The sequence below is a fragment of the Vanellus vanellus genome (genome assembly GCF_965231255.1).
Source record: "Vanellus vanellus genome assembly, chromosome: 3".
Taxonomy (NCBI): domain Eukaryota; kingdom Metazoa; phylum Chordata; class Aves; order Charadriiformes; family Charadriidae; genus Vanellus; species Vanellus vanellus.
The window spans coordinates 6,017,079-6,089,167 of record NC_138907.1 but is presented as its reverse complement, the minus strand read 5'-3'; positions in this window follow the sequence as shown (position 1 = coordinate 6,089,167).

The window sequence follows — 72,089 nt, the reverse complement described above, 5'->3', positions numbered from 1 at the left end:
TGGACTGTTATAAAACTCCTTTAAATAGTCCTACCCAACCATTTGTTCATTAGGTAATGACTAGCTAGAATGTTCCTGCCTTCATTGTCAGACCTCATTGTTAATGACCTCAAAACAGGTGAGACTGCAGCTTCGTGAGATACGGGGTTTTAAGGTAATCGCTTTGCACTCAGCAGCCATTAGGTCAACAGAGCTTTACTAACAGGCTGTGTGTTTACACAGCTTCCAACAGTTCAAAAAGCCAAAGGAGGATCACAGGTCTATCTTCAAGCCAAAGGGGAAAAAGATTGACACAGGGTTGTAATCATCAGTGTCTGAAAAAAGCCTTCTCATCTGTTTTTAAGCGTGTTCAAACAAGACGCCACTCTTTGTACAACAGGGGCGCAGGGAAGGTGGGCAAATGCCATTCTTGTGGTTTAATTAAGGACCTCAATGAGGATCTAACAAATGCAATGCAAGTTGTGCCTAGTGGGTCTCATCTGTGTCAGGAGGGAGGGAGGGAAGGAGGGGGGGTGCCGGGGAGGGTGGAAAGGGTGTGGGATGTGAAGGACGGTGTGTGGCAGCTGTTCACAGCAAATACTATTCTAGCTCATGGCTATGTGTTCCAGCCCTGTTGGAAAATTACATCTAAATAACAGATCACGAAAGAGCAACCCTGAAAAGGCCTGTAATTTAGTCCCAAGAGGAAATTCTTCATTCATCAACTGTACGAGAGACTAAATTAGTTCTCTGCTGGACGAGGCTTTGCTGGGACTTTGCTCCGCGGGTCAGCCCTACCTTCAGAGCAGGTTCCACTGGGAAGTCACTTCTGCCAGGGAGAAACCCGCTCCCGGCCCATTGCACTGAGAGGGATGCCACTCTCCAAGCCCAGGGCAAGGACTTCGCTCTCACGTATGTTTTGGGCATTGTGGGGAGTGACTGGCACTGTCTGAACTTGTTGGACAAGAGGGTTGCAGTGAGGGTGACAGCGTTTTGTCCCAAGGTGGAGCATCACCCAAAGACAGCACTCCCTTCCCATCAGAGCTCCGTGCAGTGGGCTCTGTTGCTTGGTTTAAAAGGACAGGGAAGGATGCTCTCCTGCTGTAGCAGGTCTGCCGCTGCTCACTGCATGAGCTCGTGTCAAGACTTCTCTGCTGTCTTGTGCTGTCTGGACAGGGAGAGGGCTCCCACAGGGCTTCCTGGCTGGAAGAGCTGTTGCAACACAGACCTCCATAATCTGTGGGGCTCCATTCTGATACGTATGGATATGCATACAGATGTGGCTGTGTTTCTTTTTATCTTGCAATAGAACGTTTTTTTAAAATGTTGACTCTGTAGATTTCCTGTTAATGCTTCCCTTGCACACAAAAGCAAGGTTTGTTTAGTTTCTTCCTTTACAGCAATTGCTATTTTTCAGGTGCAGTTAGCAACTCTCCCGTTTCCAGAGGCCTGGTGTGTGGGTGTGGGAGAATAAATCAAAGACATCCAGATCTGCAAGAGGTGTACTGGCCAGTCAAAAGCACATCAAGTGTTTTTTTTTTTTTCTCTCTTTGTGCTTTGAATCTGGTTCTGCCACTTTCACTCATGCTAAGAAGTATCATTCTCGAAGAGACATCCTATTTGTATTGGGAACTCATGAAAGCATCATGGAAAGTCAGGAAGTCTTCAGGATCGGTCCAGAATTGTGACCATATTACAAAAGGACAGAGTACATAAGTGCACGAGGACTAGCTGTATCTGCTCAGATACCTTTGAAATGCTGTCCCTGTACCTTTAGTTCCCTGTGTTTTGAGACACTCTGCTATTCTAATGCAAGTCACGGGCTAGTTTGCATGTTTGAAAGTTTATTCTTGATAATACTTTCTTCGCCGTCATCTATAATGTCCAGTACTTCCGCCCGGTATCTTCTTTAACCTATTGATCAGTTCTAGGTGTTTTCAGGATAGTACAAAAAAAGCCTTATAGATAATTATGGATGATTTCTGCCAGCCTATGTTTTGTTTATTTCTGGAAGTATGGGGATTTTTATCTGCTGAGAAACAAGTTGGTCATCTGCATGCTCTTACTCTTATAGCTCTTGAATCCTGTTTTGATGTTTTTTCAGTATTTGTTGGCAGTGATTTTCTGTAGCAATGCATCTTCCAGGGTAGTTGTATATGAAGGCATTGCCTTTTTTTTCAGTTTTCTTTTTTTCTTTCTTTTTACTTCAACTGTTTTTTTTTTTTGCCCTTGTGTTAAGGGATGGAAAATGCATATAAGGTGCTCCCCACCCCCTTCCACTCTTTAGAGGAATGCTCCTGTCGCATCCCCACTTATTCACCATACTTACAAATGAAACACCCCTACACTTTTCAGGCTCTCTACAGAAACTTCTCTTGTCATTTCATTTCTCCTTCCTGAACCCCACACCCTCTTCTGAATCTAGTACTTGCTGTTCTTCAGAGATAAGGTTATGTTAGCAAATACAGTGAACAATTTCTCCTTTGGTCTGAGAGGTAAATCAATATTTAAGGCCTTGTAGGATTTTTTTCCTTTAGGAGGAGAAATGGATGACACAAGCCAGGTACACACCTTGATGCAACCTGTTTATTTGCAAAGAATACTCATGACTGCCTGAGCCCCAAACACAACAGGAGCAAACAGTGGAAAGTCCTGTTGCTGGCAACATTCGAGTCTGTTCTGCCAATCATTTCTGAGCCGCAGGGAGCTCTGCTGCTCTGCAGCCCATCATCTGTTGGGTTTGCTCCTTTCTCTACCACACGCCCCCTCCTAGATTTTGCCAAGCAGTGCTCGCACCTATTCAGTAGCAATTGGGGTAACCACCTCTGCCCAAAGATTTGTCTCCAGATCAAATCTTGGCAAAGACGGTGGCTTCTACTGTTTCCAGCTACCTCCCTACATAAATGACTTTCTCCTTTTACACACAAAAAAAAGAGACATCTGACACCCGCTGGCTTTGTGCAAAGCTGTTATTTGCTATAGACCAATGACCCAGTTGAAGGCAGCCATTAACTCCTTTCACATTAAAGAAACCCCATTATTAGAATATGTTCAGTCTGGTTTTATGTCACATCCTTCCACTTTTTAATACTTTATTTGCTTATTTGACTGGCTGTACCAGGTATGGAGATTTTTCTTTCAGGTGTTTGAGCTTAGTTCTCCCTGGCCACAGGCAATGACAGATAATGTATACGCCAAATGCAAGTATGAGTAATTTTCCATTGTACTTTGTAGCAGGCATTACCTACACTTGTCATCGGTTAATTTTGTCTTCCCGTTCACCTGCTTGTCCCAGGCTGTTTCCCTGTAGTCTTCACTGGTGTTAATGGTACTAAAGCACTGGTTCCCATCGGCAAATTGTGCTATTCCAACATTGACCCATTTTCTGGAGAAGGTATGTCTGTATGAAAATACACTAGCTTTGCCTGGAAGGCCCCTTCTCAGCAGAAGTCATTTATAGGACTGTCCTCTCTAGGGCTGAGGCTAAGCCCAGGGCTCTTCTGATGTGTAATGAGCTGCATAATGGGACCTTTTCTCTGCTCGGATAGCAGATGAAAGCTGTTTTGTTAGTGTGGTCTGAGGGAACAGAAGTGAAGTCTCGGGAGGCAGGAGTTGTCCAGCTCAACTCTGCAGCCCAGTCACTCTGCAGGACTTTGCAAAGCCCTGCCAGTTTCTCAGCCTGTTCCCACTTCTCCCCCGTCTCGTGGGGTTGTCCTGAGGGTTAACCATCAGAGACGCATCGTCTTTCTTTTGTGCTAGAAGAAAGACTCTTCATTATGTCTACATGAAAGAGCCCCAAATGGAACAAAAGTGACCTATGTGGAGCCGTATGGTAGCGTTGCAGCACTGAGGATAAGTTACAGTGTCTGCTTAATGCTTGACAGATATTATAATGCTTGCTAAATGCAAGGCATTATTATTATTATTACCAATGGAGATGGCAACAAACCCTCCTGTGTCCTCAAAGTTACATTGTTTTCATATTGTCTCATACCTGGCAAATCTAACTGTGGTACCTTATGTTGCTTTCTTTTTTTCCGAAAGTATTGGTTGGACTATGAAAAATGCAGTGGTTTCGGCTGAAGGTCAGGCAGCCCACAAAGCACTGAGAGAGTGCTTCTCAGATTCAGTTCTTCACCACATTTATTGCACAGAGCTCACTTTCACTTTTGCATTGGCCATTCAGGAGAAAATTAATGTCCCGTTTCATAAAACAGCGATCAAGAGCACAATTTTCACCTCCCTCTTAGAGTTACTCGATAGAGTAATAAGGTGCAACCGCACTTTCACGGGGTATTAAAGTGAAATGGTAAAGGCACGTTTTCCTTTTCAATGGAGTGGGAGGAACTGAGTCCCAGGATGCTGAGACTCATGCTGAAGGTCACATACCTTCTTGTCATGGGGCTGAGACCAGATCTCCGAAGTATTGACCTCTGCTCTCACCGTAAGAGCACTCTTCTTTTCAAGACAGGAGCTGGTGAAAGCTGATCTCGCACATCCAGGTGAAATTGTTACCTAGCAGCTCCTTGGAAATATGAGTTATTCCTCTTGCTGGGAACAACTGAGGGTAAGACCTGGATTACATGCTGTTCTTTTGGTATTAAAGTAAAAAAAAAAAAAAACCCTGGGAAACTGTTTAAGCTGCTGACTCATAAACATACCCGTTACATGGCTAGCAGCTTTCATCTCAAATTACTTTACGGTGTGGACCAGAGGCTGTCCTCAAACTTATGCCTGAAAAGTAAGCACTGCTTCCTAATAGATAGAGAAACGCCAATAACACCAGCAACCCCAGCATTTTCAGAGCGTGTCTCATCACTGTGTTCGAGGCCAGTGGCCGTAGGAGCAGCAGCCGGGTGTCTGCCATCCAAAGCCAGGAGTTGAACTCTGCAGGGTTGCCTCAGTGACTATCTCGGCACTGGCACGTTATTTTGTGGTATGGCTTCATCTCAGGTTTTCCTCATTTGTGTGAAGAGTGAGAGCCTCCTGGAGTGTAATTTACTTTATAAAGGCTGAAAAGTGCCCAGCTGGTGTCAGCTCTGGGCCCTGGCCAAGAGGGAGTTCGTGAACTGGTGAACTCGTAACTGGCCCCAAAGCCTGTAAAAATGCTGTGCAACCACATTTCACCATTAGGCAACTAAAATGTCTTTTCCCTTCTCCCTCTTCTTTTCATCCCAGGACACTGCTGTACTTTTAATTGATTGCTTAAAAAAGGTGGCAAGTCACATCCCTGAGGTGACATTTCTGTCTCCAAGCCAAAAGGCCGTCAGCTGGGACACGTGCACACCACTTTAGGGACTCGCATAGATCTATTCATATTTGGTTATTTATGTCTGGAGGACTAGACTGTCTCATAAGGAGTCCTCCAAAGGGATGCAGAAAAAAGGATGTTCCTGAGGAGCCTATAGTCCGTGCACACCAGGTGGACCGCAGCACAGTCATGTCGCTTAAAATGTAGTGGAATAGGCAGTAGTGAATATCTGTGACAGCGGGAACTTGGAGAAAGATTTCCTGTCCTTGCATCTGATGATGTGACCACAGCCTTTTCTTTTAAAAATTTCAACGCATGCAGTAGTTGCAAAGGATAAAAGGGTATCTGTTGCCTTCCAGCTCAGACTGCGTTTCTCTGGGCAGCATCTAAGTCTGTGAGAGCTCACTTCAGCTTCTGGGTGGTAAAACAGCACATACATGATTTCCTGAAGGGGATCTGAATGGCTTGTGGGGAATCGCGTGGGGAGGGACTTGAGGAACTCCGGTGTTTTGCTCAATTGGGATTCCCATACTCTTCTCCCTCCCGCTTTTGCCACATCACTGCAAATGTATGTAGTAAAATAATAGTGATGACCGAGGTCACGTCTAGAATAGAAACGCTTTACAACGTGTGCTATAACGGTAAAACGTTCCTTGCCTGAACACAGCTATACAAGGAAAGCTGTACTTTGCAGCTGCACGTGGCGAAACCACCCTGCCACCCACCCTCAAGCACAAGAGGCTGCAGACCAGCTAACGTGCCGCAGCCATAGCTGTCCTCTGCTTAGGGGATGGGGCAGCACAGCCCCGTCTGGGCACTGCCCTCCCTGCCCAGAGCAGGGTGCTGCTGGGATTCGGGAGTACAGCTGTGCTACAGACAGCCAAGCCAGGTTGCTCATGTCCTGGTCGATTGAATGATCACTGTGGCAAACAAATCCCCTGAGCAGCTTGAAAAAAATCTCAAGTAACATTCATTTTTTCAAGAGTTGCTATGACACAAATGCTGCCTTTAACTGTGGGGAATAAAGGAGGTAACCATATCTGCTTGCATATGAGAGACATAGACACTGTGGACTTATAATTGCATGCGCTCATGTTTAGTATCATTATCTTCCCTCATTTTATCTTTTTTTCTCGGAGAGCTTGCCTCATGGAGCCTTTCCACTGCCAAATCCATAGCATTCGCGTTAGAGCACTCTAACAAGACAGAAGTATGTGTCAGTATCTGCAGTCCGGATTGCGGTGACAGCTCTGGATGTATCGTGCTCTCCTATCTCCTTTTGTCATGCCATATGGAAAATGGTTATATATATATAATGCATGGCATGAATCAGCCAGGTCTCTCTTTCCTTTGCACCTAAGGACTAGATACCTGGGCCAGGGTGTTTGTCTCTGCAGTGACCCAGTGACGTAGAGCATCCCAGGGTATTTAGACACCTATCTCACTTTGATTTCAGGGAAGGAGGAGCCTCGTTGTTTTGGAAGGACTTGCACCAGGTCTCTCTTGTGAGCACGCTTCAGAAAGTTTATGTTCCACGTGAGCATGTGGAGAAGCTGATATTTGTCAGAGTCCAGAGATAAGTCAGCTTCATTGCTGATTATCTCAGATTCACTTTTTAGAGGATAGATTACAACCGTAAGATGGGGCAATATTACTGCTGGTTGTTAAAACAAGAAGGGAGGGGAGAGGGCTGTTGCTCTTTTGGAGAACAAGATAAGTTTCTTCTAGTGATGGCAATGATTCAAGCAGACTTCCCTATGTGCACTCTACTCATACGCATTTCCATGACCGTAAAGCAAAAAAGCTTTTTACATATAAAGAGGCAAAGGGCAGAGTAAAAGTTTTGCCAGCTGTCATTTTTCACTTGATTCCCCTATTTCCAACATCATCGTGTAAAGCCTGGCTAGATAAGCCTATAATAAACGTGCCCGTGTTTGCATATATGTACGCGGATATGTACAATTCATATATTGATCCCCAGAGGCTTTGCTAAAATATTGAAGGTTTACCACCAGACTGCTTGCTTTTGAAGGAATTAACTGGTACACAAACCGGAATCTGCTATCCATCCCAAAGACATCACTCGTTGTGTAAATGGTTAAACGGATAAGAGGAGATGGTGCTTGGATGCCACTGGTGTATGGCCTCATAGTTTGGGAATCAGGAAGGCCACCAAACGTAACTTTTCTCCCTAACGAGGCTAAAAATCAATGTTGAGATAACAGAAATTTCCAGTGTCTGGCTAATACTTTAAGCATCTCATAGAAAACAAATTCTGTTCTCAAGTCTGTCCTTGCAACCCACTACCTCTAGCAGGGAAAATGAAATGAATTCGAGAACAAAATTTGGTCTCACTTCAAATGAGTCCTTTAACCTACCTTAGTGGCAAAGCCTATGACAATAAAGGTGAAAATTTGGGTATTTTTCAAATTTGGGTACCTTTCAATTATTATTCTTTTCCTTATTATCATTAATGAGCCTATTAGTGCACCATGGGGGAGGAAACCTGTTTGAGATCTCATTCATTTCTTTGCAGTGCCTGCAGAGAATCGGGTCGTGTGGCTCAGCCAGGGATGCAGCTGGCCAGGAGTCACCCCTAACAGCAGCCAAGAGAATCATTTTTGCGGAGGAAAGCGTACAGTAGGCACATAAAAGTTAACCCATCCCCAAAGCAGTAAAACGTAGATTTTATGCCCAGGAGATTCAAAGGTTTTATGCATTCAGAAGCTTTTGTTTACTTTTTAAGTACTTACCATTTGTAGATACTATATTTCTATAATATTACCTTTTGTATCTGTTGTGTTTCCTATAGACAGAGGTTTGGGGTTTTTTTTTTTTTGTTTTCACTGCGTTTATGATGGCCATGTAATGTTGTGGTGAAGAGTGGCACTCTTTAGATTTGTGTTCTGTAGAAAAGTATTCCTTTCATGTTGAAAGCTCATTGTTCATGCTATACAAAAAAGGACAAATAGTTGTTCCAGCCTACTTTCGCTGTTCTGCTCCTTATTTTATGAGCTTACATTATCTCCTCTTATTCATCTTGTCATTCATACTGGCTCTACCTAGGAAGTTACAGGCATTTGACATTGCTGGTATATGAAAAGCTACTATGCAGCCCTCTTAGAGTAGATGCAGGATGCATTCCAGGATCTCTTTTTTCCTCTGTCTTGAACAAGTTATGCCAATTAAATATTTTCAGGAGTTAAGCTTTAAAGTGTGAATTGGTTTTAAGAAAAATGGTAGCAAATCTCTGTAGGTTTTCTTGATGTTTTCTTCAAAAGCTATAGAATTAGGAAGCCTCCTTTGAACCAACAGAAATAGGAATATCTATTGCTGCTACCAGAACTGCAGGACAATGCTATGGTTTAGGCTGCAAATGAGAGATATACATGAATCTCAGATCAATCTTGTGAAAATATAAATGGTATAAATGAAATTGAGTTAATTTTAGGTTTTAGAAAGTCAAGTTTTTTAGTAAAACTTTGGTTTGCGCTTGGACTCACCGGTAGGGCTTCATTAGTTTTAATTGTAATAATAAACAACATATGTACTCTTATGTGTATACATAGGTTGCACGCATACACGTGCCTCCAAAGCGTGCCTGGTTTTGAAAGCTTTTTAAAGACTGTCTGTATAGAGAAAGCGGCAGAATAAATCTAAAAGATGCACAAAAGCAGCAATCATTAATAAGCACTGTCGCCAATGAACGTGCTTCTTCATGAGCTCTGCAGTGTCCACAGCTTAGAGGAGCTACTAATGAACCTTATCTTTGCGTGAGATAATGGTTAGGACCAAACAGGGGAGGTGGAAGGGAATTTGACCACCCACAGAACAAATACCATTATCAAAGTGCAACTTATGCCCCAAAGCAAACTTACTTGCTGGAGTGACATTTCTTCTTGGCATTTCATCTGCTTTGCTAGGTGAGGATCGGGGAGGAGGAGGGGAGGGAGAAAGGGAAGCAGGGGGAGAAAAATAGCCCAGCTGACATTTCAAGAGAGTAAATAACCTCTGCGGGAAACCAGCTTGCATGGTGTTTCCACTTGTAACGTGTAATTCACATGCCACTTAACACAGGTTGCACGGAGCCGGGTGGGGAGGAAGGGGAGCCGGGCACCATCCCCGTCCCCGGGGTGGGCTGGGGAGGCTTTCGGCAGAGCCGGAAATTGGGGATCAGCCTTGTCAGGTCATATCTCATCAACAGCAGGGAATGGTAAATCCAGGGATTTCGTTCCCACTCAAAGTGCCGTTGGTTCCTGTGCCCCTTGGAACACGAAATCAGCTCAATTGAGTGAAAATGGCAACACGTTCTCGCGCTGCAGAAGGCCAGGATTCAATCACCCATGACTACTTCTTGCATAGCCAGAGAAGTCAGCGTTGAGAAGTGCTAGCTGCTTCGGCGGGGTAAATATGAGCACTTCAGTCTCTCTTGGAGGTCCTGTAGGATTATGAGAGCATTTGGTTTCCCTGTGCACGCTCAAAAGGAACGTCTGCTTGTTTGTACCAGCCTAGGAATCCACCTCTATCTTACAGTATCTCTTGAGAGGATATGTGCCCTTACGAAGCAAAATATTTAAGTTGCGATCAGTTACCCATAACAGTGCAAAAGGCGGAGATAAAACAATGTATGGTTCCTCAAGGCACTGAATAGAGCATCTCGCTTCTGTCTCAGAAATGGATATCTGTACGTAGCACTGTCATCTTGAGATGACATCATGAGACCCAGTCAGCTCCCAGGTCTATTTGGCATGGGTTTTTCCTGCCTTGACTCCCATGAAACTGCAAAAAAATGATAGCAAACATATGCCAGTAGAAAACACGGTATCACTTTTCTGTGCTAACAGATAAGAAGGAAAATGAGGCTTACGGTCTCAAAACACCATCAAAACAAATGTGAAATTAGGGTTATGCACAAGATTACTTAAAGGTATGTTTTGTCTTAAACGTATGAGTATTAATTGCTGTATGAGCAGCAATTAGGCTCAGCACAGGTGAACCTGAGGATATTCTGCAGGAAAAGTGCCCAGTGGCAGTACAGTACTGTTGCTGCTCACGTTCCTTCTGCTAAAATAGCGCCCTGTCAATTGCAGCTTCACGGGAAGAGTGGTAGTGATGCAGCACTGAAGAAAGGAAAACAATAATGTATTGGTCCGAAAAAGAAAGTGGATGGGGAATAGCCAGTTTCTGTACTTGGTACCACATCTGGCTTCTGCCTCCGGTTCCTCCATGCCGCTTGTAGACACGTAGGGGTTTGCCCACTCCCTTATTACAGATTTCATTAACATATGCATATCAAATCAAACTGAAATTTCTAGTGCATCTCATTGCCTTTGGACTCTGCCATCATTCAGTTACTTATAATGTTATGTTTATGTTAATGTTAAAGTGAAGGGCTGCAGCAGTATTTTACTGGGATGTAATTCTAATTCTTTATCTTTGTGGTTTTATCTGGACCACAGCAATGTGCTGCCGTGGCAGTCACCTCATGGATTTGGACCCCAGTGATTAATATTACTTCAAAACAAAACGTAGTTCATATCCCAGAGGTCTTCCACTGGGCCATGCCATGCCCAGTGCTCTGTGAAATGTCGTGACATGCGGTACGGTGTCCTAGGAAGTTGCTCACCAGTGCGGCTTGCTGAAGTACTCGTCGTGGAAGTTACTGCAAACTGAATCCTCTTCATGGATTCATGCAGTCGTTGTGAATCATTCTTTACTTGAGTAAATGTTCGTGATATTCAAAGGTCAGGAATTATCTTCGCAATCTTGTTTAAAGTCCTATTCTGTGACAGTTTTAGAGGAGCTCAAAATAACCTTTAATAGAAAATAGTTTTAAAAACTGGTAGCTTTCAATGTTTATTTTCTCTTTCTAAGAAGCAAAAATGTGCTTATAAAATACTTGCAAGCTTTGCAAAGCATTCCGGTACAATTCTAGTTGTTTTTCATTCATTCTTTCACAAATTATGTTTCTTGTCCATAGTAATGGTCAAATTGGTTCCCACTGGGAATACACTGACCCACGCGGCTTTGAGAGAACTAAAGATTACTCGTCATCTCAGTGCAGGAATCTTACTTTTCTCAAATAAAACAGCAAACTGCTAGTGTTTTATCACAGCTATTACTCAGAAATACCTAGTAAATGAGCATACCAATTAATACATAAAACTTTTTTGACAAGCAAATAAGAATAATCATCAAGGAATCTGCTGAAGCAGGCAGTACCAACAAAGACTCTATCCTGCTGCTAATTTTTTTGAAAATGTTATTGAACGAGTTCTCACTTGGGAGAAATAAACTTCATTTGTTACGTCTGTCAGCCTCCACCATCCTAGTAGCTGCAAGTATGTTATAGTTTACAAAAAATACATACTTTCAGCGGACAGCTTTCAAATTAATCTTGACTGCAAGGAAATTGGGCTTGTTGTATTTGTGCAATTCTTCGCCCTGGAAAGGCAGCAACGAGAATATAATGAAATTCTCTTCATCTCTCTAATTAAACATCTTGTGACCAAACAAGAGAGGGGTAGGAGTGGAAATACCCAACCCAGTTAGGTAATTGCTGATAATCACAAACCTGCTCTCAGTGCTTGAAAAACTGCAGGCTGAGGGCTTAATACCTGCGTGGCTGCCTGGGGCTGTGCGGGACCAGTTATCTCATCCGCATTCTGCAGCCTTGCGCGAGGGTGAAGGGGAACCACCACCCTGCGTGCAGAAACACGGCCCTGCAGGGAGATAATGAGGTATCCGCCAGACGAAGAAAAGCCTTTGTACAAGAGCTGTGGGAGCGCAGGAAGGCTGGGACGTGCTTGTGTTGCCCACTCTGTTGTTGATCACCCATGGGGCTGCTGAGAGGCTCCGAGGGCTGCACTGCCTGTCAGGGGCAGGGGGCTCAGCTGCAGCAGTCGCTACTTTTTAGGTCCAGAGGTATGTTTTGCAGACAGGCTGAAAAGTTATGGTTACAAATGATCACGTCTGTTGGAATTCGAATGGCTGGGTGCCTCTGACACACCGTAGCGGTTTCCCAAGAAAGGTGAATGTGTTTGGGTATGTGTTTGTAGCCTGTGATGTTGCAACGGGCCACCTGGCTCTCCAGAATGGCCAGAGAACGTAGAGGATTGTAGACCTGTTTGTGCCTTCCGGCCAGCAGTGCTGCTGTACCACATACCAGATAAAGAGCAAAACAGTATCGTCCACTATATATCATTAGAATGAAGAAGCAAATAAGTGAGAACGTCTTCAGGAACTCATTAGGAGAGCGCCTCACTGAAGAAATGACTGAGGACATTTGACTGGTCAAAGTAATTTGTAGTTTTGCCCAAACTCTTTAGATCTTCAGGCTGGGGACGGTATGGTCACCTAAGGTGGGAGTAATTCAGTAAGAGTTATTTACAGACATTCTGTAAATAAACACAGAAAATTACTCTAGATTTATGTCTTCCTTTTCATCGGGATCTTCCCATTTTCCTTAATTTTGTCGCACTCACATTAAGAGGAGAGCCGGCTGTCCAAGACACTTCTGCAGTGCCCTTAAATTTTTGTGAATCCTGAAGCAAAGCTACTGAACTGCACAGAGCTTAATGCCACAATCATTCTAGTATTGCACATCTAAATAAGAAACTGGGAGAAGATGCTGTTGGCGAGTCCTTCAGGCCCTACCAATGCCATTCCCTGCACGGGAGGGACACAGATGTCCTGGCACTGCCGTTTTCACCAGCCAGTTGACCTGAGCAAGACAGATGTGACCGTTTGGGGCAGCAGCTTTCTGCGGGGACTTTTTTCCCCAGCAGTTTTGCTCAGTCACCAGAGGGCAGACATCTATAGTTCCCCTTTATTCTTCATCCTTCTCATCCTTGTGGGGATTGTAGGCTCACCGGGGCAGGTTGGTGATTTGTCAGACATTATTATTTGAAATGAGAAGGTGAATCTTAATGAAGCCAGCGATAACCCCCCCGCCATCGTTTCTGACCATTTCTGGCGAGCCTGTGGCATGGAATGAGGTGCCATTGATCCTAATGAGGGAAGGAAAATCATTGTCTTCTCCGGAGCATTATTGTAGCAGTGATAGGGAGGCAGGTCTAATGTTCTGTGTGAATCAGTGTGGTTGTTAAGTAGATCCCTCTTACTATCTTAGTCCTTTAGTTGAGCACAGAAACAATAGTGTTAGAGAAGATGAGAAAGTACCCAAAGTAATAGGAAGAGCGGTTTTTGTTTTTCAGCATAAATCGTTTTTATCGCACAATTGGCGCTGAATCTTCTGTACGTCTCGGAGACATTTCATTGACTCCTTTATCCGCACAATTCGTTTAAAGTTTAACAATGCAGAACTAATTTTGATGACTCAGTAGCACGAAAATTGTTATTTTAAGTGCCGAAAAGGTATTTTCCCTGTGGATTTTCTAGCACTGAGGCAACATTCTCAATGTTTTGACTGCTACTTTGTCTGACAATATAAACAGACAGGAATAATTTAATGATTAACTCGTTATCCTTGATGCATGCCTTGATGTCTCATCTTGTTATTAACAGTTTACCCATGTTTTGAAATATATATAATATGAAGCAGAGCTAATTTTGCTCTGGAATGCTCTTTACGCCATTCCACAGCTTTTTCCACCCACCGGCTGAGCTTGGTCAGTGAAGACGCTCTCTATTAACAGCCCAGCAACTCGCTCTGGCACTTTCAGCTGTATAAAATTAAACCCACTAATAAGAAATTGTTCATCAAAGAACTTGAATATGTGCATAAGTCCATCCTTATTCAGCCTACCATTTAAGCATATACTTAACTTTAGTACGCACTTGCAAATTTTGCTTGAAGCAGCCAGACTCTATTTTGCTGGTTGGGGCTTTGAAATACTTCCTGGCACTGTATCCTGCTTCTGTCATCTTTAATAGTTACCTGTCTGTCATTGCCGTTTCCGCACGCATTCCTCTCCCAAAAAGCCTTTTGCAGAAGACTGCAGCATGATATAAGATCTTGGAAAAATCACGTTTGTCTTTGAGCACGAGTGCCTTCTTGTTTTCCATACAAACTGGAATGTCAAAAAATAACAGAACACTTTTGCCATCAGGGAGAATTTTTAATGCATTTTTACCCAAACTTTGAGTGTGATACTATCACTATGTGTTGGGGTCTTTTTTCACATTTTTCGCATTATGATGTGTGCGCTGCCTGTGAAGCACTGAGCACATTTTAAATAACATTAATTCATCGCATTAGCATCCAAACAGCTAACTGGATAGGCAGCGTTAACAGAGCTGCACTGTGGGTGACCCCAAAGAGCAGGAAAATCCTAAGAATCTCTTTCCCTGGCCCTTGGAAAAACATTTAAAAAGTACGTCCTCTGCTAGTATTGTATGAATTGATACACCTGAAAGCAATCAGTACGTGAAAAATGGAAACTCTGGCATTAAAACAAGCAGTAAAATAATCATAAAAGCCATAATAGGCAAAGCCCGAGCATACATATCCATTTCCAGCAGATGGTGGCGTTAACAATTTCTGCGTGCGCTGCGTTATCCTCCAGCGCAGAACTGCCCTGGTCCTGACGTCACCTCTCTCACTTTACGTGAGTTCAAACTGGTGAAACAAATAATAGTATGGTTATTAGCACATTTCCTCCAGAAGCCACTAATAAAAAAATGCTTCCCCTGACATTTCCATTCTGCACCAACCAACTTCACAACTGTTACCGTTTGTCAGAAAAGTAGAATGAAAAAGAAATGACCCGGCTTGAACTAAAAAAAAATTTCACAAGGTAGAAAGATAAACACCGCTGAATAGTTGAGAACTTGCAGCATCTTCTCTCCGAACACATTGTAATATCAGTAGCAATTGTCAAAGCAGCGCCTGCTCTTATTTTGTGATGTTTCAGCTAAGTCCTTCTCTTCTACTCTTAGGATTTCCCCTTTACTGTGGACTCCTAGTAACTCAGGTTGATAAAAACGTGTCTTTGTGCATCTGCCAAATACCTTGATAGAGAAGATGAGACACTGTAGTTCCTTCCTGTGGGCAGACGGTAGCACTGCCCCTTGGAGATGGGATGCGGATCTGACAGAGGGAAACCAGTCTGCCTAGGGAGGATGCAGAATTCATCATTTTTACTTTCTCTTGTCTACATTACGGAAAACTCGAAGTAAAAGAGAAAATGACACAGGCGGTAAGCACCAGCCCCTCCGTCCACAGGTATCGTTATCTGTAATTGAAATAAATGCATGAATATGAATATGCATATATTTATGTTTGCAACGTTTGCCTATACAGCCTTGTTTGGGAAGTAGGAGTCTCATATTCCAAAAGCACTTTTCTGTGGCGGATATTGACATCTGCTGCAGAAACATGAAATCACTAAAACTATCTCAATTTAAGGTGAAACATGAAGTCTCGACTACCTTTTAGCAAGAAACCATTGGAGACCTGGTATATTTTAAAGGACTTTAAAGGCACTTCGGCTTTGTGGGAGCTCTAATGGAATGTAAACTGTGCAGGAACTGTGGAAAACCGCATTCGGTGCATCTTCTTCACACACGCACTGTCTTCTCCAGCATCTGGCTTGCACCTATTGGTACACGTGGCGTCGCTGATGTCTCTCCTCATCCTTCTTGCCTGGCTCCACCAAGTCCTCTGCTCTGCCTGGGAGAGGGAGCTGGGGCAACAGCTGCGTGCAAAGCCCCTCTCCGGGCCCGAAGGCTGGGCAGAGAAGCAGAGGTGCTAAATGTGACCCGGCGTCAGATTAGCTCCGACTGAACCGCTCCTCTCCGCAGGTGGGAAGATGGTCTGTCACAGACAAAGCCTGATGAAAATGCATCTGGGGTAGCTGAGTGTTTGTATTGCGTTAGCTTCTGGCACGGCCTCTGCTGTATTTATTCTTCCGCCCACCTACCTTCCACAGAATAGGGATGTATGCAGTCACCGATCTTATCACCGCCACGCTTTGATCCAGCTGGGATGTTAGGGCCTTTGGGAATTCCCCACGTTTGATAATTCCTGATAGTTACTTTTAAGAAAATACCAGCTGAAGGATGGGGAGGGATTCTTTAAATTCCAGAAGCTGAGTGAATGGTGGAATTTATCAGGCGGCCAAGCCAGATTTCCTTGGAAAGAACATATTTATTTTGAAGTGTCACTTTTTTCATTGTATTCAGCAAGCAATATCACTTAAGGCCAAAGAAACCGAGTCAAACAGGACATTACTAGCATTTTTAATAAGCACAGGAGCCGGCCCTGATAAAAGCGTTATGAGACATATCTAAACTATGAATAGCTAAGGACCCGGTTTATCCCGAGCGGTAATTCATTACCCCTTTATGTTTAGCTTTCGAAATACCACCTCGAGAGAAACTTGACCCTAAGGAAATCTATTTCAGGAATGTGTGCGGCCCCCATCCCAGCAGGCTGTGACTGTCTTACCACCTTTACTGTATTTTTCTCACAACCTCCCTGCGAGGTAGTGCCCAGCCGTCGCCCCTGCGTTACAAAGAGCAAATCGAAAAATGCTTATGCGTCTTGCTCCCATTAATACCTAAATTGTGGCGGTAGAGTGACTTTCCCAAGGTCAAGGAGGAAGTTTGTGGCAGCGCGGCTCATGGGACCGGCTACCCGGTGCCCTCTGCGCCTGCCCGAAGCCAGGGGTTATTTTCTCCTCTCAGGGTGCGGCTTCCCACCGCCGGGTAGTAGCCAGGTTACGGGGCTGTCAGAAGGGGTGGGTGTGCTTGTTTGTTTTTCCATGGGTAGCATCAGGAGAAAATATCCATCATCTCCTGAGACCAGAGGCATTCCTGAGTGAAAGTGTGGGCGGCTGCAATGTCACGCCGCGGCTCTGGGGAGGTGTTTGCTGTGGGTTGCGCCCAGGCTGTGTCCAGCTGGGCCCACGGCAGGTTTGGGCTTGCAGATGTGAAGTATCTTGCTGTGGCTTTGTCTGGCTCTTTGGGGAAAGGGGGAAGGAAAAAAAACATATCAGGTCTAGAGATGCTTGTAGCTGGTGTGTGGATTTTGTTGGATAGACACTTAAGCCCCAGATGAACCAATTCAGAAGATTTAAGACCAAGAGGATCGTTAAGAAATCTATTCTGACCTTCCAAGAAACACGGGGCGCTCTGCCCTGTAATTCCTGGGTGAAGTCTGGTGGCAGGGGCGGCTTTGGGTTTGTGTCCCTCTACCTGCCTTTGTGCTCCTGGCTGCACTGTGAACTTTCCTATATCCCGGAATGTGGGAATTGGGCATGAGGGTTGTAAAACTTGATTTATTCTGATAAAGGCAACGTGCTAGTGGGAAATAAGATAATTGGAGGATTTGACAAAATACCACACACAAGAAAAAAAAAGAAAACCACACTGTGAATTTTAAAGGGCTCTTTCTCATGTCTTTCTTACCTTCGTTACCATAGGGCAACGTGTTCAGGAGCATTTAGTGCTGGTCTAAAGGATTCCCTGGGAGTCGGTGCTTTGTTCAGGAGAGAACTACCTTCAAGCTATTGAAAATGTTTATTCCTTCACACACAGCAAACCAAATAGGGGTTAGAGACCCACCAGAGGGAAAGGAGAGCAAGTGCTGGCAAAGGTGGCAGGAAGGATAGGTTTGCACACGTCGTTCGGTGGTCACAGCCATACCAGATGGCAATAACTGGAATATTTGCTTTTGGTACTTTGGTTATATTCACCAACAGCTCCTGCCTCACCTAGGAAATATGTCTGAGAAACTCCTTCTTCCCACCGGGGAGCAAACACCCATGGTCCTGTTCATTAGCGAAAACAAAACAGAACCGTTTCACTTTGTGTACATATATTCCCACGCAATTTAAGCATTACCTGTTTATAATTGCTTGAGAAATGTTTTACAAGCATCTGCATCAGGTGAAACATCTTTATTGTGGGAGGCTTTTGTGAGGAGACTTCATACGCTGCTGATCACAGGCCCTGCTTTAAAGCCCACTGGAGTCCATGGGAGGGATGCACCTTTCCCGTGACTCCAACAGCCTTTTGATCATGGCCGCTATGTGAAAATGTTGTATGACACCCTGAAGTTTGCTCCTCCGAGGGGTGTTTTCTGCGTATGGCGGGCCAGACACTCCCAGCCCTCCGTCACGTGTGGTGAATGCTCTGTGGGACACCCAAGAGCAGCCACCTCCAGTGAGCAATGTGAGAGGTGGGCACAAGAGGTTGAACCTACGTACTCTACAAACGCTGCAGTCATGGAGTAGCCCCTTCCAAATCTGAAAGTCTCAGAATCACAGAATGGTCAGGGTTGAAAGGGACCTCTGGAGATCATCTAGTCCAACCTCCCCGCCAGAGCAGGGTCACCTACAGCAAGTTGCACAGGACAGCGTCCAGGCGGGTTTTGAATGTCTCCAGAGTCCTGCAGCTCTTCGGCTGGGCCACAAGGTGTGGGGCACATTGGATTTCACCTCTGCCCTTCCACGTAGGGGGCTGCAGTGGTGCTGTGGGTGGGTTATCTTCTCTCCCTTTCTCCTCGGAGATGCTGCATCCAACGCAGGGTAGCCCAGGACCCCGCGGGCCTATGCCTGTGTGAGCAAATTGGCAGTACCAGCTGCTCTGCCAGGAGCTGGTGGCTCAGGTGCCCACGTTTTCAGGGCTTCGTGTCCTTGCCGAAGCCTCTCGCCTGCTTCCAGCCACCAGCGGATACCAGATCAACCTCTGGTGTAGCAGGCAGGGCATTTTTTCGCTGACATATTTTGCTGCAGCGCCTTGGTCCTGCTGCAGCTGGAATCAAGGTGGGATGGAGGAGTATCTCATCTCCAGGATCAAGGCCTGGGTGCAGGAGAGTGCATGAGCCGTTGCATGATTTTCCATTGGCTTGGAGACAGGCAGAGCTTTGAGCATATTCCCTACAAAGCTAAGGCACTGCCCAAAGCTAGGTGTGCCACTCACCTGGTGTAGATCACTGAAGGTCTGCTGGTAAGGATAGCATCCATATCAAACACACCAGCATATTTTTTTTTTCGCAAATACTGCAAAACTCCATTCCCCAACTAGAATTACTCATGCTGAGAAAATGTGTGATGTCCCAAGGACTGACTAATTTGGCATCCAGAGCTTCTAGCCCAGTATCTCTCCTGCCAGGACTTTTATATTATCAGTTCCATTCATTCCTACCGAAGGCTGATGGGGTGCGATAAAGCAGATGGCCAAAGTCCCAGACAAAGGCCAGGCAGAACAATTAATGACAAGCCGACAGCCCCACAAAGGGCATGGGCCCAGGGTAATGCTGCCTCTGGAGGGCTGCTGACAATAATATAAAGCCGCTCCCCGCACAATGGGGAGATAAGATACAGTACTGTAATAGGAAAGCAATCATCGCAAAATGCCATCAATTATATAAAAGCTGCAACGGCGGGGGACTGATTAAATATGGCTCTGTTGATGCCTCGACTTACCTGCGCCGCGCTTTTTGCGTGGCTTCTCACAACAAGTCTGGTTGGGCACTGGAGCGGCTGAGGCTCCCTTACCCCAGTTCTTTCATCAGTTTTTGGCTCATGGAATTGCACCGAATAATATGCTTATTCAGGTTTTTATATCTGTGCACCTATTTTATTACCTTTTATAATGCATACAGGGTCAGATCAGCTTGCAGCAGAACAAAGCTAATTACACCTTTCATTACCTAAATATAGCATAATGACAGAGTGTCATTCAAGTGTGGCATTGAGCTGAGAAACCTCATGGCAGGCCAGGACAATGACAGAGGTTATTCGGCTCAACCTGAATTGCTGCTGGTGCAGGGAGAGCGGGGCAGGGTTAATAGACAGGTCACTACATAAATTACAGTATCGAATTGAAATGGCAAACTGCTAACACTGGTCTCATCAGCAACTGTATCTTCCAGAGTTGGTAACCTCCAGAGCTAGCGTTAACCTCTTCTCTTCCTCTTGGTCTATATATGTATCTATGTATATAGGGAAAGTGTGTGTTGTTAATTGTAAGGCCTGAGAACGAAACAACACGTTTATGTCCTCTGTAAGAAGTGTCGTAGTGCTATGCTGCATGCCAAACTGTTCACGTTTTGGGTGGTGTATGAGCATTGTGTCTTGTCGGTGAGGTAGGATGGTTGGTAGCCATTTCTAACATGGTTGGTAGCCATTTCTAGGATCAGGTCCCAGTCTGTTATGGTATTCTTGAAACTTAATTCTCATATGTTTACCACTGCAGGAAATTCTCAGTCATGAGCAAGTCAGTGGACAAAGGCTTGAGGGGTCTAGCGCACAAGTGAAAGCGGTGGTGTGGTCCCCATCCCTGGCCAGGATTGCTTGCCCCCCGCAGCCAACTAGTAACCACTGCCACTGCAGTGAGACTCCAGATCAGCTGCTGTTGAAGTCCCTACTGCCAGCCGGATTTTGTCCCCAGTGACGTGACAGAGTCTTTCTCCAACTTTGATTGGAAGCCACCTCCTTTACATCTCCACTGTCCTTTAATGTCTCCTGCAAACAGAGAAGGTGATTTGCTTTTAGCTTCTTTCTTTACATGTCTTTTAATAAGAGGCTTCCCTAGTTTTTAATAAAGTGATTGCGAGAGCAAAGGGCGATAAAACCAGGGTTCATAAAAATTATTATCAGAAACTATTTCATTTCGGCCAAAGCAAGCAGATCACAGAAAGTTTCTACTTTCCTTGGAGTGTTTCTGTTTTTCATCAAAACCAGAAAATGAGACATTTTAATTTGCATATTTGTTCAGGAGTTGAAGAATATTCATTCCAATTTTCTGAAGTTCTTGCTGAGTATTTGTGTTGCGGTTAATGGGGTTTTTTTCTTTATCTCTTTGGCTGAAGAAAAAATATTTCTATCACAAGTCATCCTTTCCCTCCCTGCTTTTTCCCTGAAAGGTGAAAGGCATTGCTGGGCTGTAACTCCGCCATAGCAGTACTGCCTACTTGAAAAATTGTTTGCGCCACGAACCTACAATGGGAGACAAATCAGATTGTCTTATGCCTTGGATGAATTTCCAGCCACCATGAAGAGAGACATGATCTGCAGTACTTTGAGAGCTCAGGCCGAAACTGGTTTCGTTTCTGAACGCACTAAGAATGAAGTACCTTCTCTTTTGATGGACTGATAGTTTTTTGACAGATTTGTTAGTTTGTGGCTTTCTTTACATGGGTTGTGTCATTAGTGTTGAAGTCATCTGTTCCCTGCTCCCGTATTTCTAATGTACCACCACTTCACTTTACTAGGAGTTTTACAGTGCGTGTGTGGTACTTGAGTCAAAGGAGAGTTTGAAATGCTAAAATAGATGCTCCGCTTCCACCTTCTCCCTTCGCAAAAGTGCTGATGAGGTGCTTGAAGAGTCCCAAATATAGATTGAACTCTTTTGAAATGTCATCATTTCTTTGGTGCTTGAGGGTCCAGAACTTCCTTTTAAAAGCCAGAAGATAAAGTTTTCAGTGGCTATAGGACTAAGCGATACGTGACAATTATTAATACTGATGTTATGCCCACTTTTAGTGTCCATCAGAATAGTCCCGTGACCACTGCTTACACTGCGATTTTGCTTCTTGTGCAAGCTACATCTTCTTCGTTCTCCTTGACAGTCATTTGTTCTTCCTCCTGTCTGGATTCCTCTGTAATTACTCAAATCGCCCCTTCGCTTAGGGCTGGACACAAAGCAGAACTGAGGTCAGTGCAAAGATCCTTGACCGTGTGATGGCAGCACCAGGATCATAGCTGAAAGCAAATTAAATATATTTTGCAGAAAACTGAAATCCAAGGTTCGGAGGAGCTCAGTGCTTTGAGCAGCGTGGCAGGGGAAGTGTCTGATGGGATAAAAACTGAACTTAGTTTTCCAGAGCTGTGGGTTAGCACCCCAACAGCTGCTCACATCTGCAGGAGATGCCAGGGCCGTATCTCTAACCTGATCCAGCTCAAAACATTGCACAAATCCGTCTGCTGCCGGCTGAGTCCACATCTGGATACAGCTCCTCCCTGTCCGTAGCACTGCGGCCTCCACCCTCCCCAAACTGTTTGTTAGGCCCTGGGGAGCATCCAGCTTCAGAAAAGTAGGGGTTTACTTCCTTTGTTGACTGCTCTATTAAACCCAGTGTTGTTTCTCATTCATTCACCTCTGTGCTTCCTGAGTGCAGCAAAGAAAACCCTTATACGCATACTTACATGCGAACTTTCAAATAGCTTCAGAGACCTCCCTGAATTATTAATTATCAGGGTAGACATTTGGGCATTTTTTGTCTGGTATAACAAACTGCGAGGGTCCTGCTGTCCCTGCTGCACCTCCGTGAAGCTCGGTGGGGTCAAGCCCCACGTCCCTGTGAGTGGAGCAAGCACCCTCTGGGCAGGCTCCCCGGGCTGGGGTGCTGCTCGGCTGGGCTCCCCCCCGGCGCCCGGCGAAGGCAGCACAGGGAGTCCCGCCGGCTCTCGGCCTCGCGCGCTCCAGGGGCCACTTATTCCCCCATCTCCGTTTCAAACTGCGACTGACTTTGCAGCCTGTCTGGATCAGGGGACACGGGTGGGTTTGGCAGGTTTTCACACTCACTCTCTAAGCTTTAAATCAGCAAGGGAAATCCCAGTGGTTCTGAAAACACACATATGCTCTTTTTTTTCCCTTCCTTTCCTTTTTTTTTTTTTCCTTTCCTTGGTCTGCAAAAGCCTCCCAGCCTCCTTTTTTCATTTCCCTTTCTGCTTTCGCCTTTATCTCGCCCCACTGTTGTAGTTACATCCTCTGATGATAGCAGGAATGACCCCGTGGGGTGACCCTGGAAGATTATTACATTAGCTGTAAATTTTGAACCCGGGCCAGCCAATACAGTAGGGATTGCAACTCCCATCCTTTAAGTGCAGGAGGATTAACGCTCGGCAACATAAGTACGTTAAACCACTCTACAGACACCAGCGACCATTCCTTTCTCTGCATATCTCTGTATTTCTGCCTTTAAGACCAGTTGGGGACTAGAGCTTTGCTATTTATGTTGAGGTGGTGAAGGGGAAGAGAAAGACAGCATTCATGACAGTCGGGGCAGAACTGCATTAAATAAAGCCTCCATCTTTCATTCTTAAGCTCAGCTCCAGGTCCTTGATGAAGACAGATTTTTCAATTAGACAGGCAATGTTTGTTCTAATATTTTATATATGAACCGCTCGGCTGACATCTTACCCAGATTTATGAAGGGAATCGAATACAAATGGGAGTTTTAATATAAATTTATTATTCAAATTTATCACATATTTCCGCAAATAAAAATTATGGTTGCCTCAAAGAACGCATTTTAAAAAAAAAGAAAGGAAGAAGTTGATAAAGTTTCTTTCCACCCGGTGAATAACAATATTGTAAGTTAAGAAAGATCTGTCATAATATAAATTATAACACACATGGAATACATTTCCCATTGAAGACAATATTTCTTTCTTATACAAATGTTGCACTCCTTCATTGAACTGAAAGGAAGTTCAGGAAGGTTGGCAAAACAAAGTAGCCCATTTTTAACACTATACAGAACAAAGTGTATTCTGCTGCCAATTACCCTTAACTGAAAATGACTGCAGCTTCTGGGAGACACAGCCAAGGGTCATGGGTGGTATAACTGCTCCCCAAAGAAAAAGAAATGTCAAGCGACATTCACACTTCAGCTATTTAAAGAAAAGGATGAAGAGAATTTTAGGGAATAAAAGGCCCAGCAGCACCCGGTTTTAGCCATGGGGAAATTACTGCAATTAATGCTGGGCCATTTATAGCACACATTTCCATAGCTTTGCAGATGGCATACCTAATCTAGGAAGAGATTAATATGGCAGGAGTTTTCATCTGCAGTCAGACTGAGAAGGAAATATAGGAAAACTTTTTCTTTTTTATTTTTGTTAACAAAATGAAATGTTAACCTGAAAGATTTATATGTTTTGGTTTCTATAAACCAAAACATTTTAGCTTCCTTATTCAGTTGTGGCATTGCCATGGTGTAGCTGCCTTTCCAGCTTCCTATATTTCATTTAAGATTTTCCTGTTTTCAAGGTTTTTTTGACTGGAAAACCATCCGAGATGTGAAAGGTGATCAAAACATGTCAAAATACTTCCAATGTCTCTGCATTTTCCGGTGTGGAATATAAAAGAGGGGAGAGAGATCCTAGTAATAATGTAAAAAACATAAAAACATCGGTGTGGTCAGTGTATCAAAACCAGAAAGAAAATGCAAAATCTCAAAGAATGTTTTTTGACAGTCAACATGTTTCATTGGACGTCTATTTTTCATTGAATTCTGTTCTAATACACACACACGTATACACGTGTGTTTACAAGTCGTTGCATCTGATGTACAGGTCTTTCCATGAGAAATTTCAGCCAGCTCTAGCCATACTGTGAATCAGGGTTTGGTGCCCCAATAAACCAATCGCTAAGCAGACATGTACAAAGACAAAAGGTCATATATTAATGGGTGTTTACCTGTGTAAAAATCAAAGGTAAAGGCCGGTGGGACTTTCAAAGCATCGGGTTGGCTAACCCTGCTTGATTTCAATAGGATATAACATCCCTGCAGGAAGGAGAGAATTTGTCTCACCTAAATTTATACACCTACAGAGGCTGATCCTCTGAGCCACATGGGAATTAGTCACCCTAGTGCAGAGAAATAGGCATCAATTCAGCTCACCCTAAAATCAGTCGAACGAATCGGCCCCTGAAAAAGCCTTCTCTTGTTGGCCGTGAAGGCAGGTTGGAAGGTGACCCCGGGTGCAGAGGTCTGCGTTGGGTGAGGTACCTCCCACGTGATTTTCCTGTCTATAATTAACTGTATCAGCAGGCACTTAAATGAATTGTCAGGCCCAAAGTTTCCGTCCCAAAGAATACAGATTTTAGTTCAAGGTGAGTGTTTTCTCTTTGCTGTTTTAGACGTGTGCCCTTCCGTACCACTACAGGGGAAAAGCTCGGCCGAGGTCCCTGAGCCACGTGTTTGGGTATACCCTACTCAGTGCAGCTAAACCTGAAGGCCACCTTTCCTGGCTGTGCAGAGGGAGATTTTCAGAAGGCACTTAGGTCCAGATCCTGCAAGGAACTGAGTCTTCAGCTTTTTTATGCTCAGCACCACTTCGTTTCGGGATTTAAATCTCCTGATTCCATCAGAGGAAACACCCAAAGCTCTTTGAGGGTCTAGGTACTAACTCCTACCAAGAGCAACAAAAGCATTGTCTGAGATGCTTTTGAAAATCATATTTACCTTCAATTTACAATTGTAGTTGGTCAAACACCTTTAAAAACACCACCTGAAAATCTGGGCAGCACAGTGCTGAGCTATGCTTAAATACCTGTAAAATCCTGGAGCATGTGCTTAATTTCGAAGCACAAGCCTATTCCTGGTGAGGTTCAGTGGCTTTAAATTAATGTCTACTGACTGTGCTACATTTTATCACGTATTTTTTTTTGCACAGGAACCACTTCTGATGTCAGTTACACCCATAAATCAGAGGAGGCTATTGCTAAATCAATACGCTGAGGTGTGATATGCAATGTGTGGCTGCAAAGCCAGACCTTCTGCCCTGAGATAACAATGTAGGAACAGCAACAAGAGGATTACAGATCTCCAAGCTGTTTGCTTTCACTCTGAGATGTGCTTTAAGGCAAAGCAGGGAAATAGAAAAAGAAAAAAAAAAAAAAAAAAGTTGACATATATATTGCAGAGTCTTTTAGATGTCCAGTTGTTCTGTTTATGCCGTTGCATGGCCTCGAGGTTAAAGGCTTGGCTGGGAAAGTCGAGGGCCTCTGTTCAGCTCAGATGGGGGATTCAGAGAGCTCCCCAGGAACCAAGGAGGAGAATACCCTGGGAAGGAGGAGGGCAAGGGAAGGTGGCAGTTTCTTTCTTCTCTTGCACCCTCTACCCCTCTGACAGAGACAGAGCAGCAGCGCGGCTCCAGGGAATGAAGGAAAAGGGGTTTGTAGCGCAGCGCCCAGGGCACCTAGCTGGCAGGTAGGATTCCTGGCTTCTTATCCCAACTCCCAAAATGATTTTGCTTGGGTTTGGTTTTGTTTTGTTTTATCCCAAGATTGTTTATTGTAAAATACATAAACAGTCCTGGGAGAGCTCCCCACACACAGCTGAGAGCTCTGACCACAGGACGGTTGTGCAAAAGGCAGAGCATTCCCACCCGTGTCTGTCTGCACTTGGGAAAAAACGAGCCATAAACACTGACCCTCATGAGAGGGCTCTGGGTCTGAAGTGGATGGAGGCACCACCCTGGCTGCTCTGACTCAGGTGCCTTCAGCGCACCAGTGTGGTGGCAGTTCACACACATCTCCATGCTCAGCACTTTCTGTGGACCAACGCCACAAACTTCCTGAGGCTGGAAGGACCTCTGGAGATCATCACGTCCACCCCCCGCTCTAAGCAGGGACAGTTAGAGATGGTTTCCCAGGGCCATGTCCAGTCAGGGTGTGAATACCTGCATGGGTGAAGACTGCACAGCCTGTCTGAGCAACCTGCTCCAGTGTCCGGTGAACCTCTGTGTTCCTCCCAGGTCACCTGTCCCTACTTGTACCTCTTGTATTCTTCCTTTTATGTCTCAGTTTTGGCAGGAGCTCCCTGTTCATCCATGTAGACTCCTGCTGCCTTTGCTTGCTTTTCTGCTTGGTGGGATGGGCCGTTCTTGAGTGTGCAGAAGGTTGTCCCTGAAAATCAACCAGCTTTCCTGGACTCCTTTTCATTCCAGGTCTAGACCTGCGGTTCTGCTCCTCCCACTCCCAACAGCAGTCACTTGTGTGCCCTCCAGCAGCAGATCTTGCCTTACCTTCAAGGGTTACCACGAAACCATCGCTGATGAGAGAACAAGGCAATTACCACTTTTGACTAACTCCAATCCAAAAAAAATCAGGGTTGATGTACTGTTTTTTAATCTCGGGGAGGGTTTACTCCTGAAATACATGAAAATCAGAAACCTATCTGTCTTTGGGCCGAGCAGCCTTGAGCTTGCTTCACGGGGCTGGTGCCTTTGTGCTTCAGTGCAACTATTTGTCATCCAAACAAACTTAATATTTTCATGTCTCACATTTGCTGGGCAAGACCAGTGGCTGAGGTCACGCAGCAGGAGCTTCCCTGCACCCATCTCACTGCAGGGCAGGAGTTGTCTCCTGCGCTGTTTTGACTGCCAGCAGAGCCCCAGCTCTTGGAGAGCTATATTTTGCTAGTGCTGGATGAGTGGTCTTCAAAGCTGTGTGACATTATGTGTTTTGCCAAGCTGCTCATCTGCATGATTTTTTCAATGTTCATAAAATTCATTTTCGTTGTAACTCTGGCTAATTAGCCCATAAATGTTCCAATGTAGTCAATAAATTACCCTGGCCTTTAAGGGCTTATCTGGTTGGTGTAATAAGTAGGTGTTGAGGTTTGGGCTGTCTATACACGTTTTTTTTTCTATTATAATAGTCGGCGTATTATTTATATGACTGGGACTGAACTATGCCTGAACTGTGAAAGAAGCGCTACACTCTAAATAAAGAGTAATTTACTGTCCAAAGACTTTAAACCTAGTTCAGAGCATGTTAGCATCTGCCTAAACCATCTAATTTTGCTTACTCTCTGCTCCAAACAAGTAGAGTGGACTGACAAAGCGTATCCAGAAATACTAATATATAGTGATCTACTGTACAGATAGACAGTGTTAGAGGTTCTGAGGATATTTTGTATTTTGAGAGGTCAGTGCGTGGACAATAGAGTGTTACAAGATTTCTGGAGCTAAGTAGGAGGTGTTGAATTTTGTTATGGAGCTATACCATGTATGTTTTAACATATATATATTGCCCTCTCCTCTGGCTTGATCTAATTTGAGAGGAAAAGGGGTTTTATTGCTAAAAATATGAAGGAAAAAATCATCAACGTTTTTAAAGCAGATTTTTCTAAAGTTGACATTTGGCAAGTGGTTAAAAATATCAACTCGTGTTCAAATATGGAACACAATGGCTTTTTTTTTTCTTTCAAAATAAGCACTTCCAGCCAATTCTGTTGTTTTAATGTTTTAGTACTTTAATGGGAGGTCATTTTAAAAGGTTTCATTTCTTTATTTGTGTGAAAGCAGCATTTCAAAGGGAGTTTCTCCGAGACATCCAAGGCACGCTCCAAAGCCCAAATCCAGATGCGTGCCTAGGAAAGCATACAGCGAGGGAGGCAGGTCTCCTGCGGTGCCCTGGCTCGTTTGCTGCTCTCGTTAGAAACATCTGCACTCGCTATGCAAAGAGCCACCCATGCACCCACCCACACACCACAGGTGCAGGGCACTCACCTCCACGATAAAGAGTGCTTAAGCAAAAGCCATAGCAACCAGCTCTATTGCTGTGCCTTTAGGACAAATGTCTGGGGTTTAACCCAGCAGAACAAATGCAGCTAACTAGGAGATTTGGTGTTTACTCAGCAGCTGATCTCAGGGTAGTTGAGAAATCACCAGCAAAAGCATGTGCGTAGCTAACTTCTACAGGTGGTACAGTTTAAGGCAATTTTGTAGCCCATGACCAGAGGGAACCCTGGGAGTTTGTGACACTGATAAGACCACCTGCCGCAGCAGCCATTTCTTTCCTTTGTTTCTGGAGGGGGACTGAAGACCTGTCCTGCCACCAAAACCAAAACGTGGAGCAGACGCTGACGCTCAAGGTATTGTGCTGCAGTGGGGGGTACCCCAAGCTCTTGTGTGAGGTGTGATATTGGTGTTGTGTCTATGGATGGAGGATAGAAGGGAAGAGACACAACCTCAGCGCGTGCAATCCTTTAACATCTCTATCTTATAATAGGTGGTGCTTTGATGACCAATTCATAGCGTGTAGAGATTTTTGTCTGACTGTTGATGTCTCCACGAAGAGCTTTAGCTCAGCAGCTGGAAGTTGCTTAGGGGAGGTCTGGTGCATGTGAAGCCTGCATTGGAGCACGGCCCATGGGGACTGACTGTAGGCTTTTAAGTAGCATTGTGTAAGCGAGAGGCTCGTGTAGATAGAAGTGTTTCTCGTAGTGTTCCTGGGATGTAACAGAATTGTAGACTGCAGGGGTCTTAAAATACTTGCCGAGTCGTGTGTTTTATATATAGGAATATTAACCCATGTTGCCTGTCTGAGGAATGCTCTCCGCTGTGCATGCACCAATAATGCAGGGAGGTGGATTTTGCATAGGTCTGAGCTCTGAGTTATTTCCCTACCCAGCAAAAGCTCGTTTTCTGTGGTGAAGACGAGGTAATGAGACTTATAAGGGCTGGGGTTTGCTCTTATTTCCGTCAGCAATTCCTTCTTTGACCTCAGACAAGTTGTTCCCTGTGTTTTATTTCTCTATTGATAAGATGGCAGCAGTGATGCTTCCCCCTTCTGCTTGTCTGCTGTAGGTGGTGAGGTCTTAAGGTTAGTTGTTACCTAGTGTTTGCTCCGCAGCATCGTGCTGAGCGCTCACTCGGATGGGGCTGGGGGATTTAGGTGTCTGTGTGTCAGGCACAAATAACAGCAAGTCTATCTGCCTCCTGCTGGGAATTACTGCCATCCTTTTAACTTCACTTTTAAAGGCTGAAAAAAATGTAATTTGTAGGAATATTCATGTGGGGTTTTGTTTTGCTCTTTGGGGAGGAAAAAAAAAAAACAAAACGAAAAAACCCGCAACCAGTTCTGAAAACAGCTCAACCATTACTTCTCAAGTGCTTCCTCTCTTTTCCTCTTTCTTCCCTCCCTGCTCTTGAGAAACTGACTCCAGGATAAATGAGAGTGGAAAACATAAGACTGGAGGGGAATATGTGTCACAAAGGAAAAGCAGCAGCAGCATGGGAAGTTTGGGGGTGGTTTGGGTTTTGTTTTTGAACTGGTACTCCAAAATATGCAGGTTTTGTTGTGTGCATTTGTAGTTTTGTGGCTACAGGCACCATCTCTGCACCCAGGATGACTTACGGTCGCACAAAGTTTGTGTCATATGATATGTCTGGGCCAAGAGCTGCAGGGGAGAATGCATTCAGCCATGCCACCTGCATTGCCCGTGTCGTTACCATGTATCTGGGTACCTTTATCGTTGCGTTAGGACAGGATTGATGCCTGTAGTTGGAGACTCGTGTTGGTTTTTTCTGGGTGTTTTGTTGTTGTTTTGATGCAAGAAGCTAAGGGAAAAGATTGATGAACACCCAGAGCTCTACTAGCGCTCAGCGCTGAGAAGAATCCACCTCTGGCTTGTTCAGAGTGGGCTGGAGGAAACTGCGATGTGTTTCTTGCTATCGCTTTTCCTGGGCCCGAGGGCTAAGCTGTTACCTGTGCAATTCGACAACCTTCATTTTCTCCAATATTAACTAATTGTAGCTCTGAGGAGCACAAGATTGTTCCTGAACAGTGAAATTATTTTAGGGCGCTAGAATGTGTTTTCTGGTCCTATATATTAGCATTCCACCATCTTCTGCCTTGCAAGATGAACTCTGGTTCTGCATGTTCTTGCCTGTGCGTGTGCGTGTTGGAATAAGATGATTATATATAAAGCTGGTCTTAGGAGCTGTTGATTATAAACATGCGGAACTTTGACTTCAGGCCTCAACACTACAAAAGCAGTCAGGTTTGGAGAAAATAATTTGAGCAATGTAAATTCACCAAGGCAGATTTCACAGGTGGGGCTTTTAATTATTTGTAAACAAAACCAGGCTGTGTATCTCTGTTCAAGTATGCGTCAAGAAGCGAAGATTCATCTGTGGTTGTGCAGTTGGTGATATTTAAATACCTGTAATTTTTGGTAACTAGAAAGAATTTATTTTCTCGAAGCCAATGAAATCCGGATTCTTCAATGAAAGACCAGGCCACGGCTCATTCAAGGTTTGCTGTTGTCTTGTGGAAGAAGTTGGTAGGTGTTAATTTTTCATATTTAGGGACGAGGAAGATTTACCAGGAGATATGTTTAATATTCTCCATTCCTGTGATGTGAACAATGAGATTTATGGTTTGCAATTTAGATGCTGGATTATATCTATTCTCTGGCAATTCTATTCATGTTAGAGCTGCACTAAACATTAACATTTCACTTCAAATAGTTGGACGTGATCATGATGACATAAGTATTTGTTCTATATATGACATGATCAGCTTCTGAACTGGCGTGGTTGGGAGGAAATTACGCTTTGCAAACACCAGAAAAATTGTACTCTGTTTACTGTTCTGCATCTTGTGAACAAAACCAAACTCCACGTATTTTCCATTTACGCTGCTCTCCAGTGGAGCCATTAGCGACTTTACCCAGAGAACAACTGTCACCTAAAATGGGCCCTGACTTGACGCTTCCCAACGTGTCCTCAGCAGTGAATATAGCTATGACTTATAAAATCTTACATTATAGGGAGTATTTTAGTTTTAAATGAATGGCAAAACAATACATTAAAATTATATGCTCTGATTGCTGCACTAAAATGGCTCTCATTCACTTCAGCCGGAGATGGATAGAGCCTGTGTGTTTTGTCAGAGGATTATGAACTGATTTTAGCACTTTCCCAATCTTTGGATTCATGCAAAGACTGTACCATGGGATTGTTCTGTAACAGTGTGGATAGATTAATTGCCTTGGTTTCATTTCCTTTTGTTACTGCCTTCAATATCTCTTTGTTCTGAGCATCTCTTCTATCTATTCTTTTCAGATGCCATTGTGTTGTCAAAAGAGACTTTTCACAGGACAATGAGTCACCAAGCCCTTGCGGTGATTAAGTATTTTTGTTTTCAAAAGCCTTCAGCAGTGTCCCGCCTGCCCCCCACCAAGCAGAGTAATCCAGTCCCTAATAAGACAGGAGTTGCTCTAAATGATCAGATTTCTCTCTTTCCGCTCTGTTTTGGGTGATGTGTTTATGGAGATTCCTTCAACCTGCTCACCTCCACAGAGCTCACCAGCATGTTGTGAGCCTGCCAGGGGATGTATCGCCACTCTGGAGGGGTCACTGATCCCCGACAAGTGGCTCCAAACAGACCTGGGAGGCTGGAACAGGATCTGGTACTGGGTTGCTGCCCTGACATCCAAAAATGTAACGGGTGAAATCCCAGACCTGCCTAAAGTCAATGGGAATTTTGGCACCGACTTCAGCAGAGCCAGGATTTCACCCAATATATTTCCCAGCCTCCTGCCGCACGAGCACGCGAGGTCAGACTCTCATCGCGGTCACGCTGCGCCATGGTCTGGAAACCGTTTACTGGGTCTAGTGGAATCGCTCCTCGTTCTCGCTAATGAAATTCAGTGGGAAACTTTGCCTGTGTTTTCATGGGTAGGAACCAGCTCTTGGCCGATCAGCACGGCTCCCCCTGCGTGCACGGAGGGTGGATTTGGAGGCCGTGGAGGTGGTTACTTCTTGCAGAACGCTCACGCCAGTGGGGATTTTTTAGGGGGCCTTATTTCTAACAACTTATTTTGGAGCTTGCTACGTGCAGAGAATAAGAATTTGGCCTTTACAACCAACCTTAACTCTTGCAGGGTATGTATGTTACTGCCCTTTTTTTTTTTTTTTTTTTTTTTCCTATATATAGGCTCGATCCAAAAAACTTGGATTCTGGAATTTGGATGCAGCTGTAAGTGAAGGATCTGGCTTGGGAGGGGGTGTTGATCCTGCCTGCTCCATGAGCAGCCATTAGCTGACTCTTTCCTCACCTCTTGGAGACGTTCACGATGGCCCATTTGTAGGGTCATTGTCCAGGTCTCCCTGTTGATTTCTTCCATAATATTGAAAATTCAATTTAAAAAATTGTTACTTTGACCAAGAAACTAGAATCAAACTAAACCAACAAAACCAGGAAAGTTCACTCTGAATTTCTGGGATGAGAGCCAGTTCTCAGCCGCATGTTGTAACTGTATTATTTATGTCCTTATTTATTGACTACATTGGCACCTAGAGTTCCCCATCTCTGCCTGAGGCCCTGTTGCAGTACATGTGAGAAGCATAATAAGAGCGAGTCCCTTGCTGTGAAGACCATACGAGACACAACAAACACACACACAAAAAAATCCTACTGTAAATTCCATTTAATAGAACAGGAACTTGAGGTTTCTCTTCTGCAAGGTTGCACGCAGAGACAAGCGAGCGGAGGAAACCTGGGGTGTCCTCCTGCATCCCAGGTGGGGCCTTTAGAGATGGTTACAGCTACAATAATACGCTTCCTCCTCTCTTCTCTTTTCATGAATAAATCTCTCAATTTTTCCCCTGTGTCCTGATCTCCATTGTCGTAAGCAGTGCCACCTCTGGCACTGTGGCTGAGAGGATTAAGGGAAGGGCAATGTCCCGTTCCATGTTTCTCTTGCTTCAGTCATTGAGGGGAAAACGTTAGTATTATATAAAAATAGCGTCTGAAGTTGAAGCTAATTTCTTTCAGTCAGACTTCAAATGCATCGAAGAAAAAAAAAAAAAAAAAAGATGGACACCAGCTATTGTGCCTTGCAGTTTGGAATCCTATTTCCTGTTGCTCAGGTACCTGTCATTTCTTTTTCCCCTGAGGCTTTCAATCTCTTTCAGATCAAACCAGTAAGGTATGAACTTGGGTTTCCCCTAATAGCGAAACACAATACTAAATTGGGAAGCTTCTTGAAAGGCTTGTAAAGGAAGTGCACAAACATCTGGTTGACATTTAATCTAGAAATGTCAGGCCTCAGCGTTTCCAACCCAGGCTGACAGTTCCTTGGGTTGAACACCAAAACATACTGATTCAGAAAATATAGGGAAGAGGTAGATCAGAGACCAAATATTAAATTGGAAAAAGGTTGTTGGGTTTTGGTTGTGTGGGTTTTTTTGTTGTTTTTTTTTTTTTTTTTTAAGTGAGTGAAAGCTCTATCTGTAGAAACCCTTGTGCATTCTTGATTGTAATCAGCATGCCATTGAAGGAAGGCAGTTTGCTGTGAATAAAGCTGGGCTTAGGGTTTTTGCTATGGTAGGGATGACCTCCAGTAATACTTCTGTCATTTGAATAAGTCAAACCTTGCAGCAGCTGGCCAAACTGGACTCTAGGGCTGAGCAGACAGCAGAAGGTCCTCAAATCCAATCTGCTGCACTTAGACGCTAGGCATCACAGCGTGCTCGTGTCCCAAGAGGTGCCATGTTTGTTCCCCGGAGTACACTTGAGTTTTCAGTTCAGCAAAGGATTTATTGGGGGGGATGCAGAGCCTGCATTCCACTGTCTAAATCCAACCTGATGGGTCTTTCCATCTCCCTAAATCCCAGTGCCTGGTGCTTCCTATCAACTGGTTGTGGACTTCTTAAGGTGCATGGCCAATATGGGACACTTTGCTCAACTTTTTTTGGTGGGACTGAAGAGATTTGTTTGCCCAAGTCCTGGAAAACTCAATCTTAAATGCATATTTAAATCCCAGTTAAAATGATGAAAATTAAATGTATGCCTAGAAAATGCACTGCTTGCTTGCTTTTGAGACCTGGTGTAGATTGAGGATGTCAGGTTTCAGGTCTGACTGAAAAGTTCAGTAACAGTTTCTCAGTCTTAGAAAAGGACAGTTTTCTTTTCTAAAAAAAGTAAAATAAAAATAAAGCTAAGAAACAACCCTTTTCTAGGAAAATACTGGTTTTAGCAGAGGTGATTTTTTTTTTTTTAAAGAACAATTTTTTTTTTTACATTATCTGCTCTTTTGAGTGCATTCTTCTAGTCTTCACTTTCTTTATATACCCCTCAGTGTCTTTAATTCCTTCCAATCTACTTCACCTCCAGGAAAAAATGAGCAGATGTTCACATGCTTTTCCAGATGAGGTTCCACCATCTGCCTGACATAACTAGATTTGTATTACTTTACTCTCTGACCTCACATTCTCTTGGCTCTTTTAGCCCCTGCTGCCACAGAGCAGAGATGCTTCTCGTGCTGCAGCCAGGGGAGCCTCCCTGAGTGTCCTGATCTGATTTTGATTCTTCACTACGTAAGTCAAGTCAGCCCCCGCGGTGTGCTGCGTCTAGCAACAACCAGCAACAGATCTTCTCTTCCACTGCCCGTTCATCCTCCTTTAGAAGGTCTTTCTACTTAATGGTGTGCCCTGGTCCCGAGTGAACGAAATAATTGCACGCGTAGTTTTCTACTGCTCACGTCAATGATGCATGTTTCGAACAACATCCCAGGGCATAGTGTTGTGCTACTTCTATCCAGCCATGGTAAAAACAGCAGATAGGCTGTTTTTTGAAAGTAAAGACAGAGGACCCGGTCTGTTTTTTATTGAATCTGATCAAGTTCCCACTTCAGCAAAACTCATGACTTGCACGTGGCTTGCAGCATTTCATTTGCACCAGTGAATGCACTGGGTTAAAACAAAGGTCATTAGAAAATGTACCCAAAAGGCCAAGACCTGTTTAAATACACATTAAGGGATGTAATGTTTGAGGGAAGTGTAGTTAAACTGAACAAATCTGATAGGAGGCCCTGTCACCATAGCTTTTAAAGGATGCCTTGGACTTCCTGAGCCTTTGTTTATTGTTGGCTGATCAATAAATGGGGTTGGTTTTGCTCTAGCAGAAATGGTGGGGTGGAGAGAGGAATGGAGGGGGAATAGAAACAGTTTGTTCCAGGAAACAGTTTCATGTAAGCTCAGCTTGTAAGAATCACAAATTGAAAAGTTCACATGACTGGAAGGCAAAAATCTCCTGGCTGCACGCCAACTAGGGAAATGAACAGTGTTTGCTGGAGGAGCTTAACCTCATTTGGGGACGGGAGGAGTGGCTGTTGAGGAGATAAGCATGTACTCTCTGCACCCCTCTGAGCGTGTTTCTACTTTTTCTGAACCCACATTGCTGCCTCTCCTCCTCTTGAGGAGGCTGGATCTGTTGATGATGATCCCAAAGGGCACTGTTTTCACTGTCATTTGGGGCCATGTGGAGACTCCTCAGAAAGGGTTGCTCAAGCGCAAGCCGTTAACATCTTGTTTGGTCGCTTGGGCATAACCCTTTCCAGGCGGTACAGAAGACAGTGAGCTAGGCAGTGCTGGGAGCTGTGGGATGGGTTCCGCTGTCAGCTGGTGCCATCGTGGTCCCATGGTGCTCCTGCACACCTGAGCCAGGGCTGAACAAGACATCAGGATGACATTTTTGAGGTCTGCACAAAGATGGACCTTTCCCTGGTCATGATCACCCCCTCTTGCGCGAGGCATCCTGTTCCTGCTTCAGCAAGGAGAAGAAAAGGCTGAAAGGGCTGGAGAATGGAGGGACCATTCCCTCTCCTCATCCCCTGAAGGGTGTATCGTTTAATTAGATACAAAGGCTGTTAAAATCAAAAGATTAAATTGGAAAGCTGCTTGATGTATAATGGCCTCCAGCAAAGAGGGGTGGAAAGAAATTCTGCAAAATGTTCTGTTTTAGTTCATATCTTTCAATCTTTGGTTGGACAGGAAAGAAAGAAAGAAACTGGAACTAACTTTCCATGGAAAATTCAGTTTGTGTTTAAAATTTTCGCTTTTGGATTTTGTTTTCATTAAACTCCCAAATTATGGTTATAGTCAAAACCTCCAAAATTAAAAGGAATAGGAGGCTGATGACAGAACGCCAAAGAAAATGTTTTGTTATTGGCTGTTTTTCTTTGTATCATCAATAACTTGTTAAAAAGAATTCCCAAAAGAGATATTTATATATATATATATATATATACATGAAGTAGATGGCTACATCTCCCTTTAACTTCCACACAAAACAATTGTAACTTTCCAACCAGTGGTACTCCAGCTATAGGACTGGAAGCATTTTTTTTTTTTTGTCCTGAACTCCACAAGTACATTAATATAGGACTCGGGCTGACAAGTCCCGCTTGTAAAAGTCATATAGACCCAGGCTGAAGTTTGTTTTCAGAATTTGGATGTATTTTGATGGGGAGCTGGGTTAAGCCCCAGCTCCAAGCAATGTCTACCATACAGAAGTATTTGCAGGTGCTTGTTGGGGAATGTAGAGCTGAACCATGGCTCCAAATGGAGGAGTGCTGCTGCCTGTGGAGCATGTTTGGAAATTCAGGGGTTTAATCAAGTAAAAGATCTATTTTTTCATCAAAAGAGCACATAATTTGGCAACCAGGTTTGGTGGAAAGTCATGGAGAACTGGTTTCCTAGTTGCCCTTTGTGATACTGAAAATATCTTCCCGAATGACTGAATTCAAGAGTTTAATGTTAGACTGGGGGGGGGTATGATCTTGGCCCAGATCATTTGTATAAAGAAACCAAACGATGGGTGTCCTGTGTCAGTACCAAAAGGTAGAGCTAGACAAGATGTCAAGATGTTGCAAAAAGTTGGTGTGTCAGCACTTGGTGTAGCCACAGCAGACAAAGCCTCTGGACATGTGCTTGTCTCATGCAAACCTGCTCCTCTTGCCCTGTGTGTCTCTGTGAATTGTCAGTTATTCAATACAGGAAATGCAACTTTAACACCTGGAAACCCCATCCTTGCACACCCACGTATATCCAGCTTTGCCATATGCTAAGTGGAACACATTATCAGGTACTTTTTTTATGCTATATACTGGTGATGTACAGGTACATCCAGAGAAAGTGTTGGTTTTGGGGGGTGGTAAGGATTTTCTTGATTTGTGAATCCTTTGAGACACACAGGGTAGAGGTGCTTTTAGAAGTACTGCCTACACTGTCCTATTGCTGGACAGCCTGGATAGACTTGCTTTCTCAGTCCCTTTTGTGGACTCCATAGCTGAAGTTCCTTGGCTATGTGCCTTGGCTGAAAAGCTGCTGCTGTAGAGCAGTGATACGTGATGGTAACCTGTGGGGCAGGAGGAAGGTGTCCTCCAGGAGTCTGCCTTCTTGAGCATGCAGCACTTCAGAAAATTGGTTGCTTAAATGACTTTGAGATATGAAGTGAATATTGTTAATGCTACCGCAAGAATGCGCTCAAGCTTTTTTTTAATTCCCCAAATCAGTGCGGAGCTGGAGAAGCACTACTACTGCTTGTGTCGTGCTTGCTTGGGGCTTAAATAATTGGAGGTGGCTTGCAGCAGTTAGCAAAAATGTAGAAGAATGAGGAACTAGACCTCTATGGCTAAGCTGCTTGAGCTAGGCTAGGACTAGATACGGCTCTTAGGTCTGTTCTCTTAAATGCACAGATAGTGTTGCTTTGTGGAAGAGCCTCCCCGTGTTTTCACGCTTGCATGTAAAATTTCCACCCCTTTTGCAACGATTAGGCTCATGCTGTTTGACAACACGCGCACACACAAAATCACCGCAGACTGTGCGTAAGGGATTGGGGGACGCTGTTTGTGTCTGGTGGAACATATTTAATCATTTTCCCAAAGATATCCCCCTGATGTGAATGGTAACAGGATGTTTATAACAGAGATAAGGCTGGGATGAAATCCTATCCCTCTCTGGGAGCTAATAAAAGCAAAGATTTGGAATTAAGTATCACTTTCTCTGAGCTGCACACCAATGAGGAAATGGGGTCAGAAGGGCAAGCTGCAACATTGTAGGCACTTTATCTAAAACATAAACATTACTAGAGTGCATTCTGACCAAATTAACTCTCTCAGATCTGCCATGTTAGCATTCCTGTAGTACTTAAGCCTGCCAGCTTTGCTGCTTCTCTGACAGAGGGTTGAACTCCAAGTTGGGGGTGACACTTGCAAACAGGACTCTTAGTGGGGAGGGTCTGTTGAACCCTTCTGCAATTAAACATCTTCCAAAGAAATGCTGATATGATTGGAGAAAAAAAAAAAAAAAAAGAGGGATCGGACGTGGAGTCAGAGAAATATGATCCACTCTGCTCAATGCACAAACCCCTGAAAAACAGAGTTTTCTTCACACAAGCGGTAAAAATAGGAGTATTTGCTCTGCTGCTGTTCGCTGTAAAGAACTTGGATCCGAGAGGCTGAGCTTGAAATTCCAGCCTCCTTCAAGTCCGAAGTGAGCCTTTTGGTATCAGACAGGGTGGTTTAGCCCAGTGTGATGTCAAAAGCTTCCTAAAAACAGGACATAGCTTTGGGGTGGGAACAGTTTATCAAGGCTGTCGGGCAGCTCTGCAAAGTCAAAATCATCTATGTTTATTAAAAGGTGTCACGCTATTCCTGTAATAGCTCCTCACAGATGCTCAAATCCAAAGCAAGACCCTGTTGTGCCAGGCAGTGTCCAGATGTCTCATCACAGAGCACAAAAAGGATGGGAAGCACATGCTATCTCCATACGTGCCACAAGGGATTGGTGGAGCTGATGCATTCTCTATTGTGAAAAATAGAGGAGCAAAGGCCGGGATAGAGAAGGAGGAATGTAATATTAAAATTAGCACCTCCCAAAGATCAGACAAGCGCTCGGGAGCTAAATTATTTCTTTGCTGTGGGGAGGGAGCAGAGGAGAGCAGAATGTGGTCTACACCTTTCTGTGGAGCACATGGCTCCCCACAATAGTCATGGACCTTGGTCAGGAGGGATGGGAAGGGGTCAGCTCCAGGGCTCCTTCCAGGCCTGGCTGCAGCTGGTCAAGTCTGAAGACTCTGTTCCAATTGAAATGCTGCCCTGGTTTTTGTTGTTGTTTTTAAAGTTTTCATTCTGATTCAAGATAAAAAAGGAATCTTTTCAAAATGTGCTAGGCAAGAAATTTTCTGCACCTTTTGCAAAAATCAAGCCGTGCTAGCTGTTTAGAGAGAAGGGACTGCTTAGGTTTGGGGCTTTTTTGAAGGAACTGTCCTGACTCAAGCTGTCCTAAAATCCCTCTGTGGTATTGACCGCTTTGCTGCGTCCAATTTTACAAAACCCTGTGGTTGCCCCAAATCTCGGGTCTTTCTGGGATCCCTGGGAGCGTCACAGCAGGAAGGTTGATAGGGCTGGGATTGATACCTCTAGGACAGCGTGTGAGTGGTGAGGATGCTCTGGAGGTATACGACTGAGGAGACTTCATGTCCTTTCAGTTCCCCTTGTAGGCAAATGAAAAACGTTGCAATTCCCTCCATCCAGCAGGGTTCTAAAGTGGGTTACCCCGGAATCTGCCCTGGGTATCAGAAGAGGGATATCGGCTTGAAATTCTTTCTGTAAAATGTCTTTGTTCTGATTGAACGATTTTTAGTGATGATAAAAGTATTTCTTATATTACTACTCTTTAATTTCCAGTTACCTCAGTTCTTGCAGAACGGAGAGCTCCAATGATGCAGAGTTGAGTTGCCCAGGGTCCCACTGCCAACCTAGACTCAAAGTCCTAGTCCTTGCTTTTAAGACACCAAAATTACCTTTCCCCCAGCTCCTTCCTATGAAACCCCTTGAGTTTTTAAACTGTCTGGTTGTTGTTTTTTTGTTTTGTTTTTTAACACAGTCACTTGAAATCTTATTGTAATTCCTTATCTATGGCAAAGAGCAATGTAAATACCTGGAGTAAAATCTCAGCTCTTCTGTGAACAGTTGGTCCATTTTAGTTTGTGGTGGTTTATGTAGTAGATAGGATAGCTATCTCAGGAGGCTTTACACAGCAGTGGGTCAAAATGAGCCATCCCTGTGTCAACTGATATCCATCAAAGTCCTCTAGAGGAGAGGACTTTGCTGCTGGACAATTTGCTGGTAGGGCACCAACATGCCATTGCAAGTTGCAGTGGCAGGAACTGAAGCAGCAGTCACCTTGAAATCTTAACTCTGCAATGCTGGGAATTAGAGGGGAGTGTTGTCTTCAGCATGAGCTGCCAAGGGATCATGCTGCCAGCTTATTCCTTTCCTCATTTTGTTTCCCAGTGGACCAGCTGGATCCTAGCCCTTTGGAAAGGGGAGGAGACCAAAGGCTGTGATTTGCTAGAAATCATAAGTATGGGGGGGAAAGGGAGTGGGTAAAAAGAGCTGGAAGAAGTTCTTCAGGTAGCACGAAGCCACATTGCTGTCTGGAGATGGTGCTAAGCACCTCGCAGTGCAGGACCAATGTAAACCCATCCATTTCCTCGTGTTCTCTCTGGTCTGGCATCAGTCACTCTGAAGCGAAGTTAGCTAGGTTGGTTCACACTGACCTTTGAATTTTTTTTTTCAAGAGCACAAGGAGTTCCTAAGGTTTTTAAAATCATGCCGTGAAACTACAAAGCTTCTTGGGCTTGTCATGAGCCGTGCAACGAAACTGTTAGTATTCAGGAGGAATCGTAAACAGTGTGTTAATCCCCAGCACTCACAGGGATCTTGTTAGGTGAGATCTGCTCCCCTTCCAACACGTTCCATTCAGTTTTCTTTTCAAACCACAATCAAAACTCTCCTGTATTTTGTTTGAGATTTAAAACAGCCAGTGGTTCATTGATTTCACATAAAGGGCTTCTGTGCAGGGGATTGTACATCCGTTAAATTACTTGGGGCCGGTCACCCCTTCCTGAGCTAAAGCCCCCAAGAGGAGGCTATGGGGTTTCCACTCCAGCCATCCTACAAGGGGGGCAAAGCAGTGCTCGTGCTTCCAGCTGTGCCGGGGCTTTGGGGTCTCACTGCGGAGCTGAGTGAGGTTGCTCAAATGGGGAGAGCCAGCTAGGCTGGAGCAAAAGCCTCTACCACTTTAGCCCTGTGGCTGTGGCAGGGACCTGGACTCCTAGCCACGTGCCCATGGAAGTGGCCACCTCCTGCCAGTGTTTCCTCAGGTCATGGCATGTCTGGTGTGTCCTGGGCTGAATGTGGGGCGGTCAAGGTGGATCTGGGTAATGCAGTCTTGTGTAACGTCAGTTGTCTTTGTTAAAGTATCTAATATTTTGCACCCTGCTTCCCCCTTGGCCCCCCTGCTTCTTGAGGGAGGATTAAAAAAAAGTCCAGTATAGCTTCCCAGCGTGCCTGGAAGGTGTGCGCAGGGTGAGGTCCCTGTGCCCTTGTCTCTCTGCCCCCTGTCTTCGCTCTCCCCTGAGCGGCTCGCTTTCCCTATTTGGACCCATGTAGCTTTGAGGTAGCACAGTATAGTCATGCTGGGCTGGGGTCCGCAACACCCTTCCCTCTCTACCACCTCAGAGTGGCTGTCAAAAAGTTGTTTTGGAGCTTGGCAGCGCTTTGAGTAGGAAGCCAAGCTCTGCCCCTGAAATAATCAGTAGAGTATCCTGATAAATAAGTCTGTCTGATGGTGCTTCTATATTTGGGTTTCTGTTCCTCGTGGTTGCATCGAAAGGTTTGAAAACATGCGCTGCAGAGAGCAACAAAACAGAAATCTATCTTATTTTAAAATTGCAACCGGTAAGCCAATCTCATCCTTCAGTGGCTAAGCAAGAATTTTAGAATGCGTCGTTCTGGCAAAAATGAATACTTTATTATAACTTCAGTAGATAAGTTTACATCAGCTTATCCCAAATGACTGAGTTACCACACAGGTCTCCAAAACCAACCTTGATTTAAAAATAATTAAATAATAATAAAAACCATTGTGTAAACAACATAGTTTTATCTAACTGGGGTGTGTTGCATGACAAGTTTTCCACCCCAACCACCTTTTTGCAACAACAGTGGAGTATTTCAGTTTGAGTGTGACTTGCAGATATTTTTCTCTCCTCTTGAACTGCATTCATTAAAAAAAAAGTTTATGTGGGTGGAAATTGTGCGTGGAACCCTCTCATTCTAAACAGGGTTGGAAATGACTGCATATTGATCGATTTGAAACCATAACAGGTACCATGGATTTTGTAGAAATTGTTAGATCTCAGCTGGTTTTACAGTGTGGAACCAGCTGAGAGATCAGGCTTGAAGGTCACGCTTTACCAAAAGAGTTAAAGGCTCAGGTGGAAGGAGCATAAAGTAAAGGCAACCGGGGTTGGTGGCAGCTGGGACCCACTTTCTTGTCACTTCTACAAGAATTACCAGGTAATGTGTGACAAGTGTAGTTATACTTGACCTGGAGTCTGTTTGATCCCAATCCCTTTTGGGCATTTCCTCTGCAATAATTAAGTCCTCATTAGGCAAGAGAATCAGGTTTGGCTACGTGCTAATTTCTGCACGAAAGTTGGTTTGGTCAGGGAGCTCTCCCCTTAGACGTGGGGGGCACCCATGGTATCGTACTGCTACTTGGCAACACTGGCTGGCAGTAGCAAGAGTGTCCACCCAGCAGTCAGGTGACTTTCACCCATGTTTATTTAGCTTCTGAGGAGCCTGAGAGCACCTCAGTGGTTGTGGAAACTCCTCGGGGTATTTCCTGGTTTGGTTATTTAGGCTGAAGATGCACAGCTTTCCCAGACTGTAATGGGACTGGATTGATGCCACTCTAAGAAGAACTTGACCGTATGCTCATTGGAGACCATGATACTATTTTTCATGTTCAGCATCGTGTGAATGCCCCTCCTCTGGAGGGGCGGTGGTTGCTGTAGAGTGGTGAGGAGAAGGAGGTCTGGGCTTGAGTCTCACTTCTGCCACTGGCTTCCTGCGCAACTTTTACTCTGTTGTCAGAGGTCGCGTTCCCTAGCAGGGTGCAAGGACAGGCATCCAAATGCTCAGCCCTCCACTGTTGGCTTTCTTGGCCTTTGGTTCTCCTGGTGCAAGAAGGGACCTCCCTTCCATAGATGCCTTTTAGTTGTATGTGCAGGAGAGTGTTTAAGATGAGAACTCTCTGGTTTTCTGTTTTCATCCGGCCCCTACCACAGAAGAGATCCAACTGTAGCAGAGAAAATCGTGTCCTGCCATTAACGGCAGCAGTAATGATAACATGGGAATTGAGACCCACCTTCTCAGTGACAGGTTACCACTCCCTCGTAGCTCTTTTTCCTGAACTATTTCCAATTATTTTGACTAGGAAAAAGCCATTAATGCATATATGGGCTGTAGTTTTGGATCCATTGCTCTTCTTCTCTCTGCCTAAATGCACATTAATTTAAAAGTTCAATGTGGGTATGTCGAGCCAAACCCCTGACGTGTGCTCCTGCCGAATGTGCTATAAACGTTTCCCTAATACTCTCCAAGGTGCTCTTTCTATCTGGACTCCAGAGCAGGTAAACTTCCCAGAAAATACTGTAGTCGATGAGGTTTTACATCAGAGAGTCCCTCTCGCACTCCTTTCCTGTGCTCTTTTTTCTGTTTTCCTTTTGAAGTGGAAACTGTATTCATTTTCAAAGTAGATATGTGCAGTCAGCAATGATGAAAATGAAGGTAACTGTCAAAAATTCTGCCAGAAGGGATTTCTCCACTTTAATTTCTGCTTACATTATTAAGACAAGTAAATTATCTTTTCATGGAATGCTTCCTTTTTTTCTGGAAACACTACTGATAAATGATGTAATATTCGAGGCCCTTCTCCACAGCTGTTGGAAGCCCAAAATTTCTATTCCCTGCACCACAAGAGATACAGATGCCAAGTAAAACCTTAACCTGACTTTCATGATTAAATGTGATGGTATCGCAGAGGGAAATAAGGAATTTACAAATATTATTCTGAAAGTAATGGATTGATTGAGCTCTCTTTTTTTTTTCTTTTTTTTTTTTTTTTCCCTCGGTATTTTTAGGAGCTTGCCGTTGTTGCTACAGGGATTAGGAAAAAGCCAAGCAGAGTTCTGAAATAGTAGCTGAGAGGGGCTTTCTGTAGCTGTGACCCAAAATACTATTTTAAAACCGCCTTGACAGAAACAAGCTATAGCTGCTGTGTTGAAGCTGAAAGCTACTATTTTTATCGCTGAAATGGTAACCTGTTCTCAGGAAGGGATTTCTTTCTATCCTGCTTTCAAATTGTCACTTTCAAAACGTGGGGGATTTTTGTGGTAGAATTCAGGAAGACGGAGTAGCCCGGGCAGAAAAATCTCATACTGACAGGATAGTATGGCGCCTTTTTGTGCGAAGGGATTCCTTTTCTGTTCCATGCCCCCCCCCCCCCCCCCCCTTAGCTTTCCACTGAAACTTGAATAGCAGAGGCCACTTTTTCTCTGTATCTTAAAATAATTTAGGTCAGTTGTTGACATTTTAGCACAAGTAGCTTATCTTAGAGGTAAGAACCGCTTAACCCGTTGCAAGGAGGAACGGATACCTTTCCCCCTACCCCAACATAAACAGTCCCTGGACTTTCCAAACACCGTTTGGGAAGTTCTCTTGACATCCGACACTGTGCAATTTACTACTCTTGTCAGGTGAATAGCTTCATCCCCGGTGAGCGGCACCCGTCCCTGTTGTGCTGGTGATGGGTGTCTTACTGCCTCCGAAGAGCACCTGCTCCGGCCGCTTTCCTCCCTCCCCGGACAGAAGCACAGAGTGCCTGGGCTGCGGGGGAGTCGGCTCTGCCCTGCTCCAGGGCCTTCTGCTTCAAAGATCAGGAGAAAAATGATGCCGTTGAATCACTGTAATTGGTTGGAGCCTCCTTGTTTTGTCTCTTTTGTATCTAGATAAGCAACCTTTAAGGGGAAAGCTGATTTGTAAACTCATAGCGTTTTAAGCCTAGGAGGCTGTGATGGCCGCAGAGCAATTAATAGGTGTGGGATTGCCTAATAATTCTCATATTGACATGAAGAGAGAGTCAACCCGTCTCTGGCTGTTGTTTTTCACCGTGAAAGCATGCAGCTATGCTGACTTCAGCATCCCAGCACGGGAGCCCTGCCTGCTAAATATGACCTATGTATTATCAAAGGGGAACTGGCGGGGCAGGGGATTTTAGACCAAAGTGCATAAATAGTGCGAATTTTAGACAGGGATCCAAGTGACCTGTACCCAGTCATTGGTTAATCTTTACTGTTGCTTTTCTTTGAATCTATTCTTCTGAGCGATGCTTATTTCAAATGTGGATACTAAAGTTGAGGGAGTGGGAAGGATATACAGAAGGAATCGCTGAATTGTAGCGGTTCAGAGCTAGATAAGTTTTCTCCGGTTAACTAATAAATTACCTCAACTAGGAAGAGAAATAAGTATTCTTTTTCTCTGGTATATGCATAAAAGACCTTCAGGTTCTAATCCAAATACAGTGGTAGGACATATGAATGAGAAACTTTCACAACACAATTATTTTTTTTTTAACTTCTTACACTTTTGACTAATATCCACAATCTTCATTCCATTCTTCATTCTGGCCAGATGCGGTTACTAAATTGCTGTATGCAAATGCAGCGACAAACCCCAAACAACAAAGACCATCTTGAAACCATTGCAAGAGGGAAGAGGAGAGGTCTGAGTTCAGACAATGGTGCTGTTTGGTGCAGGCAGAAGGATGAGAGTTTGGAAACTGGGAAGCTTTGCAAGGCTTCTCAGACGTGTCAGAGGTGGGCAGCTGCTCCGTGCAACTTGATTTTCAGTGTTGATGAGAAGCCTGCAAGGAAAACCAGTTAACTTGTTTGTGTGTGCATATACTGTGCACAGCAAAGAGGAAGAAATGTGGAGGTGACCAACTTCTTGGAGGAGCTGCAGAAGACTTGAAGTAGGCAGAAGTGCTTTGTTAAAACATTACAATGATATGGTGCAATGTGTGTGGGTTTTGCTCTGCAGGTTAGTACAAATAAGAGAAGAACTGCTCAGTTATTCAGAACTTACCCAGGTGTTTCCAAAGTACTTGGTTATCCAAGCGCTAGTTTTCAATAAAAAAAAATATCATTTATGTGGGTGCAAGGAGAAGGAGGGGACGGGTTATTATTGTGATCAGCCTCTCTGAAAATATCCAAATCTCACCCCTGGCATTCAAGATGTCACTCAAAAAAAAAAAAAATGCTGCATGAGTTCAAAAGCAAATACCAGACTCCTGCAGGGCACCGGACCATTAACACCCTTCAGTTGCTGTGCCTTGGGAAGCGGTGTCCTCTGAAATATGTGGTCCTGTGTGAAACAGGATGCGTGAACTCAGGATGAATTAAAGGCCAGCTTCTCCAAATGCAAAATAAGAGCAGCTATAACCATATGTATGATTCATTGCACTGAGGGAGCCTGACTTAAATTTGGGTTTGGACATGTCCAGTGTAACTTCCTGGTGTGACAGTGCTCCCCAAGAAAACTTTACGCGTTCTAGGTGGAGTTGCTGATTTCAGTGCATGAAGTAAAGCGATGTTTAGCAATGGGCTTTGATGAGAGCAGGATCGCTTCTGCCGGATCCTGAAGACATTACCTAAGCATCTGCTTTCTAAATTCCTGGGAACTGCCCAGCTAAGGACTAATGGAGCCAACCAGACACATGCACACACCAAAAATGAGTTTTGCTAAACACCTGGGGCCAACACCTCAGCTGATGTAAATGGGCAGCAATGACACTAAATTAATTTATAGCAGCTGAAGATTTGGCCCAGGAAGGCTATTATTTTTCTATTTAGAGCAGTGTTAGCAATTTGCAGGAGTTTGTTATTAGGAACGGGCCAAATATTTCAGAGGAAATTATGGAGTAATAACAACCACAGAACCTAAATTAGTTGTTTTTAAGTTATAAGAGCATAAAATAATAGCATCTGACACCACTAACCACTATTCTTTTTTGCACTCCTTAAAACTTCAGATGCACTTTGCCAAACCAATTGTTTCCAAATTCTGTCAAAAATATTGTCCTTGGGCAGAAAGCTTGGATGCTAAATTTCAACCCAGAATGATTTTTATGGCTGAGTGACAGAAACCTTGAAAAGGGGATTTATAATGAATACAACCTTAACTACTGTGGCGTGAACAGTGCTGCAATTCTCATTAGCTGAACTTTTTTTTCCCTTTTTTCTCAGAATTTCAGAGGGTGGGGCTGGCTATAGGAAGTAGTCGACTTGTGTGTACGCTCCTGTCATGGCAGGAAAGGAACTCAGCAGCTTCGTTTCCCCTTTCATCTCTGGACATCTGTCTAGGTTCAAAGATTGTTGTGGGTCTGAAGCAATAGGATTTCAATACGGTTTTTCACGTCGTGGCCATGAGCGTGGGCAGGTGGTGGGACTGTGGCATATGAGCCGAGAGGTTTCGGCACCAGGAGTTGACTCCTGTCCTCCTCTTTAATGAGGTTTATTCACTGGGGGACGGTGGAAAGGCTTTGAACCTGAAATCAAGCCTTAGCAAATGAGGAGGCAGAAGGACCAGCCAGCAGACGATGTGCCAGGTTCATGTCCTGCTCAGCTTTACTGCTAAATTCCAGATTTCAGGTTGTGGGAAAAGGAGAGAGGCTCCCTTTGTATATGTTAAACACCAGGTGTGCAGGGTTGGGCAGTGGGAGTGGAGACCTGGCTTGGAGGATTTTTTTCTGTGTATTTAGACTTTTGTTTCCCATGAGCAGTGAGTGCAGTCACAGAGCTCTCACAATAGGCGGTGTGGGTGCATCCTCCAGTTTAAAGTATTTCCTCAGCATGGCACAAGATTCGGGGGGGGGGAGGAAGCTTTAAAACTAGTTTGTTATAGAAACAGAAAGTTTTCATGGCTGCACGTAGCCCTGAAGCAGGATTGTGACCCTTCCTTGAAGTTCCCATTGTAAATATTGTCTTAAGTATAAAATTTTAAAGCTCTCAGGTTGGGACGTAACCGTGGTGGTGAAAACCACATGGAAACCAAAAGCCCTAAAATAAGAAATTAGTTATAGTCCACTGGGTCTCCCCAGCACGGTCTCCAGGGGTTGGAAGATGGCACATGTGGTGAGTAATGTCATAATCATCCCGGAGTAGAAAACAAACCCAAGTAAAAGGTCTTAGAAGTCTTTCATCTCTACTTTCCCAAGCCACAAATGGCGAAATCTTCACATGGCTGGCTCAGATTGCTTTTGAAAGATGAGAACTTCCGTCCTTGATGGGAGAGGCAGAATGGGACTGAAATTGCCCTGTTAATGAAGAAACTATTAATAATAACTGACTCTGCTAGAAGCTATTCTCATGGTACCTACTTTTGGTGCCCTTGGTAGGTAAGGAGATTTTGATGAACCTACAAGGTCTCTGCTGTCTGACTTTAAAACCATTCAAATTCATTCAAGGTGAGGAGAGGGGGTTCCCCCAGTTGAATGGCCCAGTTCACAGCTTCATTGTGCAGGTACTTAGTACTTCGCAGCAGACGGTTTGAAATATTTTATCTGGCTGCTGGCACACTGCCTTTCAGGAACAAACTTTAGTCTGAATTGGGTTTGGCTTGTTGTTTTTTTCTTTTTTTTTTTTTTTTTTTTGGTAAAAAGAAAATACCTTTCTGGTGATGAATTTAAATAAATGAATATCTGAGGATCTTAACTGTTACTGGGATGTGGAGGATGTGGATTGTGTTTGAAGCGAAGACTGTGAGTTGAGTGCCGTGAGGTGTCACCCCCCAGCCCTTGATACCTAAAGCCATTGGAAATACGAAGTAACAGGAGACTTGGGCTGGGATGCCTTTCAGCAGCCCGCTGTAGGTTGTGCATACTCTGCTGCCATCTGGCTAGCATCGAGCCCTTCCACCCTACCTTGGCAGTACAACGAGGAAGCTTTCCGTGCCCTCTCTTTGGCGGGTGGCTGGGATATCGCTTCATGCAGTTATATGCAAATGCTTGCAAACGTTACCTCGCTGCCACAGTGAAGCAACTCCCGTAACTCAGTACAATACTGATGTATTCAGTTCAGGAGCTGTGATTTTTTTATTTTTTTTTATTTTTTTTTTTTCTCTCTCAGCGGAGAATAGTCATTTAACACATGGGTGCACCCCTTCGTTTTCTGCAATTTTCTGTCTTCAGGGCCTGACCTGCCGTTTGGGGGTTTATGCATGTGATCTCTTCTTGACTGCTAATAAGGGCAGCTTAAGAGAAAACACCTGCCAGCATAAAGGTGTCGGGTACACGGGCTTTGTCTGGCCTCATCTTTTGGACCTCCTTTTCCATCCGCCCCATGTTTGTGTAATCCAAAGCAAAGGCTGCACCAAGCCAATGCAGGGCAAGGGGAAGGGAATAAACAGTCATGTTTGTTTTCCATCCTCTTACTGTCAGATACAAAGAACAACTTCAAAGCAATACATAACTAAGTAAGGTGATACACCAACAATAATTAAAACGCCCCTGCAGGAAATCATGTCACTGAAAAAACAACTGCTTCAGAAGGCAATAACATTTTCCTGCCAAAGGCATGTGAAACTACTGTATCTGGGCTGTGACTCAAAAAAAAAAAAAAAAAAAAAAAATTAAAAAAAAATTGGCTCTTGCTTTAATCCATCCCTCTTCAGGACAATTGAACTTAATTCTGAGACTGTGCTGGTCACAGTAGGGCAAAATTAAAGCACAGACGGGCTATGACAGAGTGCCTTTAAACCATCTCTGAGCAGAGGGGGCTTACGCAAGGGAGGAGAAAAGGCTGTTGGAGGTGATCTCCATGGGAGAGCTGTGCATGGGCAGAGCACTCTGAGGTTTTATTGAATCTGGTGTCACTTACCTCCTGCATCTGGGTTCTGCCCTGGGTGAAGGAAACCAGGACACCACACTACTGAAATGCAGGAAAAACTTGGAGTCAGCAGAAGGATGGTGTGACCCCATCGTTGCTCTCTGAGCACAGAGGAGGGTAATGGTGAGGTGCCATTATGGTACCGCTGAGTGTTTGCATCATGAGTCAGTGACGTTCAGGTAGAAAATGTAGCTAACTGCCCACCACGGACCACTGTATTGGTGATAATTTGCACAGAGGCGAAGGCATCCCCATCTGTGCCAACACTGGTCGTTTCAGCATGGTACCAACTTGCTTGTGTCTTTACTACAAGCATGACCCAAAGCCCACAAAGACGCCCTACCTGGCTCTGGATCAAACTTCTGTGCATTTCTCTTAGCTAGAAGAAATGGTTCTTTCATAACGATTGAGGGTTTCTTTACTACTAAAAAACATCAGCACCACCTGCTTTATGGCCTGTAGAGCTGCCGTCTTCTGCAGATGCTGCAAATGTCAGTGTTCTCCTCAGTGCTGTCTTTTTTTTTTTTTTTTATAGTCAGGATTGGAAAGGATAAATCTTGCTGAACGGTTATTAAGCTGATTTTGGAAGACTTGACATTAAAGTCAAGTTACACTCCTTTATTTAGAGATGAGTAATTCTAAAGTGGAAGCAAATTGCTGAAGAGATCTACCTGTAAGAAAAATAAAAAGGAAAAGCAGTTGCTGCTGTTTGCTAATTTATAAAAGTAGCTTAAAGCATAGATGCTTTTTAAAAAAAAAAAAAAAGGGAAACCAAACCCCCCCAAAAACCGAATGCATGTCACTGAAGAGAGGAGTTATTCAGAGCTTGAGCAATAAGCCCCAACAATGAAGTTAAGTTACAGACAAAACCCATGTTTTATCAATCAACTGCTACTTTTAAGTTTGACAGCTTTTGTAAGCAGGAAAATGTCAATTACATAAGATATTTGAACCTGTGGAAATAGCCCATGGAAACACAAAATGTCTGTTCACACATCAAAATGATCCAGACTTGAAGGAAGTTTAAAAACCAGAATGCACTAAGGAATTATCTGATGGAAAAATGGAAACTTTGTTATGAATTTTCAAGAAATATTGGCTAATTAATTTCTTTGGTGCGTTTATAAGGTTATTTAGGATTGGAGAAAATGAGGTAACTTCCCTGCTTTTCCTGATGTATAACAGCTATGGAAACACTTTGAAACGAGTGTCCCATCGTTATGAATTCATTTGGTTATCCTTTTAATAACAATGATCATACTCGAGCATTTTATATGAAAGTTACATCCCATCTTTTCAGGTGCTGCTTGGTCACTTCACCGTGTGCTTGTCAGCTGGGTTTTATTAAATTCCCATTAAGGAAGGAAGAGCTAAATACCCAGTAACAAAACTGAAAGCGGAAAAAAAAAAAAAATCTAAAAAACACATAGGCTTGGTCCTGGAACATGAGTTCTTACGGAGCAGAAAATGTTCTATTTTAGTGAACAAAAGCGCTGCTACCATCCACTGCTGTGTGGAGAAAAAAAAAAAGGGCAAAACAAAAAAAAAAAAAAAAACAACCAAAAAAAAAACCAACAAAAAAACAACCAAACAACCCAAAAAAAACCAAACCACCAAAAAAACCCCACAAAATTGTTGGGAACCTGGTTTAACAAAGTGTGATCAAAACAATTGATTCAGCACTCGTTTTCTGCAGCAAGAAGTGATCTTCAGTAATGTGTTTTATAAGAAGCAACTGATGTAGCTGGAGAAAGCAGAAACAAACTTCCCGGCTTATGAGCTCTTCTTCAGGTCTGAAGAAGCGTGTGATTTAATAGAATGAGTTTTGGAAAGTGTGTTAAAGCAAACTACCAGCATTTCCTAGTAAAGGCTGTCCACGTGGAGATCTAATAACTAGTAGACAGTTTGCTTGGATTCGAATTCAAATGTCACTTCACATTGCCTTTAATTTACAAGTTAAACTGAACAAATTGGGATGATTTTATATCTGCACAAATGCGCATATAGTTTTGATGCTGTTTTACTGGTCTGATGAAAATAAGCAATCTCCAGTTAAAACTCCAGGCATACAAACGCTAAATTAGTGCCCAAAATTATATAGTCAAATGAACACATTTCCAGCAGTAAGGAATACAGCTTGTTGCTTATTAACATATCTGGGAAACATTTCTATTTTCCATGGAAAATTTAACATTGTCATTAAAGACTAAACATTTTTAGTCTAACCTGGAATGTTTTCAGCGCAAGGCTGAAACGGGAATGTTTTCAGCCAAAATATTCTTTGTGTTGTAGAATTTTTTTATTATTTTTTTTACATTTTCTGTGAAATGTTTCATTTGGCTAAACCAGACGTTTTCGGTCTAAAACCAAAAATATTCAATAGCCTGATTAGGATTATTTTGTTTAGGAGGGTAATAAGCTATATGGGTTTAGGACCCTGATGTTGCATGTGGCCCAAGCATCACTGTTCTCCAGCAGCCAGCATTCCTGCCTTTTTTGCCTTGAGTTTCCCTCCTGCCAGGGGAACGGAATTATATAGCTGAAAGCCTTTGCAAACCCACCACAGCCCAGTGCTGCACAAGTGACCGAACATAAAACAATTAAAATACCATCTTGTTAACACCAAGTACTATTTCTCAGTGAAATTAAGACTTTCCTGGAGTAAAATCCTGACTGCCCAAAACATTCTTTCTTGTCAAGCTGGTTGTTGCTTGGGACACGTGCAGTGCCCGCTCCAGCAGCAGGAGCTTGGGACCAGTATAGGTCTAGTTTTGTGTAGGTGCTGTAAGTGGTGTAATGTAGAGAGCGTTAGAGCTGTGCCCTCCTGGATTTTTTGGCTGTTGGAGATGGCGAGGTCCCAAAGGGTGTGTAAGAGCAGCTCTGTAGCTGATATAACTGCAGCGGGTGCTACCCCGAGGGGCTGTGGCAGCCCCCGGGGCTCAGGGGAGAGGAGCAGCGCTCCAGCCCTGCGTTCCACATCAGCCTGCCCAGGAGGGGTGGTCACGGGGCCGCGCTCAGCCCCCGGGTTACTCAAGAAGTGACTCAGAAATTATCTGGGGAGCCTTCAGGCTGCTTTATGCCAGGGAAGCACTGCAGGAGCTCTCTCATTATCTCTCGATCTCATAAAATATCACTTTGGCTTCTTCCCCTGCAGTGCCTGGGCTGAATGAGACGTTGTGCCCCTTTGCTCTGTTCCAGTGGTGCAGCTCCGCTGAGAACCATCACCCTGAGTGTAGCCCCAGGTATGTTTTTGTTTGGAGAGAAGCAGCCAGGGCTATGTGCTTACCAGGGTGACTGTTGCATGAGCCAAGGGTCCTCCCATGGAGCAAAGCCCAAAGCCTCAGTGGATCAGCTGCGCTAATGGGGTTTGCAGAATTAACTCTGTCAGATTGTGAAATATCCTCAGTAATTGCTCTTGTTCGTGGTGGTATTAACTATCCCTCACTATCACAGATGAACGTGCCGTGAGGCTGTCGCTACCTAGGGGAGAGCGTTTTTATGATGGTGACTTGGATAGTCATCTTAAAGTGAGTTCCCATCAAGCTGCCTGACATCATTGGATACAGTTACTGACACCTGTTTAGTAAATAATAAAATTACATCAGATCTTTTCAGCACCAGGTTGTTAAAAGAGAGCTCTAGTGCAGATGTAACCTCTAGTATGAATAGGAGAATTCATTAGGCATCAAGGTCTTTAAACTCATCAGGGTTAAACAGCAGTTTACCTCACACCGTAACTGTTAGCAAGTGATTTAGTGACAAGGGATTGACAAGGTACATTTCCCCGGAGGGCACAATAAATATTTTTTTTCATCCCAAAGTGGTTTTGCAGAAATGTGTATGTATTTGAGTATTCAAAGTTAATTCATTTCCAGTAGTTTGACAGAGGGCTTTTCTTTAAAATAGCCGATGAAAATCTTGTGTGAGTTCATCCCTTTTTACAGTATTATTTGGTGAACTCTTCCTGCATGATCTAATCTCACAGTGGAAAATCAAATAAAAATTTATTGGTAAGCAGGAATGAGTTCACTAGCCCGCTCAGCTGGCATTATAAATGAAGACAATGCTTTGACGTTTTGGAAATAGTACTTTTTCCTTGGTTTTGGAAGCCATGATGGTCATATCGAGCAAATCACAAGCAGCGTTTCTCAAACTGTGCCGTAGCTCTCCTTGCGTAGACCATCAGTATGACCTTAGCTGACTTTCAGACCTGCTGTTTCTATTGCAAATTTAAAAAATAAGCCTCCAGCTACTCGGGTTGTCACACATTATCTTTTTATTACTGTTTAAAGAGTTTCTTTATGATCTCTTTGAAGGTTGGTTGTTTTTTTTTTTTTTCTGCTTCTTTCTGCAAGGGCTTGTTGAGGTATGAGCGATGAGAGGCCACCATGAGGCAAAAGCCATTTTCCTCCAGGTGTCTTCCAAACAGCCCAAGGTAGGAGGATTTTGGTACTGCCTCTTGGGTAGTCCAAGCAAAGAGCCCAGCTTGCCAAAAAAGCCAAGGTTTTAGTGATCAAAACTTAGATTTACATCAGGCAATATGTCATCAGAGATGAACTTACCCACGTGGGGTTTTTCCGTTAATACCAAACTGATTCAAAATGAAATATTTTGCCTTAAGGTGTTTTTCTGAGATTTTTAGAGTGAACAAAATAGAAGCTTTCACAGAGAAAATTTTTGAGCTTTCGTCACTTCAAAACTTCCCCTGGTGGATCACTTCCAGCAAGCTCTAGCTATTAATATATGTTAAAGCAAGTGGCAGATTGGAGGGTATTTTAAATGCTTGTGTTGTTTTCGGTGCTTAATTAAACAACACTTTACTGTGTGCCCATTAAATTCAAATAATGGTACTCCAACCAATGATCTAAGGCTTTTAAATGACAAAGTGTTTGGCCTGCAGCTTGATTTGTGGGTATTAGTGACTTGACTTGCCGCTTTCGCTTTCAGAGCTGATTTGGACTTCAGAATCCAAGCCCCTTGGATTTGCCTTTTCAGTTCAATTTTTCTACCTACCCATGCTCCAGACTAATATGTTGTCTGCTGAAAAGCACGTGAATGTCTCCTGCATTTCTGTTACTTTTTGCAGTGATTGGGATTTATTATAATTTCTGCCCAGGTGTAAGCTATGTTGATCACTGCTAGGATGTTGGCATAGCAGCTCTTCACATTCACAGCAAAGGACTTCAGTTAATTTCTCTGAATTATAATGGTGAGGAATTGGAAGGTGGTAGGTGCTCGGGAATGGGTCTCTTGCACACAGCTGGAGTTTTAACTGTGACAACATCCTTTCTGAAAATAATTGCCTTAAACAATGTGTAGATTCCATGTTAGAGCAGCGGTGTCCCAGGTTAGAGCTAGTGCAGTACACCCCTGTTGAATGGCTTGAACAAAACGCAAGAAAACTATCTTATTTAATCAATGTGGACTGAAGCCTCTCATTCTATCTGGGACTGTTTGCTGAATTGAATCAATAATTTTCCTGTATTATGCGAATGTCCTATTTCTTTAGAGTTTCGTGTGCAAGCTCCATCTTAGGACTGATGGCTTTTGTGGTTTCTTTATGCACAGAGAAGTTTGTGTGGTGTTTCATATGCATGCAGTGAGTTACCTGGGTCATAAAGGCATGGCTCTGTCCTGTTAACACAGTCTTTGCTGCTGCTGCCAGCTTGGGATGTCCACATTTCCCACCCTAGCAGTTATTATCGGACGTTTGATATTGCTGTCTCAGTTCACTGTGTCCGAGTGGCCTGAGCGTAGGGGTTATGTTGGAGGAAATGTATTTCGCAGGAGCTTTCGGTCTCTTGCAATAGCTGTTGCAGCAGGAATTTCCCTCTTCAACATTCATAATCAACGACTCATTTCCATTGAAAGTTCCGCTTTCAACGGCTAGCCCCTCAAACATACTGAGATGCCTAAATCATTTTGTGGTGACTAAGCCCCTATGAAAGCAGGATTTAGACTTTTTAATCTGTGCAAGTGTTTCTGCAAATCAGATGTTGGTTCGTGAAGTAACGGGTGCTGATGCTTTCTTTGGCAGTCATGCTGATGGTCGTGTTCAGAAAGCTTCAGCCAGTTGTTTTCCAATCCTTGCTAATATTTCGGGTCAACAGTCACGTCTGTCAAGCCTATCCTATAGCACTTGCAAGCATGAAATACTTTGTACAATGTTAATGAGGATGGGAGAGGACTTTTCCTGTCCTGGGAACAGGCTTAGCATAATAGTTTTCTTGTGTCCACGTAAGATCTGTTCTGCCAATGGCATGGAAAGAAAAAGGCCTCTGCAAAAATAGTGGTTTGATTTTTTGCTGCTTTCTCTACACGCATCCCAGTGGCAAATGACTTCTCTCCAAAGGAAAGCTCATGGTGAAAGAAGAAAGCAAAAAAAAAAAAAAAATCACCAAGGTAATTTAGAGACTGCAAGGGAGGCAGTCCCTCTTCTGTGAGGCCTGTCCAAATCCCTGCTGAAATACGGCGTATCATGTTTTAATCCCCAAAGGTTTCCTGCACCGTGTTATTTGTGTAGGCTGTTCTTTTCCCACCCACAAGAAGGAGGAAAGAAAACACAGGCTTCTGCTCTTACACAGTTTGATGACTTTTCCCAAGATTTTGACTGGGACAAACGTTCTGCTCAGTTGACACCCTCTTATCTGAAGGCCAAGCACTTGGGTGGAGGGAGAGGGAGCTGGCGTGTGAATGCAAAGCACAGCACTACCCGGAGTAGATGCTCTGCTCAGTTGTCCTCTGTGGATTATTTAATGGCTTGTTTCCCAAGTGGATTAAGCTGAGTATGATAAAGGCACTATCAGTATCCACCCATACAGATATTGGTAAGTACCTGTCCCATGATAACTGGCCTAATTTGTTTTCCAAGTTAGACAATCCCCAGAGCAAAGACTTTTGAAAGCCTCCGAGAGGCTTAGCAACACATAAGCTGTTTGATTTTTCAGCAGGATTCATGGTCGCCTAAAGAGCAACTCTAAACATAGCCAAAGATGACAAAGTGAGTGTGTGCAGATACTCATTCCAGTTCTGGGCAGCTGTTCCAGTTGGGCACTTTCTTGCCCCAAAAGATGTTTCTGCTTTATGAATGTCTGTGGAATTCATAGCAAAACCCATGCCTTCACACCAACACCCATGGTATTGTGAGACTGTTTCCTAGTACTGTGGTGGCCAGCCAAGGATCAGTAGCTAATAATGAATAGCCAAAGCGAGCAGTTTGTCAACATCCCATAAGGTGTAATAGATAAAATAGCTGACAAACATTAATAAAATAGGATTTATTTTCTTACTTTTCTAAAGCTGATTAAAAAAAAACGAACTGAAATGAAATGTCTAACACCTTTACTCTGTTTGCATTTTTCTCAAATATTAGAACTGTAGAGACATATTTTTAGCTGATATTTTGAAAATTAATTCCCTTAACTAATGTGGGGGGAAAAAAATCACATCTTTTTAAAGCAAATTGTTTCCTTCTCTTTAATTGCTTGCCTTTAAAAAATGCATTTGCACAAATTTGTTTTGATAAATAATTACTTTTTCAAAAAGAATTAATCAGCTCTCAAATATAGAACTCGTGTCTAGCAAATTATGTGTTTAGGTTTACTTTCACTCTAAATATATAAATTTGATTTCTTATTACAGGTCCATTCATAATAATGTAGTTACGATATGTTTGCGGTTATGTAGAGTTGCAGCCAGTCCATATAATTGGAAATTAAGCTTCTACAACTGAATTACTATGTTTGCTCTTCAGAGGCATCGTTTTGGAAGCCTAGGCCCCAACTGCAATGCAACTAGGCTGTCGTTTCGCTGTGCAGCAGTCAGTGGCCCCGACTAAGGCCATAGCCACAATTTTTCTGTCCAGCACCTGGTGCAATGTGGCTACCGCTTTCTGTGACTGTGTCTGTGTGCTCTTAATATAACTGGGGTCGTTGTCTTTACGGTGTTTAATAGTAATTTTCACCTCATATAATATTCAGCTCAGTTGCAGGTGGGCATAACTAGCAGGATTGCACAAAGGCCAAAGAGGATTGCAGGCTGATTTTGAGATGTACACATGGCCATAAATGAAAAGGAGGGTAAAAAAAAAAAAAGTCTGTAAAGAAACACCAAACATAGGTTGTCTGACATCTCTGGAGCAATATGGCAGCGTAGCACCATAAGTACCTGGAGCCGGCCGTATTGTCCGCCTACGGCAGGACTGAGCCCGTGGAAAAGCAGAGAAAGAGCTTTGCGTTTTACTCCTGGGGCTCCACATCTGCCGTGTTTTGTCTTCGGTGATCGGTCTGTGACAAAACCTGGTTTAATATAGCAGGGCTCGATTGCGCTTGTTTTTACGAAGCAAAAATTCTGTCATAAACAGGTTTCAATCTTTGCTGGTTACAGCCAGAGTTGAGCGTTCGCTCAGCAGTTGGCTTTGCTGCCTCTCGGCTCTTTTATATAGCACCGCTGAGGTTCAGCGCTTGCGTGGGTTATACCAGGTCAGCTTCTCATTTCTTTCTTTTTCTTTTTCTCTCTCTCCTTCTCTCAATTTTTTTAATCAAAAAGATTTTTATTGGCGCTCTGGAAAAACAAACACAACACACTGCTGTGAGGTTTTGTAACTGAACCAATAAAAAATGAAATTCACTGATGGATTCTTTAATAGCAGCGAGCGAGCCCAGTTTCTAAATGGATTTTATATTGTGCCGTTGTGTATAAACAACGTGCAACGCGATAGCCTTGTGCTGAGGGAGGCTGTGCTGAGGGAAGCGCCCCGAGACAGGGGATCCCTTCCAGGCCTCTTGTTCCTTGTCCCGAGGGGTTCAGGTGTGCGTTTGGGCTAAATGTACTGAGGATTGGAAGTTGCTGAGCCCAGGTGCCCTAAGCCGGCTTCAAAGCTTAGCGTACACAAGCCGTCCCATTTGGTATCGCCTTTAGCGGTTGCTTTCCATGCGCCCTGCTTGCGCCTGCTCAACGTATTGCTGTCAGAGCCTCGGCGATTTTTATAAAAGCAGTTTTGAACACTTCCATTTAATGAAACGGTCCCAGAGAAAACATTCAGAGAAAGGCTTTCAGTGCCATTTAGGAACCTCTAGGCAGGCAAAGGTGCCAGCTTGAAAGCATCGTAGCCTTTGATGTTCCCCATCATTTCTTTGAGGCCGGTCCCAGAGCCCGGTGAGGACAAGGGACGGACTCAGGGTGACTTCAGGGGGAGAATCTGTTGGGACCGATGTAGACCGATGCTGTCACTGGGCCCTGTCCTTGGCCCATAGGGAGCCAGCGTGCCGGGGCCCTCCTGCTTTCCCCAGGGTGGAAAAGGCAGTTCTTCCTCCTACCAGTCACCAGGATGTGGAGCACGACAGTAAGTTCCTGGACATGTGTTGTCTGGCTCCAAAACAGAGAGATTTTTGTAGCCTTTAAAAGCCCGTGTAAGATCTTGCTCCATGAAGTGCAGTGGAAGCTGCAGAAAGCACTGGCTGGCTGTTGGCAGAGCTGGTTTGTAGGAAAATAACCGAGGATAAACGCGACTGTAAGTCCGTCTGTCATTTCTGTGGTCCGAGGCTTGGCAACGTCTCCTTGGAGAACACGGCTTTAGGACTTAAGTCCGCTCCCTCTTTTGGTTTTTCATCCCCTACGTGTTTCATACTGAAAGGTGTGGGCAGGGAGCCGGGGAAGGCCCGGAGCAGGGCTGCCCGTCCTCTCCAACTCACCTGGGGCTCAGCTGTGCAGTGGAGAGAGACGGGCAAACGGCAATGTGCTGAAGAGGGTGTCTTGCCCCAGACAACCTGTGTCAAATGGAGGAAGAGGGCCCTGAGGGGGGAGAGGTGCTCATCTGTCCCGGAGCACACCAGCTGCCAGGCAGGGGAGATGCTGGGGCTGCGCTGCTCGCTTGATTATGCAGTGCTTATCTGCCCGAAGTTCGGGCTATTATCTGCACCACGTTTTGCTCAGGCTTGGTCCAAAAAAAATACATAGAACAGCTGTGGGGCTGTGAAAATTATTTTCATCTGTTTGGCTTTCAAAAATGAATTTACATCAATCTTTCCATGGTTCCCTCCCACCCACACCCTCCCCTCTCGTCTCAGCTATTCTTTCAGAGAGGCGAAGGAGGAGGGCTGGACCAGGGGAACATCCTCATCCCTCTCTCTTTCTGTGTCCTGTGTCACACCCAGAAAATGCGAAGTGCTTTACCAAGGCTGCCGAGGTGGGAGCTGTGAACAGGCTCTAACAGAGTGGTAACTCTCTTCTCTGGAGGAATATCGTAACTTTTTTTGGTTCTTTGCAACTTTGCCTGTGCAGAAGAGGCAAACAGCGAATACGTTGAAGACCTCTTGTTGATGCTGCAGGCAAGAAGGGACCAGGGAAGGCAGTGCTGTGGCCTCCACTTCTGCCCCTTTCATCAGCAAGGAGATCCAAAGCAGAGCACACAACGCCCGGAGGAGCTGCCACAACCTCTCTAACTCCTTTGACCCGTTGTTCATTGGGTCTGTTCCTTGGGGGACTTTTTGGGGGTCCGTTCTGCCCTGAGCAGGTGACATACGAGCTCTGTTGTGTATTACAGTCCTTCCTTTGAGTCACCGTGCAGCAGCCACTGCTCACCGTGGGGCTGCTGAATATCTTTTTAAAAGAATAGTCCCTGTGGCTTTAGATTATTTCATGGTATTTCTTTGTCCTTTTTTTAATAGTGTATTTTTCTTTGTGCCCTTTAACCATAAGTGAGAGGAGAGCTCTTCTACCAGACTCCTGTGAAAGACGTCTGTGTGTGCATGCGTGTTTGCATGTGTGTTGCACATAAATAATCATAGCCTGGAGAAGTACTGCTGGCTTTGGGCGAAGCCACGTTTTTGCTCATGGCATTATTGAAATTCATCTCCTGCGGACTGTAATTCCTAGAGTCCTAGGGAGGGAAGAGAAAAATAGTATCAGGTGTTTTTTCTTCTTTCCTTGTTAGAAGACCGTTTAATCTTTGTTGTAGGGTGAGAAGGTGAAGCACCAGACCTCAAAGTAGGCTGCAATAGGATCCTGGCAAACTTCCCACGTTATAAACTCTGTCAATAGGCAACGCTCATCTTGTGCCAAGTTTGCTTAGCTAAAAATGACTGGGCCCAAGTTTCAAAAGTGGATATTTGGCAACAACTAGCACTATATTATTTTTGTCTTAGCAAGGAAAAAAAAAAAATCACATTGTGAATGACAAGGAAAAAAGTGTTGGGGTAGCTCCTTCTGGGTAAATCGAAGTGACTTCATTTCTGTGATATCTGACCTCCCTTGTAAAGCGTTTTCATATCCCAAGATGAAACATGTAAGAACAGCCTGGTATTACTATCACGAGGCAGTAATAGTAGCACGCTCGTATTCTTTATGCCCCACTCATTGCCCTGCTCTCTAGGATCAGTTGAAGTCCGTGGAGTTGTGCCAGTTTTCCTTGGCTTATCTGTCTTCCTATCTTGTTTCTCAATTAAAGGGAGTAAATGATCCTTTTGTTTTCGTCTCCCCTTTCTTTGGGAAACGTTAAAGAAGGGTTCGAATTGCAGTGGGGCTGCATTGCTGGGGAACCAGATGGCCAGTGAAGGACCTGGAGGTAATTCAGGGGCTTGGAGCTGACGGCTGGCTGGATGGGCGCCGGGGGTTCCTGGAGGTTTGTGAAATCTGGATTTCTTGCCTGCCCGCTTCACTGCGGGGCTCCAGCTTTGCAGGCTAGCCGTGAGCCAGAGCGCTGGGAGGGGAGGAATAGGGTTTGCCTTCCTTGCTCTCCCCGCAATAGCACCTGTTGAAGAGATTTGGCAAGCTCCGGGAATTGTGTTCTAATATTAATTATATGTTATCTCTAGTCTGCCTTCACAAGTATCTTTAATTATTTATTAAAATAATAAATGAATAAGAGGAATAAGTGAGTAGGTGCTGGCCCTTACCACACATCACCCTCAGGTTATGTCATCTTCTAAAACATTTAGTATAAGCCACTGTCGGAGAACCTTTCAACAGTCTTCCCTGTAGTGATAGCCGAGTTAGGTGAAGTAATTGAGAAGCAGAATAAATTAGCTCCAAGTTTCCGTGGCGAGATTGCTCCCAGTACCAGAACTAGGCTGTCTGAAAGGAACTGGTGTGGCCCGTTGCTTCATACGCTCACATGGCTGAACAAGGCACTTGCAGTTGTGGTTTCTCCTTATTCCTAATTAATGAATGACTTTCCCAGTATGCCAACATATTTTTGGTGAATGCCAGGAGCTTTCCCACTGCCTTGAGTGGGAGTTTACTCTCGATGTATTAAAAAAGAGATGAAGGCCAAGACTTTCCATGACTGGAGATGTGGGGTACTTTAATTTTAAGGCACCAAAAATCCAGATCTTTAAAGGAGGCATGACCTGGGGGAGGGAAGGCAGTTGTTCAAGTCTTGTTAAAGCCTCATCCTGCTGTAGGGTCTCAAGTCTGGCATTCAAAATCATTAGCACTCTTTAAATTTGGCCTAAAATTCCCTATGAAAAGTTATAGCACGTGCTGAGTAACTACTTTTCACAATGTAATAACTTGGCCCTTTCAAAGAGTAGGTTTTAGAAGCACATATTACCGACTAAAGGCTTGCCAAATTTCTTTTTTCCTTTCCAAACTCCAAGTAATGATTCATGGAGACTCATCGATTTTGTTTCTAATAAGGTGCTGCTCTCCTGTTCATGAAACTAAGGGGAAACAGAGTGACGTTTTGAAGAAATATGTTTTGGCTAGGAGTCGAGGCATCCAAAGCAATACACAGAAGGCATTTTGACATTAAAGAAACCCCACATGGTGTTATGTTAAAAATTGTATTTTAATGTAAACTTAGCATTTGCAGAAAGTTTCAGGTTGATTTCACTGAGGTCTAATATCCTCTGTTTTCAGGAAGCAAATCAACTAGCTGTTTGCCAGCACACGTGCACTTCATGTGTGCATGTGTGTATACGTGTACCCATCGCACTCATCTGAATAACACTAGCGGTGGGCTGGGCCCATTCACATGAGCCAACGACTTCTCAAGCGGTGAATTCGTTTGTGATTTACTCATTAGTAAGGAGTTATTCATTAATAAAATCACTGCAACTTCTGATAGACCAAGGATGTACCCATCCTGAATGAGGATGGCAGCATCAGGCCCCTGGGGCCACCTTATGAGAAGTTTCTTGGAGCAATCAAGTGCTGGAGCATTACATCTGTATGGATCAGATCTATCTGTTCACCCAGGCTGGGATTTGGGCTCAAAAAGAGTCCAGAAAAGTGAGGAGCACAAAACCCAGGGAGGTTAAACATGAGGAAGGTTCAAAAATCCCTGTCAGCCCTATGCGAACCAGCCATGGCTGCTGCAAAGAGAGACTCTTCTCTCTTCCGTTGCCTTTTCTGATGGCTCTAAGAGGGATTACTCGAGATAAGAATTCAGCTCATCATCTCCTCCTCGTTCCTTTCAAGGCTCTGTTAATTAAACCTGACCCAGACTGGAGCAGCTTGCTCCTCTCTTCTCTAGAGTCTGAAAAAGGCCAAGTCTACCTCACTAGCGAACTTTTCTTCTAAGTCTGTGACCAGCCGGGCGATTTACTGCAGGGTATGATCAGATTCCAAGCCGCAGTGTGAAAATGTCAAAGGTCCCTGGAAAATATGTAATTACATTTCAGATTTGGAGGAAACAATTAATGAAATGGAATTTCTTGGCCCTTCACTCCGTCGGATGATATGTAGTAGCTTGCCTGTGAGCCGAAGCCTGAGTACGCTTATGGCACAGAACACTTTTTATCATTTTAAAACTTAATTATATAGGCTGTAATTAAGCTATATACAAAATGTCTGGTTCTTTGAAGTATATTAATTTTGGGGAAGTTCTCAAGCACCCAGTAGCTGCAGAACAATCATGAAAGAAGACAAGGCTTGAATAATGATGACAGTTGCAAGCCACAAATAATAGGAACAACCTTTCCAAAACAAAGGGTTTCACATTTTCCAAAAGTACGAGCATTATTATTTGTGTGTATTTGCAATTTGTACATGCCTTGGAGGGACTAACCTCAACTATAGTGCTTGAAATAATTGTGGGATGACATAAATGGGCACTTTTCTATTGAGGCAATCATTTTTCTTGCAGCGTGCCGGTTTTTGTTTACTATTCAGCAAACCAAAAAAAAGTCTCTAAGTTTAAAGTAACAACCAGGACAGGGTACAGGGCATAATTTTTTTTTATTATTTTTTTTTTTTAAAGGGGAAAAGGGGCCCAAAGTGGATGTTTCATGCATGTATTTCTATATTCCTTGCAATGACTGAGTGATTCAGGAGGGGGACTGCCTGTTGCTGTTTTCTGTATGGTACCTAGCAAAAGTGGTGTTCCTGCAAGTGACAGAAATATATCTAATGAATTTACCGTTAAAAGCTAAAATACCGTCTTGTTTGTTTCAGCATTTACTATGCGGTCTCTAATAATAGGTCCGCCGAAACAGTTACTTTCAGGCTCAGGTCTATATGCAGTGGGAGATTAAGGACTTTTTCTTTATTTAAAGCTCATAGTAGCCCTCTAAATAAACACAATTCTCCCTGGAAATTTTAACTATTTCTTGTTCTGCCAGCTATTGATGTTGATCTTACAGGCCACCATCCGTGGCCCAGAGTCAGGATTTGAGGATCTTCAGTTTTCTCCATCACCTGCTGCACTCGGTGCCAGCACCCATCTATCTGAGCACGTCTTCCTTTTTCCAGACTGGTTGACAACAGTGAAATTTAAGCGCCTATCTCTAAGTTTTCGTGTCCCCATGCCTCTGGGGAGCAGAGGGGAAAGCCCTGCTGCTCAGGAGGAGGGAGCCGTGCTGCAGGCAGACATTCATTTTGCAAATAGCAGTGCTGGTTGGCATGTGGCTTCCCACTCCAGCTGCTTATTCCCGCTCACTGCTGGAGGTGTGCAGTCCCACGAATCTGCTAGCAGAAGAAATCGTTTGTGCTTTTTCCTATGCTGCATCAGGCAAAATCCTGATCTTAACTGGCATGGCAAATAAAGATAATTTGCAGGCCCTCGGATGCCTCTCCCCACGTGAAGAAGTTTCCCAAGTATGCCCGGAGTCCTTCCAGGGATCCTTCAGTTTCTTGTCACTACTATTCATTGTGCAGCATTTTCTTTACCTACTTCTCTCTGGAAAGGTTGACTCAAAATAACTTGTTTTTATTTGACTTCCTCGGAAACTACTGGAAAAGTTTCATTTAGCTGTGGGCTTTGTAAATAGTTTTCACGGTAAAATGAAAAGCAAGATTTTCAGTCAAATGGGAGTCTCCTTAAAAATGAACGCGGGTATGGAGTGAGGAATTGTTCCTCTCCCCTTCTGTCTGTGGGAACCATCACTTTTCTGCTTGCTCACAGCAAAGGGAAAGTTAATGGACTATTCCTGGCTTTCTTAGCCACGTTTCCTAAAGGCAAGTTATAGCCTGGGAAATTGGCTGTCAAGCCAATAAAATCATGTGGTTGCATTAGGCCTTTTTGCATTTACACGGGCTTAGAAAGAGAGATAAGCCTGGTGAAGTGGAAAACTCTGTATTTAAGAAGCATAAATGGCTGTTTCTTTCTTTTTCCTTTCTTCCTCCCCTTTCTAAGGGAATTCTGGAGCCTGCCTTGACATAGAAAAGGCAAAATGCTACCCAAAACATTGCCTTAAAACTAGAAGGGTGAGATCTTGGGGATGCTTATATGATCTTAGGTCATTGCCTTAATATGCACACCTCCAAAGAAGAAAAATGTTCTCACAGCAGAAACTTAAATAATCTCTTCACCCAAAAATGCCCATTAGACATACTTCCACAGATTTCAAAGTCCGTGTACGTTAACTTCATTAAAACAAGCAAGTCCAGAGTACCACACTGGAGGTTTATTGTACATTGAGTCACATCAGGGCAGCTGTCTGCATGCGATCCAAGTAGGAATGCACTTTATGTTTCCAATTACAGACAATAAGCAATTAATGAGCTGAAATGGAATGAAAGGGAGGGACTATTTACAAAACCCCTGCTTCTTTCTCTCCCTATAACCCATAAATCACCTTAAAGAATTGAGGAACAATTCAAAAATTACTCAGAAGCTGGAGGAAATTAATAATAATGGGTCTGTGTGCATTGCAAAAAACCTCTTGTTTTCATGGCAGCGAGCAGGAATTCTCAGACCCGGGTACACGTCCACCAGCAGTATCCCGCAGTGTGTCTTCTGGGTGGTAGCAAATAATCCATCCAGTCTTTTAGATGGGTGTATAAAAACCTAAACCTTTTTAGCCCCACTCCTGATTGGATTTATGTCATTTCAGTGTCAGTGGGGGAAGCTTTGAAAGGGGCAAATAGAAGGCAGGCACCGCCCCCCCCCCTTTTTTTTTTTTTAATTGCCTCCGATACGTTGTTACTTCCAGAGGTAAAAACCAAGCTTAGTCTTGCTGTGCCAGGAAAGTCTAAATAGATAGTTAAAGCAGTGGTGCTGCAGTAGCCTGGACTGTCTATGGACATAAGGCAGACAAGGCTTGCAGGTACAGGTAAGCTTGTTTGTTAGGTCAACTTGTACAGCTGGAACAGGTTTGGGGCACATAAGAAGAGGCTTGTGTGCCTGAAATGTGATTATTTTTTCCAGCCGTTCTAACTCATCTAATTAAGGTTTGTGGGGAGAGTTAGCTTCTTTCTTTGGCAAACAGAAAGTAGAAGTAAATAATACGTTTTAAAATGCTGGGAAACATCTAGCTGGACAATCTGTATTTCTGGTCACAGAATTTCATTAGGCATTGGAACACAGGGCTTGTAACAGTGTGTCTGACTACAGCGCATCGTCCAGAAAACGTCTCCTCGGTCTTGCTTCAGGAGATGTGAATCCGCCACCCCGTGGCAGTGAATCTAGGGCCATCGACTATTTGCTGTCATTGCTAAATGCTCTTTGTCTCCGGCTGAATAGGTCTCATCTTGCTTCTACCCGTCGTCTCTCTCTCTCATCCCATTGACAAGGATTAGTGTAATGACATATAATAAATTAGGAACTGAGCCTGTGAAAACTTATCATGGAATGTGTGTTGATTTTTCATGAAAGACATAGATGATGGCTTTTAACCCGCCTTCTTCATTTTCCATTGCGTCTCTTGTCATTTTTGTTGAGTGGCATGAACTTGCGTGACTCTGCAAATACCTGATCTGAACTTAGAGCTGATCTTTTTCAAAAATTTTGTCAGTGGTTAGGAAGAACAGGCTCTTTAGCTTTACAGCAGATTTTTTTCAGGGATTTTGGTGAAGGCTTGAAGGACAGGGCTAGGTTGCTAACTCCACCAAGTAGAAGGATCGAAGTAGGTTTCCTGCGAGACAGCAGCTTGTGTACTGGACAAAGGGATTCTTGGCGTGTGGAAACCTAGTATTGGATCCGTCCCTAGTGATCTCAGAGCTGGAAGGGAACAAGCAAAGAGCACAAGTTCATAGTGACTGTCCAAGTTGGTTGAGTTTTTTCAAAGTAAATGTGTTGTGGTTGGAAAATGCTGATGTGTTAAATCTGAAATGTCTTATAAGAAAGGGTCAGTTTCCGTCAACTTTTCATCTGCAGAAAAAGCAAGGTAGAAAACCTCAAAATTGTCAAACTGAAAATTTTTGGTATTTTTCAATTAAATGTTATAGCTTTCCCATCTAAAACAACATGCTGTATAGAAACATATTCTTATTGTAGTAAAAACATTAGAAAACGATTATGTGTCCAAGTCCTAATGAAACATTACAGAAATGAAATATTTCAGTCATTCTAAATTATTTTTTAAAACTTTCACAACACACAAAATTGCCAAGGTTTTCATCAGAATTCATGATGGGAAATGTTTTCAATGCATTAAACATTTATATGGTTGGTGAAAACTGATTCTCAACACGTTCAAAGTCGTCTTGCAACATTACTTGTTTCAATCCAATAGTACAATGTTAGCTCGAGGTTAGCAACGTCAGAAGCTTCCAACTTCTGGACTTTCTGTTTTGACCATGCTCTGGCAGCAGGGAAAATCTTTGTCCCTTCCTAGCGGGGCAGGTCTCCTCTGTTTTAAGCCTACCATCCTTGCACACACAGTGCTTCAAGGGCCCATGTCTGATGCCAGGTAGGGAGAGGTGTAGATCACTTCTCTGAAGGGAAGGCAGCTGCTGTTGCAAGCAGGAGCCATCAGGGCCACAACCTCTCTTCCTTTCCTGCTCTGTAGACACTGAAGCTGTTGACTTGCAGCACATGGTTGTTATCCAAGCTGCCAGTGAACATCCTTAGTGTCCTAACCCAGAAGCAGATTTTTTTCCCAGTGGCTAATGTCGTTCATGCAAGGAAGAAACATTAGAGAAACACACAGGCTTGAAGCAGTCTGCTTGGCTGACAGCAGAGAGCTGAAGTCAGCCAGGGAGAGGAAGAGGCACCACATGGTCTCGGGGATCGCATCCCACTGCAGCACAGAGCCGGGAGGAGAGGAGAACCACCCTGTCCGGTCATCAGGATGGAGGCAGACCTGTCACTCACGGTAGCAGTTTGTCCTCCAATGGACGTTTTTAGCAAGTGGGAGAGGACTGGGAAATAGCTGCAGAGGCAGGTTCCTCTGTTGCACCTGGCCGGGTGGGATAGGTGAGCCTTGCTCCCAGCAGGAACCATCTGGGTTTGGCCTGCTGAGCCAAGCTTTGACCTTGGTAATGCATGCAAAACTCAGCTTTGGGGGGTTCCCTTTGCAGTTTCTTTTTCTCCAAGTCTAGGTCACCAGAAAAGGTGTTTTTCATTATACTGATAACCTGGGAAATCAACAGCTCTTCACTCTGAACCAAAAAAGTACAGGTTAAGTAAAAGGGTTGGCGGGGGGGGAGTGTGCTTGGGTTTTGTTTGCTTGCTTTTATAATGCCAAATTTAGCTAGGACAGACACTTAGTGGTCTTTTTAAGGGAAAACGGTCTGTTGAAGTATCTCAGGAACACTGTTTCACTGTAATCAGTTACACAAGTTTAATAGCTAGAAATGGTTTCAACATTACATTTTTTATTTAAATAATAAAACCATATGTTAGTGGGATAGCATCATAAGGAGATAATTCAGTGCAGGGAACTGTTACTTTGTTTTGGAATTAGATTAAGTCATAAATAAATACTACTTTGTCTTTAAGTTAGAAAATTGTTCCCATCCAAACAGCCTCTTAAGACATTTTCCACCTGTTAAAGGATGTGTAGTATTGGGAGTCTTTCATAACAGTGGAAACTGGCTCAAACTTTCAACGGGTTTGTAAAAAATAAACCAGCGTTGATTTATGAGTTGAACTACGACAGGGAACATGTAAGCAAATAAAAACAATGAACTGAGAAAAAAGCAAATATACTGTTGATTTGGCACTGCATGAATCATACAGGCAAATCTGAGAGGAATAGGAGGAATGAGCTTCAGAGTGATGGATTGGGAAAGGGGATCTGATCCCTGGGTAATGAAATGTGAGGGGGTCTTGCCTTATGCTATTGACCTAGAGGTAGCCCGGAGGAAAGTGATTCCTTCTGACTATACAGTGTTAGTTAAAACAATCCCCTGGGCTCAAATATCAGCTATTAAAATAAATTCAGGAGACAGAGGAAGCGATGTTTATAAGTTGGAAGTTTGAGCTGCTTTTTAAACAATTGGGGATCTACAGATTCTGAACTGGAAACGTGATACGGTGGGAAGAGGGCAAGAGGAAATGACAAGAGGGTAAACTGGGGGTGAGGTGGTAAAGAGCATGGAATCGGGAGGAAAAGCAGTCTTTTCAGGGGTGGAGGGAAGAGGCATTCTTGCAGGGCCAAGCGGAGAAACTCCCTACAAATATTCTTGCTTTTACCTTCTCTGTTCAAAGTCCTGTGGCTGTATATGAGGATGCCACAAGAACTCAGACATCCCAGAGATAACGAGGGCTTACAGGCCATCTGGGTGTGTTTGGATTTTAATGATTATAATGATTATATTAATGATTATAATGATTATATTAATTTTCATGATTATAAGAGTTGGTCGCTATTTTCCAATAGAACATTTTTCCTCCAGAAATTATTTTCATTGAAACTGAGGTCTTCCAAGGAAAAAATGGATGTAGCTTAGTTCGGGGAGGGGGAAGTTGAACTATTTATTTAATCAGTAATAAAAACAAGGATGTTAACATCATAATAGAAACCTTTCAATTTAATTGCAGCAGCAGCACCGCCACCACCAAAAGAAATCTTTAACAACAGGAACCCTTTAGTTGACCACCAACCAATTTTGGGTTTGGAACGAGCATTTTTTCTAATAGTGGCATTTCCCTTAAGCGATCACTTGAGTTTCTGCGCTGCTCCAAAGCATTTTTGGAAAACCGAAACTCTAATTCGGGTAGCGGCGTGACCCAAGCGTTATGGCGATGCACTGGAAATGGCTGCTCCTCTCTTCCCTGACGTTACCTTGTGATGTGATATTCAAACAAGTGGCTCTTCCTGCCTTACCCATTTCTTCTAGCCTGGAAGTTGATTAAAACAGAGAATGTCTCTTCTGCTGAGTGAATACTGTTGTGCAGTACTGATCTTGTTGTGGTTTCTAATTACTACATATATATTCATAAGTCTATATTATATAAATTATAAAAATGTAAGTATGAAACATTGTCAGTGGGTTTGGTCTGCTTACATTTATTGTCTTGCTTCTCTAGCAGGTGGATTTGATTGTTATTCCAAAAAATACAGTGAGCCTCAGAGTGCAGAGCTTTCCGTTTCTTCTTGAGGTGTCCTGTGGCTTTTCCAAATGACCTTTCACCATTTAAGATCTTGCTCGTGTCTGATAATGACACACAAGCAAATCCCCATCTGTTCACATGCACATCCCTATCATATCTCTTCTTGTATTTAATATTTCCACACAGTTGCTCCAGTAGAAGAGTCTCATGCTGAGACTCGCTTCATCTATTCCTCTGCAGTTTATGAGCAGGATTGGTGCCTGGAATTTCCCGAAGCGCTGGGTGAAAGACAGGCTCAGAGACCCTTGTATACAATTCTGAAAAAAAATGTGAAAGGCAATGAAATCTGAGCTTGGGCTTTCAGAGACAACTTGACAAGTCAATTGCCCTGTTAGGAGTTGACAACAGTGACCCTGATAGTAGAAATGATCCGTTTCCTCCGGTTTAATTTATCACTGCAGGATTCTGAGTAGCCGCTCAGTAGCACAATCTTCAGATACTGGTATAACGTCGATCCCAAATGGGATATTTTGTGAAGGGAAAATTTACAGTCCTCAAAAAAAAAAAAAAAAAAAAAAAAACCAACAAAAACCAATCAACAAAAAAAAAACCACCAACCAAACCACCAAACAAAAAACCCAACCACCTCCCCTGCCAATAAAAGCCCCAGGAACGCACAACATGTTTATTGTTCAGAGCTGAAACTGATATATGGGAAGCCTCGCGTTTAAAAATTCCTTACACAATATCGGATGCTTGTCCGTGTTGTTGCTCTCCCTTTTTAGACGTTTCAAACAACGTTCTCAAATAATTTCATTCTAGAGATGGAAAAAGCAATATTTTCAGTCGTTCAGAATTAAAGGTTGTTGTCTTGTAGTTAGAATTTTAGCCGTTTTTGTTAACATTAAAGTTGTTAGCTTTAAGGTTGTTAGCATTAAAGTTAGTTAGGCCTGTTAACTATTGGCATTAGCCGAACTTCTGATATAGGGTCTTGTGTACGATCATTTTGTTATGTACTTGGCCAGATGGTCGGCCTTGGGAATGCTTCTTCACAGGTATCCGAGCTAATTAATAGAGGAACTTTCTGAGACATTCTTATGGCTAATGAGGATTCTAGCTTTG